The sequence below is a fragment of the Giraffa tippelskirchi genome, chromosome 1, assembly GCF_054371585.1.
Source record: "Giraffa tippelskirchi isolate mGirTip1 chromosome 1, T2T-mGirTip1v1.2.pri, whole genome shotgun sequence".
NCBI classification, from domain to species: domain Eukaryota; kingdom Metazoa; phylum Chordata; class Mammalia; order Artiodactyla; family Giraffidae; genus Giraffa; species Giraffa tippelskirchi.
This window is the reverse complement of record NC_137275.1, coordinates 26,485,799-26,557,887: the sequence shown is the minus strand read 5'-3', so window position 1 is coordinate 26,557,887 and position 72,089 is coordinate 26,485,799. Positions and strand designations below refer to the sequence as shown.

Sequence of the window (72,089 nt, the reverse complement as noted above, 5' to 3'; positions counted from 1 at the left end):
TCTGGAATTTGCATTTCTAGTGGGTAAAGAAGAAGTTAAATGAACATTAATAACAATAATAGTATCAAACATTTATATAGGGCTTATCATTTACTGGAAAGCTTTTAAAAAGTAATAACTCATTAAATCCTTATAACAAGTCTATAAGGTATGTAGCTACTTTTATAAGATTCATTTCTCAGATGAAGGAAATGAGGCAGAGTAACTTACCCAAGATCTTGTGGATAGTGATAAAATAAGTTAGTAATACATAATATACTTCGGTGTCAGGGCTGCTTTAGCTAGGGTGGCCACATGTGCGCATGCTAGTGTGGCCACAGAGGCATCTATGTGGAAGTAATATATGAGCATAGATGTGTGGGGGTGGGGAGCAAACAGTGCTACAAACTTGTGGAGCCAAAGTATTCTGGATCTGGAGCAGAAAATACAAGGACTCTAATATTCAAAAGACAGTAAGATCAGCATGGCTAGAGCATGCTCCGTGGACAGAAGCAAGAGAGAAGTCAGAGAAGTAGGTGAGGGCAGAAAATTTGGGAAGTATAGGCTTTGGATAAGGTGTTCAGCTTTTGTTAAAAAGGCAACAAGCCATCAAAGGGTTGGGAATAGAGTGGTGATAAAATTTGAATTTCATAATATCATATGCAGCTGCATGGATGAGCCTAGAGATTATCATACTAAGCTAAGTAAATCAGAAAGAGAAAGACAAATATCATATGATATCACTTACATGTGGAATTTAAAGCATGGCACAAATGAACTTATCTATGAAACAGACCCAGAGACATAGAGAACAGATTTGCGCTTGCCAAGGGATATGGAGGGTAAAGGAGAGTTGTACTGGGAGTTTAGAATTGGCTGATGGAAACTATTGTATATAGAATGGATAAACAAGGTCCTACAATTTAGCACAGGGAACTATACTCAGCATCCTGTAATAATCCATAATGAAAAACAAAATGAAAATAATATATATAGCTTTTATAAATATGTGATTTATAATGTCATGGTTATTGTCTGCTATACAGCAAAGCAATTCAGATATACCTATGCATATATCTATGTATACATATAAATACAGAAAGTAATTCAGATATACCTATATATATATATATACACAAAATAATTCATATATTCCTGTATATATGTATATATATATACAAAGTAATTCAGATATACCTATATACTATATAAGTATGTATATCTATATATACACACTTCAGTCAAAAAAATATGTATTTCAAAAAGACCAGTCTATCTGTTCTGGAGAAAATAGAATAAAGAGGGGCAAAAAAAAAAAAAAGCCTGGAAGACAAGGTAGGGGCTTATTTTATTTCTACTTAAATAATAACATGGCAAGGACAAAGATGATAGTACTGGAGGTCATGAGAAGTGGTTGAGCTTGGGCTGTGTTTAGAATGAACCTCATTTCAACAGGACTTGCTGATGAGTATAACCAGGAGAGCACAGTGGCATTGAAAATCAGGAGAAAAAAATCTTAGATTGGCAGTGATAGTCAACGCTGTCCAGTACACTAGAAACTTGGAAAAAAGAAACTGAAGAAGAGCAAAAATGTTACTGGTTTTAACTTCTGAATATCATCCATTTTGAAAGAGTGTTTTTAGTGGTGGATGAAGTCAGATTGCCCTGGATAAAGGAGTTGGTGGTGGCTGATGGTAGAAAATACTTATCTAGAATTTTGACTGTGAGAGAGAATGGAAATGACAAGCTCTCAATCATTCAGTAATTGTATACCCTTTGATTGCAACCTTTTCTCTTTGGCCTTTTCTGTGTTCGTTAGAATCAATAGTTAAAGAAAGCTTAAGGCCATGGAGGAGGTTAACGTTATTGGTTAAAATGGAAGTTGGGACTCACCAACGACTTTGAGTTCTCCAGTCATCTCTGGCATTTATACCACAGGTAACTGAGAGTTGGCTCTCATCCCGGGTTTCAGGAAAAGGACCAATGCCTGTGAGTCATATGCTTACACAAGATGAAGTCTAGATTACAGAGGGAGAATTTGGCTGGGGAAATATAAATAATACGCTTATCACTGGGTAGGGCTTCTTTATAAAACACGGGTTGGACCACAGAACAGAAAGTTGAACGGGAGAATATACACAGCAGCTATATTGAGAATTGATTCCCTCAGTGTATGTGATGGCTCCTGACCTGTTGGTCATGTCACATAATTTAGAATTCAGGAGTAGGAGGTTTCAGGTTAGTGGAAGTCAACAATGATAGTGGTCTTCTCAGAGGTAACAATTTGCTCTCCTTGACAAGACAAGACTGGGAATTCTAATGAGGACTGGTAGTTGAAGTAAAGTGTCACATTGTAGCATTGTTTCTGCCTTTTTAATTTGTGCTTCAGAATCTCCAACAGTTCACAGTCTCCATTATACTATTCCATAGCGTGGGATCCAATATTCAGTAGCTTGTATGCTTAATATACCTGTTTTCCAGCTCTTTGTTGTTCTGTGGTACTTGGTAGAAAAGTTCAATATTTATTACTAATATGACAATATAACTAATGATTCCTCACCGGGATCAATCTAGATTGTAAAAAATCCCCAAACAAAATGGTACAGACATTGTACCTACCTCTTTAGACACACACACACATACACACATTAAATAAACAGTCTTTAGCAATACACATATAAAACGACAAATAATACATCCAGAGTTGAATGACAAAGAAAATATTTATTAAAAATCACAGAAATGATTTCTGAATTCTAGCCTATACTATCTAAAATTTAGGTCCTAAAAAAAACTTGTAAGAAACTAACCTTGGAAATCAAATCACAAGAAAATGAAATTCCTTTGAAAGTCCTTGATAATGACAACAGGCAAATTTAGCATATAATAAAAGAAGTGTGCCTTGTACACAGCTTTTAATAATCTTTTTTTCTTATCAGAATGGGCAGTCTCAGGCTTGATACTCTTATTAGGCAACAAATCCAACAGGCTATGCCCGTATAGCAGACACAGATCTGTTTGCTACAATGGTAGCAGAATTTCCTGGTGTTGGGTCACAACCCGGCCCCCATTCAAGGAGGGCAAGGAGAAACCAAACAAACAGGCAGCACACTCCAGATTGATAGCTGGCAGAATGAATAAGCAAGGGAATTTATCTACAAGGTCTTGGGCAATGGTGAGATGGCTAAATTGCCAACACCACCCACCAGATTCTTGAAACTTTATATTAAGCCCTTAATGGAGTATTAAAAAGCAGAGACATTACTTTGCCAACAAAGGTCTGTCTAGTCAAAGCTATGATTTTTTCCAGTAATCATGTATGGATTGACAGTTAGACCATAAAGAAGGCTGGGGGCTGAAGAATTAATGCTTTTGAACTTGGTGTTGGAGAAGACTTGAGAGTCCTTTGGACAGCAAGGAGATCAAACCAGTCAACCTTAAAGGAAATCAATCCTAAATATTCATTAGGAGGACTGATGCTGAAGCTGAAGCTCTAATACACTGGAGAACTGATTCGAAGAGCCGACTCATTAGAAAATACCCTGATGCTAGGAAAAATTGAAGGCAGGAGAAGGAGGGGACAATAGAGGATGAGATGGTTGGATGGCATCACTGACTCAATGGACATGAATTTGAGAAAGCTCCGGGAGATGGTGAAGGACAGGGAGGCCTGGAGTGCTGCAATCCATGGGATTGCAAAGAGTTGGACATGACTGAGCAACTGAACAACAACAAAATGTAGTTCAGCCACATATACCTTCCAGATGGTGTCAATAACACACTGTTTTCTCAAGGCTGCGTCCTTGAAAAAGGCTCCCACTGTGGGAATGGCTGGCAGGACATACATTGCCAGGACAGAGGAGGGGCTGAGGGACTTCCAGTTGCCATGGTCCAGCTCTAGTATCCACCAGTGCTCATGTCCTTTAGATGAGCTCCTCCAAAACATGAATGTATATTCCATTAAAAGAAGAGTTTAAGGGTCATGCTCTAAATGTCACTCATCAGCTTCAGCAGCAGAATTTTGCATCATTAGAAAGAAGTTATGTGCAGGTGTGCGTGAAAAGAATAGAAACTGTATTAAAATTTATGCATATGTATGTCTTATTTAAAATATGTAACCTATACTTGCAGCAAATTGTTTTTTGTAGCTTTTAATTACAAAATATCATGTTTGTTTCTAACAAAATTTTAAAGTGTTATTAAGTAAAAATGGGTTTAAAGTTACTCTGTTTTCCTAATTCTTAAATTACCACATCTTGATTTATAGTTTTACAGTCTTTTATGTGAATGAGATTGGGAGCATATGCACAGCAATGGAGTAATTCTGTGTGTAACACTTTGCTTCTTGTTTTTAATATTTAACAATGGCAATTTTACATGCAACTAAGCTTTCTTGCTTGGAAAATCCCATGGACAGAGAAGCGTGGTAGACGATGGTCTATGGGGTTGCAAAGAATTGGACCTGACTGAGTGACTCAGCACTCATGCAAATATTATTGGCTAGTATTTTAATGACTGCATAATCTCAAAACAAAGCTACATTACTGAGTGTGTAAATTATTTCTAATTTTCCAAATTTGTACAAATTTAGATGAATATCCCTATTCCATAACCATGTTCCTCTCCATGATTATTTTCTAGAATAAACATCCCAAAGTAAAATTATTTGAACAAAGTTAAGGGCCAAATAGTCAAAGCTATGGTTTTTCCAGTAGTCATGTATGGATGTGAGAGTTGGACCATAAGGAAATCTGAGTGCCGAAGAATTGATGCTTTTGAACTGTGGTGTTGGAGAAGACTCTTGAGAGTCCCTTGAACAGCAAGGTGTTCAAACCTGTCAATCCTGAAGGAAATTAGTCCTGAATATTCATTGGAAGGACTGATGCTGAAGCTCCAATACTTTGGCCACCAGATGTGAAGATCTGGCTCATTAGAAAATACCCTGATTCTGAGAAAGATTGAAGGCAGGAGGAGAATGGGACAACAGAGATGAGATGGTTGGACAGCATCACTGACTCAATGGACATGAGTTGGAGCAAGCTCCGGGAGTTGGTGATGGACAGGAAAGCCTGGCATGCTTCAGTCCATGGGGTTGCAAAGAGTCAGACATGACTGAGTGACTGAATTAAACTGAACTTAAGTGTATATTAGTATAAGGGATTCCCAGGTGGCACAGTGGTAAAGAATCTGCCTGCAAATACAGGAGATGAAAGAAACACAGTTTCGATCCCTGGGTTGTGAAGATCCCCTGGAGTAGGAAATGGTAACCCACTCCATTATTTTTGCCTGGAAAATTCCATGGACCGAGGAGCCTGGTGGGCTACAATTCATGGGTCTCAAAGAGCCAGACAAAGAGTTAGACTCTCAACGAGTCTGAGCATGCTAGCCAGAAGGGAAGTCGCTCAGTCGTGTCCGACTCCTAGTGACCCCATGGACTGCAGCCCACCAGGCTCCTCTGTCCATGGGATTTTCCAGGCAAGAGTACTGGAGTGGGGTGCCGTTGCCTTCTCCTAGCCAGAAGGATATATAAAATTTTGCTTTTGATACAATTTGCAGCAATTATTTTTTAAGTTCTAGAATGATTAAAAATACATTTTAACACCAATCAATTTAATATTATTTTAACACCACTAATTTGCCAATACATTGGCAAATTATTCAACCAAGAGTTAACCACTGAACATTTCATTCTACTCCTTTCTTCTCTCTCTGCACAGTTTGGGCCAAGTTCCAGATGTCTAGAACTCTGCCTCTAAATATATCAGTGTTTATTTCCTAAGAATAAGGATATTTTCTTATAAAACCAGAGTCAGGTTATCAAAATCAGAAAATTTAACCTCGATATACTATTGTCTAATATTCACTCTATACTCAAATTTTATCAGCTCTCCTAGTGATAATCTCATGCTAACCTCTCTTTTTGGTTCAGAATTCAATCAGGATCACATATTGCATTTAGGTGTCAGTTTTCTTTAATTTCCTTTCATCTGGAACCGTTCCTCAGCATCTTGATCTCCTAAACCATAAATGTTCTTCCCATTAGTAATATCAACCCTTTGGATTAAGACAAGTGACTCCCTTTAAAAGACCAGAGTCATGGAGGATGGAAGAGTCATGAATCCATTAGCATCCTTAACTACATTAGCATATATTCATGTATCATCTTAGCAGAAAAGTATGCCCCTCCAGGAGAGGGAGTTTATTGAGAGGATAGTAAAGGAAAACTGCAAAATGTGAAATGTTACTGATGATGATGATCCTGGCTGAAAAGTTAGAGTGATCTTGTGAGGATTGAAATGACAGAAGGAAGGCTTTGAAGGCTGGAAGGAATAGTGATGATATACAGAGAAAGTGATATTACTGAGATATGGAAGTGAAAGTGAAAGTCGCTCAGTTGTGTCTGATATGGAGGGCATCAATACATGGTTTTTGCCATTTTACCAGTTTCCCCAAGGATAAGAAAATTCTGTAACTAATGCAATGGGGCTTATAAAATGAGTTAACTATAGCATTCTTTTCTTACCATTTGACTTCTGATATCTAATGATACTTCTCAAAGAACCACAGTATGAGCTGGGACTGATCATTTGCTTTTTAAGTCAGTTCTCAAATATATTCTTTAAAAGGAGAGAATGCCTACTTGGTCAATTAAATCCATAAATATCTCATTAAACTGGTTAGAATAATATAATTCAGCATAGTAAACAATATCAGCATAACAACTAATAAGACTTGTAGCAGTTTCATAGGTATAAGTCCTAACTTTCTGAAGTTAAATTCCTATCACAGCTATGTTAAATAACTCTCACTTGCTCTTCCATGCTCACCAGTGAAAGTCCCCTGGGAACACACATGAGGTCAGACTGCTGGGAGAATGCACTACTTATTAGGAGGAACTTTTTATAGTGTTTGGGTCTGTGCTGGATGTTTTAGAGGAGAATATGAGAAAGCCAAGTTTTCTCCTGGATTGGGTGTTGTCAGAGAGCTTGGGTAATTCAATTAGGTATCCTATACATTTTTATTTAACAGTCAGGAGGAAGTATGCAAGGCTAAACTTTCCATTGGTCAGAAAATGATAGCCACTCATGTTAGTGGAGATAGAAGGGTATTTGAATATTTTGTGATTGCATTGCACACTGTCTCTATTCTCACACGATTGGGATGTGGTCTTACCTTTGTCTTGCTCCACCATGGTCATGGCGTGGCTCTGTCTGACTCTTCTACATATTTGTTGGATGTAGTTTGTGTTCAGTGGAGGATACCATGGCCTACCTGTGAAATGCCAGCTGTCAAGGCCTTTTCATTTTATTTCATTTTATTTATTTTATTGTTACTCTTTTCTCAACTTATCTATTCCACATTCAGTAAACATGTATGAGTGACAAGGTGTGTGCCTGGCACTATGTGAGGTACAAGATATGGATAGGAAAAAAAGACAAGAGGGTGGAACTCAGGTAACAATAAAGTGCTCAAGAGTATGGCTTAGAGTTAAAGTCCCAGATTTAAACCCTGGCTTATCACTTACTGGGCTTCCCTGGTGGCTCAGACAATGAAGAACCTGACTGTAATGCAGGAGACTTGGAGTTTGATCCCTGCATTGGGAAGATCCCCTGGAGAAGGACATAACTCTCTACTCCAGTATTCTTGCCTGGAGAATTCCACAGACTGAGGATCCTGGCAGGCTACAGTCCACAGGATCACAAAGAGTCAGACACAACTGAGTGACTAATGCTTTCACTTTTTTCTTTATTCCCTCCTGTCTCCTTAAGTAGTAGTAACAGTGTTAGTCACTCAGCTGTGTCCGAGTCTTTGCGATCCCACAGAGTGCAAGATCACCAGGTTCCTCTGTCTGTGAGATTCTCCAGGCAAGAATATTGGAGTGGATTGCCATTCCCTTCTCCAGGAGATCTTCTCAACCCGGGGGTGGAACCCGCGTCTCCTGTATTGCAGGCAGATTTTTTACCGTTTGAGCTACAGGGAAGACCTTGAGTCCCCTTGAGTAAGTTATTCAATATCACTAATTCTCAGTTACTTCATCTGCAAGTAGGAATAATAACATTAATAGCTCCCTAAATTGTTATTGATATTAAATAAATATTATCATCATCATTATCATTAAAGAAGACAGAAGTGCTACAGAAGAGGAACTAGAGATGCTGAGATGGTCTATACCAGGAGCACTTCAACTCAGGGACAATCAGGGAAGTGCCCCAAGAAGGAAATATTTAAATGGAGCTCTAATCATGCTTTAATTAAGTGGAAGGAGTGAGGAGAAGGGTATCCTATTCAAATAGAAGAAGGAATCTAAGCAAAGCCTAAGACAGAAAAGATGTGTCATGCTTGAAATCCTGGAAGAATGTCTGTGTAGTCGGTTTAGTCCAGAGGAGGTTTGGTGGTGGGAGATAACATTCATGAAGGGGGCAGTTAGGAAGGACCTTAACGCCATATTAAAGATTTGAGATTGTCCTAAGAGCAACAAAGCACCACCACCAACAGTGCCATGCCTCACCCAACACCTTTTACAGGAGCTGCTGTTAACAGTCACAATAAGGAACTTGAATTTTAATCTCTATTCCCCTCTCTGACTCCTAGACATGTGCTAATGAAGGGCTTTGGGTTGTCAGCTCAGACACAGGCACAGCCCTAACTTGAGAAAAACAAGAGTCATTTAAAAAGAAGAGAAATATCAACGGACAAATTGGCTTTTCCAAGTTTTTCAGAGATAGTACAATATATGGCACATGCTTTTTAAAAACCCATTTATTCAAGTATGTTTAACATTACATTGTATATTTTAGAGTCTAGTATTTCACAGATTTTCTTTTTTCCTATGTCTGTAATTTTTTTTCAATATCTGTAACTCACTTAGGTACCAAGTCATTTAACTGGTATGGAATCACTTTGGTGCAAACAAACAGTCTAAAATATAGATACAGGTTTTTTTTTGTTTTCAAATTATGTATTTACTTCTATAAAAATTTACAGACATAAATATTTGTTATTTCTAGTAACTTTTGGTTTCTACACTTTAAAATTAGTATAATTATCTCCCCTAGCTTCTAGGATTGTGATGAGAATTACATGGGATAACATATCCAATGGGTATTCAGCACATGCTTGTTAATTTCCCTTCTGCCGAAAGAAGGCCTGTTTTCAGCAGAAACCAAGGATAGCCAGGAGAAACTGACCCTTGAAGTTTGACTTTCAATTTCCCCAGTTTAATTTGGTAAGTGTCACTGCCAAGGTAACAGTAGAGTTGTATTTGAAGGCATGATCTGTTAGAGGATGTGTAAGAGAGTTGAACAAAGTCATCAGTGAATGCAATGCTGTCTTGCATTCCTTTTATTGCCAAAATTACTTTTCCCAAAGATCTTTGCAATCATGAGTCCATAATAACTTGTCAGATTTTGTCCAGGTGGAGCTGAGCTTTAAAAAAAGATCTAGCAAAATAAACTGCCCTAGGCTACCATCCATGTGACTCATTTGGACGGAAATGTGAAATTATTTGAAGGCATAAGGAAAACTTTATATTAAGTGATCTAAATAAAATGAATTAAGTGTTGAGAGATGAGTCAGTTCTTTTCTCTCAAAGCACTAGCATTCCTGCTGATTTCAGTTAGAATCATTAATCTTCCTGTAATTATTTCACCTTTTCCTTCACCTTGTATTGACCTCTTTGTTCTTCTATGTTTAAATCACATAGACTCTCTTAAAATTGTAAAAGCCGCATACTAGTATTTAAATTTTGACATTAAGGTTATAAATTTACCTTTGATGGAAAGTATCTGAATTTTTCAATAAACTTTCAATTCTGTAATACTTTCTTTTCCTGAACAGCTGATATAGTGCTTCAGAAGGATCCATTTACGTCAATGGTTCCGAGAAACTGATAATTCAAGAAAGTACCAAACTGTGTCATGGATTATACAGAAGAAGTATTTACAGACCAAAGTTGAATTAACACAATGTTTTATTTTATCCATGTAAGATGTGCAAGGAGTAAATAGATTTCCTTCCCAGATGGTGGTTTGTATAGATGGTGACATCTCTGTTGAAATGATCACACAAGCTTGCACGCGATTCATGCCCAGGCTTTTTCCACCAAGGAGAAATGACTAAGAAGGACCACACCAGCTTACAGGCCAAGAATTCCAGGACAGTCTCCTTGCCTGTCTAGGCCCAACCTGGCACAGGTTAAGGGATAGAAACCCTTTCTGATCATCCTCATTACCAGTTATGAGTGGGAAAAATTAAACAGGGTAGTCCTTTAAACTGGATATTACTTTGATATCACAGATGATTGGTGACAATCGTCAAGGACAAAAATGTACTTTCCCCGCAATTAGATATAATTTTTTGTTATTCCCTAACTCTGTGTTTCTCAACCCTGGTTGTACTACAGGAGAATTTAAGAGATCTAAAAAAATTATTTTACTATTCATTTATTTGGCTGTGCTTGGTCTTCATTGCTGTACATGGGCTTCTCTTACTGCAGTGACTTCTCTTATTTTGGAGTTCAGGCTCTAGGGCATATGGAATCAGTAGTTGTGGTGCAAGGGCTTAGTTGTCCCAAGGCATGTGGGATCTTCCTGGACCAGGGATCGAGCCTGTGTTCCCTACATCTGCAGGCAGATTCTTAACCTCTGGACCACCAGGGAAGTCCCAAGAGATTTTTTAAAAAAAATATCTATGCCTAGGTCCTACTCCAGAAAAATCAATCAGAATCTCGTGGCTTTAAGGCTTGATTCTTAGAAGCTGTTTATGTGCCGCTAATGCTTGCTTATGTGCAGGTATTCTTAAAAATAATGGTTTCAACCAATGGAATCAGTCAGCATAGGACCTGCGGAGAGTCAGACTTAATTGACCCAGGTTTTGCCTGAGAATTTCAAACGTGATTCTAATAAGCAACCAGGCCATGATGATAATGTTGTAAACTGCCTGTACTCTGTTTAGACATGTGTAGAAATCCATGACAAAGAAGTCTTCTAATGCAATGATCCCAACATTGGTTCTTTTCAGAGATAACAGAGCCATTAATAACTATAATAATTTTTCACATTTATTTAGCATGCACTACATTTCAGAGTTTTCCAAAGCATTAGATCATATTAAATGGGTATGGAAATATTTTGAAAATAACTTAAAAATACAAAACTAATACCTGTCTGATATTGTCTATTATTTTCTAATGTTATTTTAACTCATACTTCACTTCAGTTCAGTTCAGTTGCTCAGTCACATCTGACTCTTTGCAAACCCATGGACCACAGCACACCGGGCCTCCCTGTCTGTCACCAACTCCCGGAGTTTACTCAAACTCATGCCCATTGAATCAGTGATGCCATTCAACCATCTCATCCTCTGTCATCCCCTTCTCCTCCTGCCTTCAATCTTTCCCAGAATCAGGGTCTTTTCAAATGAGTCAGCTCTTTGCATCAGGTGGCCAAAGTACTGGAGTTTCAGCTTCAACATCAGTCCTTCCAATGAACACTCGGGACTGATCTCCTTTAGGATGGACTGGTTGGATCTCCTTGCAGTCCAAGGGACTCTAGAGTTTTCTTTGGCACCACAGTTCAAAGCATCAATTCTTTGGCACTCAGCTCTCTTAATAGTCCAACTCTCACATCCATACATGACTGCTGGAAAATCCATAGCTTTGACTAGATGGACCTTTGTTGGCAAAGTAATATCTCTGCTTTTTAATATTCTGTCTAGGTTGGTCATAACTTTTCTTCCAAGGAGCAAGCGTCTTTTAATTTCATGGCTGCAGTCACCATCTGCAGTGATTTTGGAGCCCCCCAAAATAAAGTCAGCCACTGTTTCCCCATCTATTAGCCATGAAGTGATGGGACCTGATGCCATGATCTTAGTTTTCTGAACGTTGACTTTTAAGCCAACTTTTCCACTCTTCTGTTTCACTTTCATCAAGAGGCTCTTTAGTTCTTCACTTCCTGCCATAAAGGTGGTGTCATCTGCATATCTGAGGTTATTGATATTTCTCCCGGCAATCTTGATTCCAGCTTGTGCTTCATCCAGTCCAGCATTTCTCATGATGTACTCTGCATATAAGTTAAATAAGCAGGATGACAATATACAGCCTTGACGTGCTCCTTTCCCAATTTGGAACCAGTCTGTTGTTCCACGTCCAGTTCTAACTGTTGCTTCCTGACCTGCACACAGATTTCTCATACTTAGCTCCTCTTATAAACTGAGAATTCCTTAAGGTTCACCTCTTTATCTTATTTATCACTGTATTCCACACAAGTGTTCAGTAAATATGTATACTTGGTAAGTATCAATAAATTTATGTTCCATAAATGATTGAATAATTCCATTTACTTGGATGAATACTAATGAATAATTCCATGCTCGACTCTCTCTAGGTCTTACAGAAACAGTAAAACTTTTGCTCATAGCTGCTGTTTTCATGGCGCTTACATTCCAGGAGATGAATGGAATATTAAGATTTCAGCTTCCTGAACTATTCCATGTGCCTGTCAACAGTACTGACATGCCACAGTAGAGCTCCAGACTGGCACAAGCCCAAAACTCAAGGGACACATGTGTTTTCCTTCACTAGCAGTCAAGAATCAGCCTGTCTGGAATCATTGCAATCCTCATATCTTGCTTTTTTTCCCTTCGTCATGCTGCAAGTCAAGTGGGCATCTGTGATCTTAGTTCTCCAGCCAGGGATTGAACCCATGCCCCATGCATTGGAAGCATAGAGTCCTAACCGCTGGACAGCCAGGGAAATACTGATCCTTCTATCATTTTAAATGAACAACTTCTATTATTTTGAGCATCCTCACACGGGGGTCTTTTTTTAAAAAAAAATGCAATCAAAAGAATGTATTAGCAATGCTTAGAACAGAAACCTGAAATCTTAACACTCGATGCAGAAGCCTCAGGTTACCAGGTAATCTTCCCCATTGGAAGGACTGTACCTGATGTTTCTGTTTGAACTGTAATTTACACCTACCATGTATAAAATGGATATCTGTGCCAAGGAGAAGTCTTAGCATGGAGAAAACATTTAATAGCCAATTAAAATAAAATGATAAATGTGCATGTTCCTTAACATGCACAATCCCATTGTCAATACTGAGGAGAATAAGAGTGGCTTTTTCTTAGGAAATTGAAAAAATGACTAAGAGGAGCCTCCAAAAGCCTACTGGTAATATAAACTTTCCCTCTCCCAAATAGCTCCAGAGTCAGGTCCAAATTTATCATCCTTTTAAGCAAAGACTAAATTCTGTGCTCCCCTTTCAAAGGAAATGAGAAATCATCATCATCACCACGGGATGGGAGTTATAATATGATCTGAAGACAGGAAACTTGATAATCAGTTTCACTGGCGCTTCTGATTCCAAAACTGCCCCTGAGAAGGAATAGGAGTAGTGCTTTACTCCTGAGAAATACTGGCACCTTGACTCTGGAGAGGGCTGGATGGGGTTTGGCCCCAAATAAATTTGCCTTCAGCTATTAAAATTCTGCTTTGAATTTTAGAATTCAGGCTCACTGAACTTACAATCAAATGTCTTTTAGGAGTACTGGCAGCCCTAATGGAGCAATGGCAATGATTCTGTTAAAAAAAAAATCCTGTGCTTAACTTGGAGCCAAAATAACATTTAATGCAAACAACTGACTAAAGAATTACCATTTTACTGGGAGCTGAATTCTGGAGGTGGGGATGGGGAGAAGAGTTATTTTGAGTTTTGAGGCCAAATAGAGAAGTGATAAACACAGAAGGAAAAATATTAGTCCTCTTTCAAGTTCAACTTCCAGCTAAAATCATTTATCATAATAACCATAATTATTTTTAAAAGCACTCTGAAAAAATTTTCACAGAGAGTGGCAAATATGAAGATCAGAATCTTAGAGTCTCATCTAAAATTAGTGTTTTCTTTGTTAATATCCCTTGCTATGTTTCTATAAATGCTAATCTCAGGTATGTGCTTTCAAAAAGAGTAGCTGTCACCCAGGCCCTTAATAACCTTTTTGAAATGAGTAATAAAAAGAGCTAATTATAAGGGAAGGGAAAACAGCATACATATCCAAACAGCTGACCAGCATGAGTTATCACTTTCCTTTTCCAAGGCAGAAGAGGATGAAGATCCAGCAACTACTTTTACAGATTGGAAACTGACTAACAAGATGTAATCATCTCGTCATGAAACTTGTATAGAAGAGACTTTGGTTACCATGAAATAATTAAGCAAGGTGAAAATATTAATTGATTCTTGATATAAAGGCAAGGGACATGTAAACCCATGGCTGATTCATGTCAATGTATGGCAAAAACTATTACAATATTGTAAAGTAATTAGCCCCCAACTAAAATAAATAAATTTATTAAAAAAATAAAAAAAAAAAGAAAGAAAAAAAAAAATAAAGGCAAGGGAAATTTTATTGAAAGCGTATTTCTATTATGTTGCAAATATTAATGTTTAAAGGGAAAATATAGTTACACTGATTTTCTAGTAATACCACCCAGCATTTTACTAACCAGAATCCTCTGTTAACTGGCATTTCTGAATATTTCCAGCACACAAATAATCATCATTACTAACTGAGATATGAAAATATTGTGAAGAATTATCTAAAGCTTAGGCATATTTGTACACTCTAATACTTGAAGATAAACAATGCTATGCAAATCATGTTTGGTATATCATAGACCATAACAATATTTTCTAGCAATCCAAGATATTTTATAAAAAATATCTATTTCAAGAATTTCCTCCTAAGCTACGTTAATAGAAAAAGACATGTCTCTGAGGCCAATTAGAAAAGTGAGTTTCAGTGCATAAAAATTATTAATGTGTTATCAGTCTCATTCTTCAGTTGACGATGAATTTGAACTCACTGGTTTCCCTTCACCATCAGTTTTCAGGTAGTAGATGGTTTCTCATTAAGGTTGTTTCTTCTTGGTTTGTCTGTCACTTTTCTAATGCATTATGCCCCATTTTTGAGTTCAGGCATAGATGAGAAGCGATGAGAGTGATTATGAGCTATGAGTTGTGAGAGCTCAATCACGAAAATGGACCTAAATGGCATTTTTCAAAGCACAGGCCTTGGACCATTTGCATCAAGAAGCTATCTGGGAGGTTTCCGGCACATGTAGTAAGTAACTCAATTTATTTTTATTCATACAAAGACTGAAAATACCTGCCTTAAAAAGACTTCTTTTCCTCATTTTTAAAACCAAAGTGTTATAAAACCTAGAATTACTTAGACATTTAGAATTTTGTTGAGCTCTAAGCTCTGCCTGTTGTAAGACTGCTTCTGATGGAGCTCAGCAACAGCAAGTCTTATAAAACTTCTAGGAAGTTACATGATAATGATGGTGATAATGGCGGAATCATATTGAAAAAGAAAAGAGAGTGAAAGTTGCTCAGTCGTGTCCGACTCTTTGTGACCTAATGGACTATATAGTCCACGGAATTCTCCAGGCCAGAATACTGGAGTGGGTAACCATTCCCTTCTCCAGGGGATTGTCTCAACCCAGGGATCAAACCCAGGTCTCCCGTATTGCAGGCAGATTCTTTACCAGCTGAGCCACCAGGGAAGCCTGGAATCACATTAATCTTGACCAAAAGTCCAGGTTCTTTCTTGAAAATTTTAAGCACAACATTAATCTCAGGGCCTTTGCATCAAATCATGTTGTCTTTCATTTGCATCAAATCAATCATGGCTGAAATGATCATCCTCTAGATTTTAAATGGCCTACTTTTCATTTGTGCTGAAAAATTGCTCTATCTGAGCGATCTCCCTTGACCACCCTAAACTGTATCAACTTCCTGCACTCTCATTTGTATTTACTTTTCTTCATAAAATAATTATCACGTTATCCATTATATATTTATTGTTTACTTAAGTTCTTCGGCCCTAGAATAGAACACTGGTGAGAGCAATGTTTTCATATGTTTTGCTCACTGCTTGGTTCCCAGTGCCTAGGAGGGTCATCAACCCATGAGAAATTTTAATAAATATTTGTTAGAAGTGGATGAGCCAACATACACAGTTGTCAGTTAATCCCTCAGGAAACACATGTTTGAAAGTGGTCTAAAGGGAACTAGAATGTGAGCTCATAAAACCCTAACTTGGCCCATGTATTTCATGCTCCAAAGAAGCTGTCTGCACAGAGAGTGTGCTAAAGGTAAATCTGTGTTCCAATGTCTTAAGACACTCCCCTAATAAACTAGTCTCCTTGCTTCCAATATTGTCACTTTCTATTTTATCCCCCACATGGAAGCTAGGATGATCAGACCACATCATTCATTTGCTTAAAACCCTTGAACAGCAGCCCACTGTGTCCAGGATAAAAGACCCCCAGAGCTTTGCATGGTCCAGCTTCATTTGAGTTCCCACTGTTTTTTGCCTAAGCAGCTCTTCCAATAGTGCAAACTCTGTCAAACTCAATGCTATACTGATGCTGCTCTGTTTGCCTGGACTGCCCTTCCCTACTCCTGGCCTTGGCAAGCTCCTATTCCTTCTTCACATTTTAGGGGAATTGCCATTTTTTTTTCTCAGAAAACTTCCCTGACATTGCCATTTAAGTTAGCTTTTCTTGGTGTATTTTCTGAGCATCCTATAACTTTCTTCCGTAATATTGATCACAATTCAAATAGCTTTAGAAGGTATAATTATTATTAAAAAATGCTTACCTCCACTAAATTCCAAGTGTCATTTCACAAGCTCTTTGAGTTCTTTTTGTATCCCAGCTATGGGCACAACGTAGTGTGGACTTGCAATCAATATACACTGAATGAATAAATGAATTGTCCCAAGCTAAGCTCTGGGAAGAATGGAGTTAAAATATAGCTAATTTATGCCATTGTGAATGCTCTGAAGTTCCTGGAAAGCTTAATTTTTTGTTACTTGTTCTGTTTAGTCACTAAGTCAGGTCCAACTATTCTGCCACCCCATGGAGTATATAGCCTGCCAGGCTCCTCTGTCCATGGGATTTCCCAGGCAAAAATACTGGAGTGGATTGCCATTTCCTTCTCCAGGGGACCTTCCCAATCCAGGGATCAAACCCACATTTCCTGCATTGGCAGGCAGTTTCTTTACAACTGAGCCACCAGCAAAGCCTTAATTTTTGTTTATAGTTTTATCTTAATTCTAGTATCCTCTTTTATTGTTAATAGTAACTCTTATGTATTATCTGATGGTTTGATTTAATCCTTTAAAATCATTCCAAAGTAATTTTTATTGTTTACTCAGAGCTGAAGCTCAGTACAAATGATGCAAACCACTATTTCAGCCAAGTCCTGTTGATTCCAAAACCTAAGCTGTAACCTCTCCACTGTGCTGCCTTGGCAATATTAGACCCTTCCCAAATATTAGAGGCTTCCACACATTTCTGGTTCCATTCTGAAGCCTTAGCCACTCCTATACTTTGAGAGCGCCCAGAATTCACTTTATTTAAACTTAGTTCTTTCTTCTCTGTTTATTTGGGCATTTACAGAATCTAATAGTAGCAAGCTAAAGCATCCTACTTCATCAATGGACACTACAATCAAACACTCAGTTGAGGAATTCATGTACGATCTGATGTTCTGGTTCTGGGTTTGAGGCCCTGGAAGGCAAACTTGTACTTTACCTTATTTTTTTAATACTAGAGTCAAAAATTTTAATGACTACAGTGACAACTATATTTATTCAGATTTTGTGCAAAGATTTGTATTTGGCAGCTATCTGGCATGCTAAATGCTGAGCTCAACATGCCTCGGCATATAAGAATGAGTTTGCTCTCTCTGCCCTGTTTGTGGCATTCTGGCTGATAAAGAGGGCCCCAGAGCTGATGAGAATACCAGATCAACTATGGAACCTGTAATATTATTTGCTTTGTATCAGAGTTCACTTGACCAGCTTTGGCAATCCAAATGCTGGCTTGGGTCTTCCTTAAATTCTAGAGCAAACCTCGGTTGATCTTTCAAAATCTCAGTTAACAGGAAATCAATGAACTCTAGAGAAGTAAGTAAAAGGCAAAAATTCTTTTTGTGCAAAAGTTCACTGGGCCTTTGAAGGCATGCACAAATGACACATCAATCACTAATGTGAATGAGTTTATTATGCATCACGATGATTTTACCTTTAATCACTAATATTTTTTATGTGAGACAATTATACTTATTTTAAAATCATTGCAGAATTTCAGTACTCTATATATTTTTATGTTTATTTTAGATTAGATCCCAAATCTTAGTTGCTCAGATTAGGATAATGTACCAAGAAAGAAAGTCAGAAATCCGACTAACAGAGTTATCTATTTTGTTATATAATTTACAAGAAAGATCAAGGACAGCATTTAAGAAGTTCAGAATAATTGGCAAAATTTTCACCCACTTTTAAAATAGGAATTGGTCTATTTTATTAGCCCAGGAAGGTTCCTTAAAAATGAAGTGAGTAGTCGTTTAGTTTCTTGCTTTTCCAGGTTTATTACATAAATGTGCACTAAGTTAGTACATTTGGACTTTAATATACAATTGGGGTCACCTGTATATCTTGTTAAATAGCAGATTTGGATTCAGGTTTAGACCTGAGTTTCAGCCTTTCCCCCAAGTACTGGCTGATGCTGATGGCTCTTGAACCATTCTGTTCATGCCTTACACAGAGTTAAAGTTCAATAAAAACTGATGTTAACTGAATTCTTGAAAAATAATTTCATGAGGGAATGCTATGACTTTGTATCCTTTTATTTATTGAACAAATGCCTGTAGTGCCTACTATGCTCTAGACACTGATGGGAATAGGGCATTGCCATGAAAAAACCAGATCCATAGCGATCCTTATGAAGGAATCCTTAGAGAAACAGCTGAGAACTAGTCTTGTCCCTGCCTCAGAGTCCTGTGGAGAAGACAAATACCAAAAAATAAATGCTTATGCAAATATAATATTATAAATCTTGACATTGCAATGAGAAGAGTAATAAAAGAGTCTCAAAGATTTGTACTGGGGTGTGTGGATGTGAATTTCAGCAGACTTGAAAGATGACTAAGTGTTAACCACTCAAAAAGGAGGAATGTGTTCCAGGTAGAATGGTGCCTTGGGCAAGGACCCTAAGACATGAAAGAGTTTTGCTTCCTCATGAAATCTTAGATATTTTTAAATGACCAGTGTAGCTCAAATGTAGAAAAAAGTAGAAGGGGCAAAGAAATGAAATTTGAGATGAGTGACCACCTACACAACTTACTAGAAAACAATATTTTTGAGAGTAACAGAATGCATTCTTAATCATGACTTTAAGACAATTAGGTATACACCAAGGTGTATGATGGGGCTTCCCCAGTAGCTCAGTAATAAAAAATGTGCCTGCAATGCAGAAGAGGCGGGTTTGATCCCTGGGTGTAAAAGATCCCCTGGATTAGGAAATGGCAAACCACTCCAGTATTCCATGGACAGAGGAGTCTGGTGTGCTGCAGTCCACTGGGTCACAAATGAGTCAGGCACGACTTAGCAACTAAATAACAACAACAGAAAGGTGTATGGTTACCACCCTAGTGTGGATAGGCAGGCAAGGGTAAAATTGCAAAGTGCTTTTGGCTATGAAGTTGTTAGGATTTTTAGTTAGTTTCTTTCTTTGTTCTCTCTAGTGGGAAAAACTCCAAGTCATCGGAGTAAAATAATTCATTTACAGTTTAATAGATCACTCTGGAAGTTGTAAGAGGATAACGGTGAAGCCAGTCTTTTTATTTCCAAGCATTTTTTGCCTTACTTCAGAAAAAAAGTGTCAAAAAGATAGAACATTAACTAGAGGACAATTAAGTGCTCATATTTTGTCCATTTTTTTTGTTTCACATAGCTATATAACATTTAGGTACTATGTATGGCATATTAATTTACATGGTGCTTCCATTTGTTTAATTAAAAGTACATAAGCATTAAGTAAGAAAGTTCTTAAAGAATTTTAATATCTTTGAAATATCAAGTGTTACATAAATTTAAAGGATTTTTAAATGCCAAGAATGTAAATATAATGAGCAAGATATAATAAAAGACTTGGGCAAACATCAGGGGTCTTAATACTAGTGACCTGAGGTGCAGAAGTAGATACTCACATAAATGATGGCCCTTCTCTCCTCCATGTCCACTGAGTATCTAAAATATCCCACACAGACGATATAGAAAGAACTCTGTGGGTTCTTACAACAACTAAGTCAGTGCCACCTACTTTCTTTGCATTGCTTCTTCTCAAGAAGTGATTTCTCATTTCCTTCCTACCCTCTTCAAACAGAGGACCAAAATGTTGACACTTTACAAGGCTCATCTACTGCAGTGATTCTTCTACTTTCATCACCTCTCTAACCTTGGTGCATCAGAGTCTTCCCCAGAGTCAGGCCGGTTTCCGGCAGTGATTTGGCTGCTTGGGGAACATAGTCACCGTGTCCTGACACTAAGAGCTGTTCATGCACCTCAGGAGCCCCGGTGTGGGTGCACAGGTGTGGGAGTGAGGGTATTCAAAGGCCCTACTGCTTCCTTTCTTGCCTCTTCCCCATCCCTCACTCCACGCCCTCTGATGCCAGTTGACTCATTCATTCTCCATGACCCACCATCTCCTCTGGAACGCGTCCATATTTGCCCCGCCGCCCCGTTTCCTCTGCCTGGAGCTCTAAGACAGAGAAGTGCTTTCCTAAAGAGAGGAGTGATATCACATCCTTTCCCAAACTGTTTATCTTATCCCTAGCCCTTGTTACAAGTTTAATTCTCTTTGTGCTAGAGGTGTTTTTCACATTTGTGACTGAATCAAATTTATTTTAAACACACTGTGACATCTTTGTTATTGAAAATAGTTCTCTCAAGAACTATTAAGAACTTTAAAAAAAATGGAGAGAGTTATTCCCACCCATCCACCACCTTGTATCTAAGTGAAGATTTTAGCATAGGTGGGTTGCAAAAATAGCCTACACCTGTAGAAAGCAAGGTTACCTGGCCACCACAAGTACAAATTGCCCCCCTTTTTGCATGTTACAACTAGGGAGACTGATGCAACCATTACAAAAACATCAAGGTTGTTTTCTGATTTTTTATCTAGTTCTGTGAGACAACGTATGTTTTAAAAATAAAAAATAACTTTTTATGTGTGTGTGTGCTTAGTTGCCCAGTTGTGTCTAACTCTTTGTGGCCCCATGGACTGTAGCTCTCCAGGCTTCTCTGCCCATGGAATTTTCCAAGGAGGAGTAGTGGAGTGAGGTGCCATAAGCTACTCTAGGGGATCTTCCTAATTATACTTGTTGCAAAAAACAATTGAACACAGCAGAACACAGTGAAAAAAATACTCACCCTTAATACAACCATCCAAGGATAAGCAAGTTTCACTTTGGGAACCACTAGATCACATTTTCCATTACCTTATTTTCATACCAGGTAGACAGGGCTAGAGATGCAGGTGGGGATGAGAGAATAACAGTCATGGCCAATGGCCCCTAAGTATTTCTAAGTGGGTGGTAGAAGATGCACATCATTTCCTTATCCATACAGGATGTCACAAGTGCCTCTGTAGAGAGAAAGAAAGGAAGTGGGAGTGAGAGCAGAGGAGGGTATGTGAACAGAACTCATCCATCCCTACATTCTTCCGGATACTTCCTCAAATGGTAGGAAAAGTCAAAGAATAAAATTTAATAGAACTTATTCTGTTAAGTGATCCACCAAGTCTCCTCTGGGGACACATAAACCTGATTCTGCTTGTTGATGAGGGTCATAGATCATAGATTCTTCACTTGGAGGCAAAAAAAACTTAGCCCATTTTATTCAGCTGGGAATGTGTACCTGGACATGTTTGTAACTCATCTTTTTTGTAGATCACGCAATTCAGTATGATACTTATTGCCAATGTATGCTTGTTCTTGTAATTTACTTATTTGACTGTGCTGGGTCTTCGTTGTGGTACACAGGCTTTTCTTTAGTTGTGCGTGGGCTTTTCTAGTTGTGTGGCCTCCAGAGCACTTGGGTTCAGTAGCTGTGGCACCTGGGCCTAGTTACTGTGTGGCATGTGGGATCTTAGTTTCCCGACCAGGGATAGAACCCACATCCCTTGCATTGGAAGACGAGTTCTTAACCACTGGACCACAAGAGAAGTCCCCATATGTTTGTTCTTAAGGGCTTCTAGAGAGGCGTGTTATGATTTAAAACAAAACCAGCCTCAGGGACTCTGCACTTGCTTTTCCTTCTGCATTTGTCCGCCTAAATCTTTGTCCTTCTAAAAACATTGTCCTCCTAACATTTCCCTCCTAAATCTTTGCATGATTTTCTCCTTATTACTCATCCAAGCTCAAACACATACACAAAGAGATCTTCTTTAATCCATTCAATATACAGTTAGCCACTATCACCTCAGCCTTCTCTAACTTGCTTTATTTTTTTTAGTCTTACCAACATTTTAAATTGCTACCTTTGTTTATCTACTTGTTTATTGTCTGTCACTATAGTTTAATGAGAGCAGGGACCTCATATGTCTAGCTCACTACTTATCTCCAATGTCTAGGAAAGCACCTGGCACAAGGTACTTTAAAATGTATTGTATTTAATAAATATTTGTTAAATAAGAATAAGCTTAATGAATGTGATGTAAATTATACTGACAGAATAATTTCATTGGAAATAATGGATAAAGTTTAGATGGTGTGACTGTTTCACTAGTCACAGGAAACAGGAAGCAAACAAAAATAGAAAATTCTGGGTGAATATAATATACAGATTGGTCCTTCTATAGGCCAAAACTGGAAGATGAGTAGGTCGTAAGGGATCTCTTTCATCTGTTTTTTCTCATTTCTTTTCCTGAGGTGATCTTAATCTATGCATGGGAAAACACTTTTACACCGTGAAGTACTTTACAAACAGAAAATGTTTTTTATTTCTATTACCAAGTCATCTTCTACTTGTCCTAATTTGTTAGCAATGAAGAAAACAATGGTTATTTGAAAAGGAACTGCTGGACATAGATCGTCCAAAGGAGCAGCAAACAGAATGTCTACCATGGATCAGGTGCAAGGGAAGCTTTTGAAACCACCCTATAAAATATTTCTTGTCATCCCCATTTATCAGATGAGGAAACTGAGATTAAGGTTTTGAATAGCCTGTTCAAGATCACCTAACTTATAACTAAAGCTAGTCTTAATTCCAAAACTAATGCTTTCTGCTATGATGTGTGGAAAAGGAAGCCCACTCTGTTACAACAATCCCCACTCCTTACTCCACATCACACACAGTAGCTAAACAGGATGGCTTGTAGCAATGATAGAATTTCTTGAAATATGGAGGATAATGTTAATCATTTGTTTTTTTTTTGCTTATTTGCTTTTCTCCCTGAGCTCTCATTTCCATTGTGACTCTGACTTAATTTAACATTACCACTATGAAGAAGAAAACGAAGAAGGAAAAGAAGAAGAGAAAAGAGAGGCAAGAAGCAAAGAAGGATGGAAGGAAGCAAACATATAAGGATCTGGGCACCAGGATTCTGTCATTTTTTAAAAATCTTTTTTGGTTCGCTTTCCATAGACAACTGTATCTCTTATTACAGAAAATAAATCTAAAAAGAGGACCATTTTTTCTCCATTTATATCTTGCACCCTGGCTCAAGATGAATTTAGATTCTGTGTTTCTTACTATAGATACCACACTCCTTTCAGGCAATTTGTTGCTTTCAGTTTGCTTTCTATGGTCTTTGCTGAACAACTTTTAACAGTGATTTTTTTTTTTTTTGCTATTTTTGCAAATTTTTTAGGAAACATTCATATCTTTAAGTAAGGTTAGCAAGAAGTTGGGGTATGGAAGGTGAAGAAAATGTGATAGAAGGAAAGAATTAGGAGATGAAACTTACTTTTAAATGGAAAACTTTGGAAAGGAGTAGATTAACTCTTTCCTCCCAATACAGCCCTTAGGAAAAGGAGAGGTATAGGAGAGGTGACTGTTCCCTAAACTGGGCAGGGGCACATAGCATAAGTGTGGCCATTTTAGTGTGGAATCTAAGCTTAAAGTAGCAATGTAACTGGTGGTTCTTTGCTCTCAAAGACACTGTTCATCATAACAGGCCCATCCTGTACTATATACTACGATTGGTTGTGTTTCTACTGAGGCTGAGGGGACTTAATGTGTCCCTGGCCACTTGTTTAGTGGCTAACATTAAGCCATATTTGCTGTTGGTCCTTCTCTGGTTGATGCTTTCTCCAGCTCTCCCTGATTATGGTAACTATACACTTATATAATTTCAGTAATTAGAACTTTATCTTGTTCAAACTTTTGAGACCCTGAGTTAGTGTCTTTTTTGCGTCTCGGTCTAGAGTTTAACTTTAGACCCCTGATCTCAGTTTCATAAGTTTTGACATGGACAATACATCCATGTAACCGTCAATGCCAAATAAAAAATATTTTTATTATCCTCCCGAAATTCCTTCATCCCCTTTCTAATCAATTCATCCCTTCCCCTGCTCCTAGAGCATCTACTTGCTGAATCATATCTCTATAGATTGATTTTGCCTATTCTTGGACCTCGTAAGATTGAAACAATACAACATTTAAATCTTTTTGTCTCATTGCTTTTACTTACTAAAATGCTCTTGAGTTTCCTCTGTTATTGTGTCATTCTTTATTGCTAAGTGTCATTCTACTGTACAAATACACCACCATTTTTAAAATCCATCCTTCTGTTGATAGACATTGGGTTTTTTCCAGTTTGGGGCAATTTTGAAGATGGATGCTCAGCACAACTTTGTATATTCTCTTCAGTAAATACACATGAGTGAAATTGCTGCATCATAAATTAGATGTGTATTCAATTTTATTAAAAATTGCCAAACAGTTCTCCAAAGTACTTCACCAGATTTACATTCCCACCAGCAAATATAGGGGAGATCACATTCATTTACACTTTCAAAAGTATTTTGAATTGTCAATCTTTTCAATTTTAGCCATTCTAAAGGGTATAATGATTTTGTGTTATCAATTTGATTGGATTTTCATTGGTTTAGATAACAAACCCTTGGTCAGATATACATACAATAAAAATACTTTTTTCTTGTCTGTGGCTTGTCTATTCATTTTCTTAACAGTGACTTTAGAGACTCAGAAATTTTGAAGTCCAAAATATCAACTTTTCTCCTCCTATGGTTTAGTGTTTTTTTGTGCCCTGCCCAGAAAATCTTTGCCTACACCAAGGTCTCAAAGATGTTTTCTTACATTTTTTTAAATAGCACAGTCTAATACAGTTGTCTTTGATGACTGAATTTTCTGCCTTAGCTGCACCATCCAATACAGTAACCTGTAGGCATATCTAGCTAGTAAGCAATTTATATGTGCCTGTAATGACTTTATTTTTGGGGGCTCCAAAATCACTGCTGATGGTGATTGTAGCCATGAAATTAAAAGACGCTTACTCCTTGGAAGGAAGGTTATGGCCAACCTAGATAGCATATTTAAAAGCAGAGACATTACTTTGCCAACAAAAGTCCGTCTAGTCAAGGCTATGGTTTTTCCAGTGGTCATGTATGGATGTGAGAGTCGGACGGTGAAGAAAGCTGAGTGCCACAGAATTGATGCTTTTGAACTGTGGTGTTGGAGAAGACTCTTGAGAGTCCCTTGGACTGCAAGGAGATCCAATCAATCCATCCTAGAGGAGATCAATCCTGGGTGTTCACTGGAAGGTCTGATGTTGAAGCTGAAACTCCAATACTTTGGCCACCTCATGCGAAGGGTTGACTCGTTGGAAAAGACCCTAATGCTGGGTAGGATTGGGGGCAGGAGGAGAAGGGGATGACAGAGGATGAGATGGTTGGATGGCATAACCGACTCGATGGTCATGGGTTGGGGTAGACTCCGGGAGTTGGTGATAGACAGAGAGGCCTGGCGTGCTGCAATTCATGGGGTCGCAAAGAGTCGGACACGACTGAGCGACTGAACTGAACTGTAATGACTTAGGAAGCTTTTTAAATTTAATTTAAATAGACAGATGTGGCTAGTAACTACCAAAGTAGATAGCAATTCAAGAAGTTGTAAGGTTTGGGTTCCATATTTAGATCTACAGTGAATCTAGAATTATTTTTATGTATGGAATAAGGAATCAGTGTGTATCTAGTTGCTGCAACATTCTTCACTAAAACTACTCTCCTTTCTCCTTTAATTTATTTGGCATCTTGGTGGAAAATCAATTGACTGTATAAGTATAGATGAAAAAGATTTTTAATGAACTATATAAATATTGAACAATTATTCATTTAGTACTTTTATGTGCTAGGCAATGTGCTAAACCCTGGGAGAAATAGAGAGTCCTCCATTTAAGGTTCAATTGAGTTACATACTATTGCCCCTGCCCTCATTAAGATCTCAGTACAGTTAACAACATGTGGCAGTCACAGGGAACTGCAATGTGGTACAATATGGTGGGAGAAATAATCTGTGCCTTGGGCATATGTAGAAAGAACATGCAATCTGGATTTAGGGGCAATAGTCATAGAAGGCTTTGTTAGAGGAATTGATCTCTAAGTTGAACACTAAAACAAGTTAGTTAAAGAGTGAAAAGATGTATTTCAGGCAAAAGAAGAGGAAGAAAAGCATCTAAGAAAAAATAATGCTTGAGTGCTTACAATTATCCCGTGCTTTACATGGGCTATTTCAATCAAACTTTACAGTAATCCAAGGCACAATAATAGCACCATTTTGCAGACAAGTAAATCAAGGCAATAAAGGATTAACTACCAAAGTCATAAATGTAGTCAAAAGAAATATCAAAACTTGAAATTAGTCTCCCACTCCAAAGATAGCACTAAGTCATGTCCAACTTTTGTGATCCCATGAACTGTAGCCTGCCAGGATCCTCTGTCCATGGGATTCTCCAGGCAAGTATACTGGAGTGGGTTGTCATTTGTCATTTCCTTCTCCAGGGGAGCTTCCTGACCGAGGAATGGAACCCAGGTCTCCCACATTGCAGGCAGATGCTTTACCAACAAAGCTACATGGGAAGCCCTCACTACAAAAGTCATGCTCTTAAATCCACTACTCAATAATGCTCATAATGTTTGATATTTATTTTATTGTTATGTATTTTTAATACTTATTGGATTTTATTTTAATTGGATTTAATTTTTAATACCTATCATGTTGTATATTAAATTCCCAGAACTTATTCTTTTTATAACTGGAAGTTTGTACACTTTAATCAACATCTTCCCATTTCTCCTACCCCCACCCTAATCCCTGGCGACCACCATTCTACTAACTGCTTCTACGAGTCTGTCTTATTAAATTCCATATATAAGTGATATCACCCAGTATTTGTCTTTGTCTGACTTTTTCTGCTTAGCATAATGCCCTCAACGTTCATTCATGTTGTTGCAAATGGCAAGATTTCCTTCTTTTTTGTTGCTGAGTAAGGAGAAGGCAATGGCAACCCACTCCAATACTCTTGCCTGGAGACTCCCATGGATGGAGGAGCCTGGTGGGCTGTAGTCCATGGGGTCGCGAAGAGTCGGACACAACTGAGTGACTTCACTTTCACTTTTCACTTTCATGCTTTGTAGAAGGAAATGGCAACCCACTCCAGTGTTCTTGCCTGAAAAACTCCCATGGACGGAGGAGCCTGGTGGGCTGTAGTCCATGGGGATGCGAAGAGCCGGACATGACTGAGCGACTTCACTTCACCTCAATATTCCACTGTGCTTGAGTATGTCAGTGTGCATGGACTTGCCTGGTGGCTCAGACTGTAAAGAATCTATGCACAATACAGGAGACCTGGGTTCGATCCCTGGGTTGGGAAGATCCCCTGGAGGAGGGCATGGCAACCCACTCCAGTATTCTTGCCTGGAGAATTCTGTGGACAGGGGAGCCTTGCAGGCTACAGTCTGTGGGGTCGCAAAAATTGGACATGACTGAGTTACTAACCACAGTGTTCATGTGTATGTGATACATATATGTACACACACACACACACATCACATTTTTATCTACTCAGCCATCAAAAAATGGGCACTTAAGTTGTTTCCACATCTTGGCTATTGTGAGTAATGCTGCACTGAACACGAAAAAGAGATTTTTTTTGCAAAATGGTGATTCTATTTCCTTCATATATATACCCAGAAGTGGGAGTGTCAAGTCATATGGCAGTTTTAATTTCTTGAGGAACTTCCATGCTATTTTCCATAGTGCCCTACCAATTTACATTCCCACCAACAGTGCAAAACTGGTCCCTTTCCTTCACATCCTTGATGACACTTACTGCTTGTGGTTTTGATACTGGGCATTCTAACGTGTGAAGCAATAGCTTGTTGTAGTTTTAATTTGCATTTCCCTGATGATTAGCTATATTCTGTATTAGATGAATGCACATTAAAGAAACATAACGAGTATAATCCCCTCTAGATTGTTACATTCTCCATTAAGAAACAAGATACCCCTTTTTAAACTAGTTATCATCTTCATTCAACACTTTAGCCAAAAGCTAAAACTCCACTCTAATAACATCAAAGAATTTTAAGAGAAAGTACCGGAGGCCACAGAATTCTAGGCCCACTAAAGACTGATCAAGTTTTTAAACCTGCGTTAAGCATCACAATTGTTCTCTGAATTTTGTCTTTCTTCATTTCCCTTATTTATACTTTTACACTGGGATAAAAGTCCCGGCTTTAAAAGGGTCTAATGCTTCAGCGCAAGGCCATTTCCAGGCCACATAAGGAAAAGAAGCTAGTTCACAGAGTACCTAATGAATCCCCAAGTTATTAAGAGCTGATTGTAATAAACTAAGAATAGCGTGTACCTCACTTCCAAGCCGTTGGTGTTAGCTCTATCATGCTGACAACAGGGAAAGTAAACAGTCAACAAAATGATTATGAGTCAGACGTAGTACATAGTACATTTATAGAAAGCCAAGTCTGGCTCTTTCTTTGTATCCCACATAGTTCCTCCTTATCTTGAGTTGCTTTTGAAGTCAGCTAAAGCTCTGTGATGGAAGTGTATTAAGAGACATGTAGAAAGAAACAATAATATGATGGTCATTGGCTTAAATAACAATCATTTGTGGAAAAAATCATTGTGTCTGATCAGGAATGTATCTCAAATCATCTCCTAACAATGCAGGTGACACTCAACTATATGAAAACTAGAAAATGATACAATACAAAAGTGTTAACAATTCCTCTTTAAAGGGAATGTTGATCTTCTTTTTGATTTATAAATAATATCTCAAATCTATAACCAAATGTCCTAAGAGAAAAATCCTGAAAGCATTCACAGAGACAAACAAAAGGTGTCCTGAAAGGCGTGAGAGTCAGACTGATGACGGTGACCCTCTCGGCAGCAGCACTGGGCATTGGAAGGCAATGGGCAGTGTCTATAATGTTCAGAATAGAATTATTTTGAAATTAGAATTTGATACACAGCTGACACTCAAATGGAAAAGAAAATACATTTTAAGATGTATAAAAATGTGGACAACTAACAGCTCACACACCCTACGTCAGAAAGTTTATTCGAGTAGAAAGAGACTCACAGACTTATAAAATGAACTTAAGGTTACCGAAGGGAAGGGATAGTTAGGGAGTTTGGGGTGGTCATGTACACACAGCTATATTAAAATGGATAACCAACAAGGACCTACTGTATAGCACATGGAACTCTGCTCAATGTTTTGTGGCAGCCTGGTGTGGGGGGGGTGTATTTAGGGGAGGATGGAGGTATATGTATGGTTGAGTCCCTTCAATGTTCACCTGAAACTATTGCAGCATTGTTAATTGGCTATACCCCAGTATGAAATAAAAGGTTGAAAAGAAAGAATGCAAAAGTTTAGTTGAAAAGATAATCCAGGGAAAGAAAAAGCTAAATAAGGAGAACATGAAAGAGGATGGTATGACGTTCAAGAAAGAGTAACAGCTGATTGTAACCTTTAAGAAGAGAAGAAAACTGAACACACTTTGAGACAGACTGACAGATGCTAGAAAAGTCCTCTTTGGAGTGGTGAAATGCAAACGACATCTCTTCCTCTATAGATGCGACATAATGCTCAGATCAATAATGTCCCAAATACTATGTATTTACTTGTAGTTTTAAGTCATCTATATAAACATTCAAAATGACACTAACTATAGTAATGGAATAGGACCTCAAATTTATAACATGGGGTAAGCTTAAATAATGATCATTGGAAGGAGATTAAGAAGTGAAAAGTGAAAAAAGAGTAAAGTGAACACATTTCAATTTTTTACTTGAAAGGAGTCAGTATTCTCTATGTAAAGTCAGCAAATCCAAAACAGTGTTTTAAGAATGTTGTGAAGTCATGAAGGCAACTGATAAAGTACAACTACAGAATAACTTAAAAAAATTGAGGGCCAAATGGGATTGGGAGATAGTGTGAAATATTACATTTCTTTTCCTTCATTGGGGAACTAAACCATACCTAAAACTAGCAAGTCAAGAATAGAGCTAATACTGTAATATATAAAGCTATAAAAACCACCAGCAGAGCCAAAAACCAAACGACACTAGTGACAACATCAAAGAAATGGCACGGGGAAGTGGTAGTGGAGACAGAAGGCCTTTCTGAATTATTTTATTCACATTTTTATTCTTGATTTGATCTAGCCACCTCCCATAATTACTTTGAAAATTTAGCAATGAGATGAATGAGACAGCTTGTTTTAAATTCTGTCCTTGTCAGTTATTTTTAATTCATTAACATTCCAAAAAAAATTTAAGGTGGCTCTCTCCGTTCTGTGTGGGGTTTTTTTGGTTTTATATTTATTAAAATGTGTTTTTTCTTTCATAAATTCATTTTTTTCCAAGATACAGTCTTGAGTATATAAGAAGTTGAACAAAATATTCTTAAAACAAATCCATGGAGACGTGTTACAGATTTAGGAGACATCATAGAATCTCATCCTTATTATCCACCACTGTGCTCCTTGTATTGAGAAGAATGCAGATCAGTATTAAATGGCACAGAAGTTAGCTTTCATAGGTAGGGTATGTTGATATTCCCTACTAGCTATACTATTTTCAATACTATTCTATGCTAAAATTCACCTCTATCATGTTGAAATCCTAAAGCATGCACTGTGAAAGCCAATCTTTGGTCCCTCCTCCATTTTACAGAACTCTCTCTGAGGCTTCCAAGAGCAGGTTCCAAACCCCTGAACTTTGTGTCGTTTGCAAACAGCACGCATACTGAGATCTCTTCAGGGAAGAGTGCTGCACGTGTGAAGGTGTCCAGAATGACTCATGTTTAATAGAACTGCCACGGCAACGGTCCCACAGTCTTTCTCTAAACATGAGGAAACAAAGCCGGGTGATGTCATAGAGGATCAAGTCCAGAGGAGTGTCACTGACTGCTGAGCTTTGGCTTCCTGTCTGTTTATGTGGCTGGGGTAAAAGAAAAGAGGTCAGAGAAAAAGAGCATTTGTTGTTATAAGGATGAAACATCAAATATGTCTCAGGTGATCTATTTCATCATGATGTTGTAAGGCTGCTGACATGGGCCCAGACAGATAGAGCTGTCAGTACCTAATGCCTGGGTCCCAGTGAGACACGGGCTTTTGCGAGTGCTGTGACCTTTGCCTGGAACACTAGCCTTCTCCTCACCCTCACCCCCATTCCCACAATAGACTTATCTACACAATCACCTACTCTTCAGCTAACAAGGCCAATTCATTCTTCCCAGATATCATTTCTCCCAGGATGCCTTGCTACAGCTCTTAAGTCTAGGCTACCTTCCCACACTCTCTAGATCTCAGGGTACCATGTCTTTTCCTTAGTATCATGCCACTTACTACAATGCCTTATAGTCATCTGCTTCTCATCTGTGTCCATCTGCTGCACTGTAAACTGTTTAGAAGAATTGTTTTTAATTTTTACATTCCTATCACAGTTCTTGGGATATAATAGGCAATGCAGAATAATACATAATAGGTGAAAGTAAAGTGAAAGTGAAGTCACTCAGCCATGTCCGACTCTTCACGACCCCATGGACTGTAGCCTACCAGGCTCCTCCGTCCATGGGATTTTTCAGGCAAGAGTACTGGAGTGGGTTGCCAAATACATAATAGGTCATGTATAATATGTAACAGGTAACACATAATAGGTTGAATGAAAGAATGACTTACACATTCAGAACACCATCATGGCCATTTTTGAAGGATAAATCTGACTTTCAGAGGTAGTCTAACCAAACTTGCACAGAGTGAGGTAGAAATCCAGATGTCAATTTAATAATTTCCAGTGAGAATTGTGATTGCTGGTATGCCTGGTTATGCAGGTTCTGACCTGCACTGACCTTGGACAACCTAAGAAGAAAAATTCTAATCAGAAATCACTCAGGCATTAGCCTGAGTGAAATAGATATATCTATTTTTTCAGTAATGCTATGTCAGCTATCAGAATGAAAGAGATGAACTCCTTGGGCCAGAGAAAATCCTTCCTGGAAATGTGTTCCAATGGACAGAGCCAACTTTAACGTTCTTATATCACCCTTCTGACTGGCACATTTGTCTTTCAGTTTTACTAAAACAGTAAATGTAGTCCTATGAGCTTTTTTGGATGTTTTGGGTTTTTTAGATTTTTTTAGTCCTTTGGATTTTTTAGTTATTTTCAGTTATTTTAGAGTTATTTTATATGTTTGCTCTATGCTCTATCAATTAGAACAATTTAAAAGTCAATTTATTTCTAGGTTCTTTTACACTATGATATCACTAGTATTTGGTTTACCGGGCAAGTAACTTTAAAAACATTTGTTGAGGACTTCCCTCATGGTTCAGTGGTTAAGAATCCACCTGCCAATGCAGGGGACATGGGTTCGATCCCTGGTCTGGGAAGATTCCATATGCTGTGGGGCAACTAAATCTGTGTGCCACAACTACTGAGCCCATGCACTGCAACTAGTGAAGCCCACACTCTAGAACCTGTGAGAGTGCTCTGTAACAGGAGAGGCCACTGCAATGAGAAGCCCATGCACTGCAACTAGAGAGAAGCCCGTGCTCATCACAACTAAAGAAAGTCCATGCGTGGCAATGAAGACCAAGCACAGCCAAAAATAAAAACAGATTAAAAAAAAAGGTCATCTACTCTATGCTTAGTATTATGCTGACCATGATATATAATAATGATTAAATGCGTGAGCTTTGAGTCAAAGAGACCTTGATTTGAATCCTACTTCTATCAGATAAAAGCGCAACCTTCTAGCAAGTTATTTGAATCTTTGATTTTCTCATCTGTTATGTGGGGATGATAACACATACTTTAAAGGATTTTATGAAGACCAAATGACATGAAATCTAAAATGTACTTAGAGTATAAACTCTCAATACATGTTATCTAAATTATATGAAAATATTTACAGCTTAAATGTATTCTTTCCTGTCAGAGGCACCTATAAAGGAAATGGAAACCTAAACTAATAGTTTCAATTTTTTAGCATAGGAAACACCTAATGGATTCTGTTCTTATCTCAGGACCTCTATATAATGTTAAATATTGGCTGATAACATGCAATGCATATAAACTCATGCTAGGATCTAAGAGTGGTGAACAGATAGAGAGAATACATCCCTGCCCCTGTTCTCACATACTACCCATGTTGGATATGGTAATTCTCTTTCTTGGTATCTATTCAAGTGTCTCTTTCATTTAGCTTTAGTAACCATGTTAATCTAGTCCTTATGCAGCTTACTTATGTGAAAATTTTATTTTAAAAAATGATGTAAGTGTATCCAAATGTTATCTAAGTCACCGTAAAATAAAAATAGTAACTGGAGGTTCTCAATTTTACTGAACACTTGTTAATTCACTCAGTTCATTCAACCAACAGTTGAGCCCTTAACCCACATCAACTATTATTACAGGTGACAAAGAAAAAGGCAGCCCCTGATATCCAGGAGCTACCCTGGTACTCTCACCTTGGCCTTAATGTTCTCCTGCTGAACATTAAAAATTTCACACAACAGCAACAGCAAATAAGGCCACCGTGTGACTATGATGGATTATGGCAAAATCAAGACCATTTCATAATCACACCTGAACACAGACAAGACATGAATGTGGTTCAAGCCACAGCACATCCTCTTATCCTGACTACCCCGGATGACTGCGGATGCCTTCACAATTAACAGATTTAGCCTCGCTGCTTCTGTGGAAGACCAAGATATCCAACCATAGCATTATGCCCACTTCCTGACAGCTTCCAATTCAGAGAAAAATGTCCTCCCCTAAATTACTTAACACAAGCCCAGATCCTCTCTGTCCTTTCTAACACTTACTCGACACTGTCTTTCACTGATATACCCATGTACCCCAGTGTACATTCCCCCTCCCTTCAGCTGTGCTCCTGTGGTCTTTAGCTTGAGGACATTGCTGTGGAAGGGAATATTGCTATAAATACGAGTGTCTGATTACCAAATCATTTCATACTGGGCTCAGAAAACCACATACCAGAAAACCTTAAATAACAGGAACTTAATCAAGATAGAAGGTTTTCTCTTCTAAGGTAAAGAGTACAGAGGTGGTGCAGCGGCTCCAAATCAGGGATTCAGCTCTTTCTGTCTTTCCCACCATTCTAGCACATGCCTTCGGATTCAGGATCAGTTCATGGTTCAGTACAATTATGGGAGATGCTGCCAAGTGTCCATATTCCAGGCGACTGAAAGGAATAAAGAGAGAACAATAAGAATGTGGCTCCTAACTTCACCAAATTCCTTTAAGAAGCCTTCCTGGAAATTCTACTCATATTTCAGCTTACAGTTCACCAGACATGACTCACAGAACCAAGTCACATGGTCACCACTATTTTCAAGGAAACCTGGGAAATGTTCTATTTAAATTGTGCATATTGCCATCTGAATAACATCAGGGTTCTATTACTAAGGAAAGAGATAGGAATGGATACTGAGTAATGTTTAGGACAAAATTATTGATGGGGTAGTTAGTATTGAAAACTTGCTCAGTTGGGTTAGTTTATGGTGAAAAAAGAAATTTCACCAACAAACAATGTACTCACAGCAGAAATAGCCTGACTTTGCTGTGAAATCATGGTATCATGGTATGAAGACATCATATAGTAGGAAAATATTGCACAGCTGAAAAAACATAGAGTTTGCATGTTTAAAAACAAGTAATGCTCTGGAAAGGGCTTCCCAGTTGGCGTTAGTGGTAAAGAATTCATTTCCCAAATGCAGGAGACACAAGAGACAAGGGTTCAATCCCTGGATTGGAAGATGCCCTGGAGTAGGAACTGGCAACCCACTCCAGTACTCTTGCCTGAACAATTCCATGAACAGAGGAGCCTTGTGGGCTACAGTCCTTGGGGTCTCACAGAGTTGGACATGACAGCACACACATTCATTCTTTCAATGCTCTGGAAATGTCACGCGTCTGAAGTCAGCAGTGCAAGCTATTTGCAACAGGACCTTAATAACAGGGCTCACTCATGTTGCTTTCATCATTCTAAAAAAGTTTCAAATTCTTAAAGGCTTATCTGTCACAGTAAGCAGATGTTATCAAGTTATGAAATCAGTTAGAATAGTATTTAATTATTTATCCCCATCCACAAATAGGCATTGAAATTTTTTCATTGGATTCTCCAGTACTTTTTTCATTTGTGTCAATATTAATCATAAGAAAAATACAAAAGATCTTTGAGCAATTATGAAAGGTCAGATATTGTTCCAAGTGTATTACATGCATTATCACATTTAAACATCACAACAATCCTATGATTAAGGAGTGGTTATCATCATCTCCTTTTTTAGAGATCAGAAAGCTAAATCCACAAAAGCACTTAAATCATTTGCTCCTGTTGTTAAGAAATAAACTGTATAGCATTGAAAAATATACATTATCGTGTGTAAAATAGCTAGCTAGTGGGAATTTGCTGTATGATACACGGAGCTCAACTTGATGCTCTGTGACAGCTTAGAGGAGTGGGATGGGGTGGGAGGTGGGAGGCAGATTTGAGAGGGGACATATGTATACTTATGGCTGATTCGTGTTGATGTATGGCAGAAACCAACACAACATTGTAAAACAATTATCTTTCAATTGAACAAAAATAAGTTTTAAAAAGAAGAAGATAGTACTAAAATCCAGTAGTTTCAACTTCAAATGTTACAGTCTTAACCTCTTCTCTCTACCTCCTGGATACCACCCAGCAAAGGACAGCACAAATGCAGGAGGAACTGTTTAAGGGTAAGGAAGAATGGGGAAAAGCAGACAGCTTCAGTGATCACTGTCTTTCAAAATTGACATCCTAGTTGGAAAAAAGAAAATAATTGATTATAGAAATCATGTCAAATCAGTTTGCTTGGAAAATCATTCTCTTGCCTTGGATTGGAGTTTTTAATTAAAAAAACAAAAAAGAAGTAATATTTGATCTTTGCACACATATTTAGAACATAAGAGAAGCAATGAATTCCTTAACCAGACTAACATTGCTGACTTTCTTTCTACATCCTTTCAGAATGTTTCTGTTCATGTATATCTACATGTACCTATATATATATGATATGTACATAAATATTTGTAAATATATTATTAAAAGTTTCATACTGAACACACTGCTTTATTAATGTTTTATATGAAAATGTTAATATATGTCGATAAAACTCTTGGTTTTACTCTTATAAGCAATGGATTTTTAAAAAAATGTAGACTTACACTCTTCTTTTCTCTTCCCTCTTGGGTGTGTGCTACCTCCCAAAATCTATGAATGCAGAAATAAAGCCACAATACTTGTTTAGTTTTTCCCAGTAAAATACCATTACAGTAATCATTTTGTGCAGATTGCAATATTGTAAGAAAAAAAAAATGAAGTAAATTTTATAAACATGTATAGACATGTTTTCAAATCTCCAAATTAGGAAAACTGAGAAACATAAAATTTAACATAGTTAATTTTTTTAAAGTTATTATATCCTTAACTATTTGGCAGTTAAAGTAACTTTTAAAAGTGCAGACTAAATGTGTTTCTTCAAATAAGCAATTTTAGGCAAAACATGTCTTCAAAGTTTCGGGGTTTTGCGGGTTTTTTTGCTATTTCAATATATGTAAGAATTTTAGTAAATACTATTTTTAAGATGGAAACATTTGATCACATTTATATTTCTTAAAAAAATTCTTAAAATTTTTGATATCATGTAAGCAACACTCCCCCACTATTATATTAGCTTTTGCTCAGGCCAGTTGTACTGCTGAAAAGTCAAATATATTTTTTATAGTCACACGAGATAGTGCTTGAGGATCTCAAAATTGTCTAGCAATTTGATATTAAAAGTATCTTCTTGGTATGTCTGCTCCCTTAAGAAGTGACCAAAAGAAATGATTTTTATTCTTTCTGTGGAAGAAAAGAAATCTAGGAGTGAAATTGTATTATATCTTCTGCAAATGGCAAAATCATCTGGGAGTACATAAATCCAGGTGTGCTCAGTCATGTCCAACTCTTTGCAGTCCCACAGACTGTAGCCACCAAGCTCCTCTGTCCATGGAATTTTCCAGGCAAGAATACTGGAGTGGGGTGCCATTTGCTACTCCAGGGACTCTTTCTTGCCCAGGGATCAAAGCCACTTCTATTGCTTCACTTGCTTTGGCAGGAGGACTCTTTACCACTAGTGCCACCTGGGAAGCCCAAAATCCAGGTTTAGGATGAAAATACTGATTTCAGGAAGATTACTAAAAATACACTTAATGTTTATAAAATGTGTGGCTATATTTTCAATTCTTCTTTATCCTTGAGTTCCATGTGTGTATGTATTTTTCCACATTGCTGCTGCTGCTGCTGCTGCTAAGTCGCTTCAGTCGTGTTCGACTCTGTGCGACCCCATAGACGGCAGTCCACCAAGCTCCGCCATCCCTGGGATTCTCCAGGCAAGAATACTGGAGTAGGTTGCCGTTTCCTTCTCCAGTGCATGAAAGGGAAAAGTGAAAGTGAAGTCGTTCAGTCGTGTCCGACTCTCAGCGACCCCATGGACTGTAGCCTACCAGGCTCCTCCGTCCATGGGATTTTCCAGGCAAGAGTACTGGAGTGGGGTGCCATTGCCTTCTCCGTTTTTCCACATTACCTTCTTCTTATTCTGGTCACATAATTTCAGGGCATACATTCAGAAAGCTTTGGGAAGTATGACATACAAACATCATTTTATTTGTGGTTTAATCTATCTCTGCCTAGGACAGACTGTACATGAGTGGTCTATTCAACAAAATAGTCTTTTCTTCACTTATGATCTTTAAAAACTGCTATTCTTACTGAACTCAGGGAAAAAAAGTCTGTTGTGATCATGGGAAAACACAACAAAATCTATATGTAATATAACCTAGCTTTGCTAAAAATGCATGAATGCTTAGAAAGACTATCTAAAGTGATAATAGAAACATCAAATATGTATCATTAATAAAATTGCCATTGAATTACTAAATATATGCATATGTTGTCAATTTTTAAGTAAAAGAAGGCAAGTAACAGTCAATCCTAAAGGAAATCAACCCTGAATATTCATTGGAAGGACGGATGCTGAAGCTGAAGCTCCAATACTTTGACAACCTGATGTGAAGAGCCGACTTATTAAGACCCTGGTGCTGGGAAAGTTTGAAGGCAGGAGAAGGGGATGACAGAGGACGAGATGGTTGGGTGGCATCACTGACTCAATGGACATGAATTTGAACAAGCTCGGGGGGATGGTGAAGGACAGGAAGCCTGGTGTGCTGCAGTCCATGGGGCTGCAAAGAGTTGGACATGACTAAGCGACTGAACAATAACAAGAGTTTCACATCAATGAAAAAGTGGTCATCACACAATATTGAATTTTTGATAACTGGAATGATAATTTATAAAATAAAATGCAAGAAGCTAAGGAAAGTAGAAGTGCATTAAAGGAAGATTAAGCACATACAACATTTTTTAATTTTGGAAATAATGAATTAAGGATATCATTATTGACTAAAATTGGTAAACTATAAAAATTTTCTATAGGACTCTAATGTGCTTCGACCATTTGACCTCAATATATTTTTCAGAAATAATAAAATGTCAAATCTTATCCTAAAATCTTAAATTCATAAAGAATTAACAGCACACTAAAATTATACATGCTTCCTAACTCAGTGTATAATGATGGTTATAGACATCTAGTTTTCTGATCATACATTCAGAATTGAGTTAGTGAGAGCCCATAATAATTTGGTGACTCCATTCTTGTGAGAAACTGGGTCTTGAAGGACTATATGCAAAGTGGATTTTTTCTTTTTCATATATTCAGACATATTTTATTACATTAAAATAGTTCCCTATTCATTACTAAATTAAAAGTATCTAAATCAATTTGTAAGATGAGTTTCTTAGATATAAGATAAATGTCTTCATCACACTTACATACTTCCTATTGAAATTCATTTCTCCATCCTTCATGTTTCAAACAAATCTTCCAATCTATGAATATGCAGCCCCACCGTTTTATAATCTCTCTGAATGTACCTTGATTTTTTTGCCTATATATTCCCTAGTGGAGTAGTTCTTAATCAGAGGTACACACCAGAATTTTCCTGAAAGTTGTTGTTTTAGAAAAACACACAGGCCAGGTACTCACATCGAACATACTGAATCAAGAGAGGAAAACAGAGAGTACATTTTGTAAAGGTTCTCAGATGATTCCGATCAGCTAACCTTTGCTTAAGAACTAAAGACAGCTCTTGTCTAGCACTGCTAAGAAAGGTGTTTAAGAAATAATTAGTGGAATAGACTCTTCTACAATATCCTAAAATAGTCTACGTTTGAGGTCCAATTTAAGGCCTCTGTATTCCTCATTTTTCTTGAATATGCCTGTCTCTATTGTTCATTACTGCTTATGTCTATCTCTGTGTGTGTATGTGCTAAGTCGCTTCAGTGGTGTCCGACTCTTTGCAACGCCATGGACTGTAGCCCTCCAGGCTCCTCTGTCCACGGGGTTCTCCAGACAAGAATACTGGAGTGGGCTGCCATTTCCTTCTCCACAGGGTCTTCCTGACCCAGAGATCAAACCTGCATCTCTTAGGTCTCCTGCATTGGCAGGTAGGTTCTTTACCACTAGCGCCACCTGGGAAGCCCACAAGTCTATCTCTGCTCTTACATATTGTTATTATCATTCTATAGGATAATCCTCCCTATTTTATCTTGCCATGTTTCCTCTGGGGAGAAAATGTGAACTACTTAAGTGTAGGGGCTATGTTGTATTTCTTTACATCATCTTCTTCCACCATTCAATTTCTCTATATCACACATTCTATTTCCTTTCCAGCACTTTTCACTACCTAAAATTATTTTGTGTCTTGCTTCCTTGGTTACTATGTGTTTCTCTTTAATAGAAAGTGAAAACCTTAAAAATAAGGATACTATGACTAATTTAAAGTTCTAACCCAATATTTACTTCTCAAAATATACTTGATGAATAAATGAACTACCTAGAGGGCTGATTTTTGCACATATATCAATGTATATTGTAATTGTATATTGTGTTTACTTAGTTCCCACTGTATCAAATCATTTATGACTTTCAGTCCCATCTCCTGGTCCTTGCTCTGGAAGAGTCATCATGTGAAGGATACAAAGAGCAAGAAATTTTATTTCACTCTGTCAAATTAAAACAATCAAGCGCATTTAAGGTCTCTTTTTGAAGGAACTAGAAATTACATACTCTTTAGAGTGGATATTTCCAAGATGAAAAGTAGAAAATTATAGACATCTAAATGGAGCGAATGCATCTGTTAATAATATATGAACTGTTGCTTATATTTTAGAGAATTTCTTAATTTTAGTTTGGGAGTTCCGGTGTTGATTCATAAAAATGACCATGATGCAATATTTACTCAGACCCTGACGCTATCTGTAAAATTTCAAGATCAGCTATATGAACAAAAACTAATTCTACTCTGGGTTCTATAGAATACCTTTTAGCAGAGTCAAAGTGAGTTTCTTTCCACTCTACATATACAATATCATCAGGCTCTAGATAACTAGGCACCAAAAGAGTGTGTAACTGGCTAGGAACATTTGCTTTTGGGGCTGCTTTTAATATCAAACCAGTGAGGAAATCATCAACTTATTAGGGTAAAAAGAGTTGCTTCTCTACTTGAATTTTTTGAAATTGTTCCTCCTGGTCTCAACTTGGCAATCAGAATGTAAAGAATCCCACACTTACATGGGGTTGGTTTCCTTCTATATTCCTGAATGCCATGAGTCATCAAGCGGTGCTGACTTTGTGATGCAACTATTATGACACCCCATGATATCCTGTGATGCACCATAATGTCAAAATGCTTAATCTTAATGTGAAGTGGGTACAAAGTTCATGGCTTGAAAATATTGGAGGAGATTACTGATCACTTGCTCTGTGAGTAGCTACATTTCTAAGGGTCCCTTAGTTCTTCAGTGTGATTAATATAATGTAACTATCACAATGTTAAGGTTAATAATATTTAGTAACAGTCAAGTTTATTAATTTATTGTGTACTCACTACAAGTAGGATCTGTGGTATTGTTTATGTATCTTATTTAATCTGCTTAACAGCACGTGTGTATCTTTATTCTTATTTTCAGATGAGGAATCCAGAGTCTTTCAGATATTAAGTAATTTACTATGTGATGGAATTTGTATATGAAAACTCAATTGGTTTGAATCTCAAGTTCATACCAAGCACTCAGTCCCCATGATGCTATGTTATGTTCCACACCAATGTAAATTTTCACCCTCTAAATTTCCAACTGGAAAAAGACAAACAATTTCCAATGTAAAGAGCCCACTTTCCCTTCAAAGTGAAACACTTTCAATGATAGATGTGCACAACTTGCATTCACCTCAATAAGAAGAAGGGCTTCCCTGGTGGCTCAGCTGGTAAAGAATCCACCTGCAATGCAGGAGACCTGGGTTCGATCCCTGGGTTGGGAAGATTCCCTGGAGAAGGGAAAGGCTACCTACTCCAGTATTCTGGCCTGCAGAATTCCATGGACTGTACAGTCCATGGGGTTGCAAAGAGTCAGACAGGACTGAGTGACTTTCACTTTCAATAAGAAGAAAGAGTAAGAAGAGAGGAAGAGAAGGACTAGAACAAAATCAAAACCTATGAGAGTAGAAAGATATAGCAGCCTAGGCTACAATCTGCACGCTAAACAAAATCTCCACCATCTTTTGAAATCTGCTGGTAAGAATGTGAGTCTCTCTGAATCACAGTCACCTCATCCACCAAAAAAGATGATCATGCAGGCCCCTGCTTCACCCTGGAATGGGCAGGGTCATCTTTCTCATCTGATTTTCCACTCTTGGTCACACCTTGTCTTCAGGTATTCTTTTCATTTACACTTGGTTCTGGGAAGACCATTGAGTGACCTCTCCATCTTTCCACAATGCTTTCCGTGATACACAGAACAAAACTAAACTGCATCCTGGCTTTTCATGGCACTCAATCCTTCTTATCTGATGTAACAGACCTACTTTGCTCTGCATCTGACTTTCACCTTCTTGAGCTACTGGGAACTGGTCATTGTTTAATTATCTCCCTGCATAAAACAGAAAACAAGTGAAATACACAAAATATGCTCTCAACAAATGTCCAATAGGAGCGAAGACATGAGTCATGACTCTGTTTATTTTATCCTACTAAATGTAAGGTACTATTTGGCCTACATTATTATGACTTGTCATTAAAAAATAGGCAACTTTTAAAAAGTTTCCCAGAATTAGGACACATGCCACTGTGACCCACATTCCTAAAAAGAACTGTTTTACTGGAACAGTCACGGAAGAGATAGGACAAAGAAATACTTAGAACAATGCTTTTTTCTCTTCTTCAAGTCATGAAAAATCAAGTTCTGTAGTTGTCTCCACATCAAAGTTTGTCAAATTAATCGACTCTCTCCCTCTCTCTTCACTTTATCTATTTGTCATGATTAAAATGCCCTGCTAGGCTCTAAATGGACTCTCAAAGCTGGCCCATTCTGTCTTGGGATTCCAGAAGCAAAATCTTGGCCACCACTCTTCTCCAATGCCAATATGCTATCAGCAGAGATTATTCCTTTAGGTTAAATATTATTCTCCTGTAGAAATTCTCTTTTCAAAGAGAAGTTTAGTCTAAATCCCTTTATCGGAGTGGAAAGAGAGTTTAAGAGTGAAATGAGGTTGAGGATGAATCTATCTGGCTCCTGCCATGACCAGCTGTGTGAAGTCCTTCCTGCCTTGTAAAGCTGACATTTGTCTCTCTTGTAAAACAGGGAAAATGATACTTAGACCTCCCTAGGTTTTGAGTGAGGTGGTATTGGTAATATTTTTAGTGTACTGCTTTGCCAAAAAAAAAAAGTCAGTAAATAATAACTTTGACAAGGACGGGGGCCCCTGGGCCACAAAAAGAAATTGGACGGGAGGTGGTTGGAAATTCTGACCACTTCACAGTAGTGGGTGGAGAAGGGCACCCGAGTGAGATAAGGTAAATAGAGCAGTTTCTCATTAGGAGGTGGGCTCTGTAGTCATATTATGACCGTTATTGTTAAAGACGTCGGGCCATTGTTAAATCACTCCTGATCTTAAGGTACTTTAACATTTTAAAATGGAATTTTTTTCTAGTTAATTCCTGTCTGTGGTAACACTAAGATCAACCAAAGTATATTCGGAGGATTTTCAGATGGGTTGAAAGTTCGGGACTTTTGAATGTCAGCTCCTAGCTCCCAAACTCCACTCCCGTCCCTTGTATGGATCTGGTAAATTTTTTTTTTTCAGCTTGCAGCGAGAGGTTTAATTTTCACTTCCTTCCAGCGGCTCTCTGCACCCCCAGGAGGTGGGGCGCCTGGCTTCCGTGTGTGGTTTTGGGGTAGTAACCTCTTCCCGGGAAGCCGCCAGCCTCCACCCTCCGCGGCGGCGTGACGTCACGGGCGATGCCCGGGTCCCCGCCCGGCCTATAAAGCGGCAGGTGCGCGCAGCACCTCCGGAATGTTCGCACACCTGGCGCCCCAGCCTGAGCCCAGGGAACCTAAGCCCAGGGATCCCGAGGCGAGCTCCAGGAGCTGCCTCCAGCGCCCCAGGCTGGCCGGGCCTGCGAGCTCGGCCACGCGGCCCCCCACGTCCCAGCTCTCGGCCACCGCCGCCTCTTCCCGCCCGCAGCTCCCGGCCGAGTTGCCCCAGAGACCGCGACGCCGCCGCTCCGAGGGACCAATGAGAGCCCTGCTGCTGCCGCCGGCGCCCGTGGTGCTGTCGCTCCTCATCTTCGGCTCAGGTGAGGACATCCCGGCTCTGAGCTGCCCGGAGCCTCTCCCGCCGCGGCCAAACCGGTCGCCTCTTGGATTTTGCTGCTGTTTCTCAAAAAAAAAAAAAAAAAAAAAAGCCGCCCCTGGGTGTCCCCCGGCTCTGTCCGGTGGGAGGCAATCGACATACCGACCCCTCCTATGGAGATAGAGAAAAGAGGCCGGGTGTCTTAGAGGTTCCAGGCCAGCAGGAGGGTGCCTGAGAATCTTGGTACTCTCACGTTAGTCCGGAGGAAAGAGCTTAGAGATCTTGAGATCCAGACCTTTCCTTTTACGGATAAAGAAACAGAGGTCCAGAGCGGTAAAGTGATTTCCGGAGATCTTGCGGAAGACTAGTTAAGTCCCAGACCAAGGAGTTCTACCTCCTACCTAAACTCTCCGTCTCCTCTGTCAAGCGATTTTGTTTTTACCATTCTAGAGGGCCTGGCATTGTCCCAGGGAGAAGTTCCACTTAAAAGCACCACTCGGACACTATTTTGAGACCTAAAGAATCCGCCTGCCAAGCAGGAGATGCGGGTTCGAGCCCTAGGTTGGGAAGATCCCCTGGAGAAGGAAATGACAACCCACTCCAGTATTCTTGCCTGGAAAACTCTATGAACAGAGGAGCCTGGAGGGCTACAGTCCATTGGGTTGCAAAAGAGTCCTACACGATTTTGCGACTAAACAACAAAAGATAAAGCAGGGACTTGAAACTAGCCCCCAAGTCTTACCTAGTCCCTAGTTTCTTCTGTAGGTGAGAGCAATAATAAGAAACAATGACAATAAGAACATTTATTATCAACTACTACTCATATTACTTTTTACATTTGACATACATACTCTTTTTAAAAAGGTAAGCATGTGTTAAGATCTTGGATTTATCTCTAGAATCTGTTTATTAAAATGGAACAGGTAACATTCTAGTATATATATATATATATATATATATGAAGTTATGGTCATATTTAGATGTTACCTCTTAAATAATCATATTACATTAATTTGCCTATTTGGTGGGTTTTTGATGTGGAAATTAATGTAGATTATCTGTGAAAAAGAAATCCTAAATGAAAGAAGCTCTGTAATTGGGACAGCTGAGTTTGCTTGTCAGCAGAGTATGAAGCAGCTTTCATAAGTGACTCAGTCACAAACAGCAACACATGTGCAGTCACTGCTTTGAAGATAAACATTCCTCCCGAACAGAATTGACTGGAGAGAAAAGGCACCCCACTTTACTTTTTCTTCTCTCCTCTCATTCTCGCTCCCATAGCCCATTATACTGCTGGATTAGACGTTAATGACACCTACTCTGGAAAAGGGGAACCATTTTCTGGGGATCACAGTGCTGACAGATTTGAGGTGACCTCAAGAAGTGCAATTTCCTCTGCAAGTGAAACTCCTCCTGGTGGCGAACTGTCCTCGGGGATCGACTATGACTATGCAGAAGAGTATGATAATGAACCACAGATATCTGGCTATATTGTAGATGATTCAGTCAGAGGTGAGTAGAGGATAAGGTGACAGTATAGCCTATAAGATATGTGGTTTGTATGAGCAAAGCTGCTTCAAAAGAAAAGCCTCTCCAGGATCTTCCAGTGGCTTTCTTGTGTGTATGACTATTGTGCATCCCACTAGTTAAGCTGGAAACTGAGATAAAAAGAGCTTTTAGTGGGCACAACCTTGGTGTCTGGAGCTCTAACAAACGTTTCATGTCTGGTAAGTCTAATCTTCACAACTTTAGGAGGTAGGAATTGTTATCATTTTACAGATGTGATAACTGAAGCTTAAGAAGGTTAAACATTTTGCCCAAAGTTCCACAGCCAGAATGAGAAACTCCAATCTGTTGGATTTCAGATACTCTGCCACATGACCACTCCCCCATGTGAGAAACCAATATAGCCATCAACCAATCCCATATACTTTATATCTCAGCTTTTATAGCCACTCCCCACCACCATTTTTCTCTAAATAACTGCAGTTGGACACAAATAGGGCTTCCCTCATAGCTCAGTTGGTAAAGAATCTGCCTGCAGTGCAGGAGACCCAGGTAAGGGAACAGAAAGATGTAATGGGAAAAGAATGATTGGATCTTAGCCACTATGTATTGTGTTGAGACATTGGTAATAATAATAGTAATATCACTTTCTGGAAATATTAAAGAACAAATATGCATGGATTTTATATCACTAAAATCTCTGTTTAACCCCAAATCTCATTTGTCAGTTAAATAATAGTGACCTATAATTTCTTTTCGTCTGCTGTTATCTGATCTTTCAAAAAGAGCATTTACTTAAAATGAGGGTACCAGAGTAAGAGGTCACTATTGTTCATTACTCTCATATTACTTTGGATTTTGAGGGCAGACGAGGTCATCAGTAAATCAGATCTAAATATCCTAGGAGCATCCATTATGAAGGCAGGATTTAAAGTGTCTTCTTTCCTGATCTTAGTTTCTCTGACTCCTCCCCTCTGTCTAGCTCCCAGAACTGGTGAAGGAATAGCAAGTGATAACATGAAAACAACGGCAGGTGGGAAAAGTTTTATCGAACACTCATTTTCCTCCCTTGCTGCACACCTCCCTTATGTGCTTATACATAAGGTGGGAAAGGGGTCCATCTATAATTCTTATTTTGGGAGAGGGATGAGATGAGACCCTTAAGACTCTAGAAATTTTTCTCTTAAAGATGTTTCAAGTTAACATTTCATAAGGCCAAATGAATTGATGGTGATGAATAAAAACGGTTAGGGGCTAAAATTACAATGCACTGTAAAATACAGTGAAAATTGATCCATGAAGATAATGTCTATTGTAGCACTTCAGCATAGTGACTGTCTCTGTCTCAAATTTGTAAAGTATCTGATAAAGTGCTGTAATATTGATTTAAAATGTTTCTGTTAGAGGAACTGTTCTAATTTGTAGTACTTTTCTTATCATCAGAGGGAAGTTTCAACACAAAAATTGCATAGCCACCTATTAAACATTGCTCCTAATTTGTCTATTGTTCATGTTGATATAATGACTGATGAAATACTCAAAGTATTTAATTTTTCATTACCTTAATCACAGGGCTCCAGCTTTGCTACCCTTCCTTATGTTTCTAGAGTTCTCTATTTACTGGGCGCTGCAGAACCATTATGACTAACTTTATTATGACTTTATGACTCTTTTCTCTGGACTCACTAAATACTTGCTCAGATAAACCTATGCAGAGAGTAGTATGACAAAATGCACAGCTCTAACATAGAAACTCCTCCTTCCTGTATTTAATGTGTGGGTAAGCGATACCCTGCCTAGCTATAACACCAAACAAAGGTTTCTGTGAATCTGAAGTTAGGATGAACCCATGAAGCATCAAGTACAAATACTTCTGGACTTCTATTTTTCAAATGGATTGATCACAGAAATTAGCCCCCAGAAGATATCGATTAATTATAATCTGTTGTAATCTGGGAGTTGAAGAAAGTTAACTCTAATGTATAATTCTCAGTTTTCTTCACCTTAGGTAATACACACCAATTCCCAACTATGATAGCACAAGACTGATATAAGTAAAGAAAATCATCAAATATACTCAAACCCCACTTTAATTAATGGAACTGAGCTTTTCCAAGAGAAAACATAATATAATTGGGAATTAATAGGCTTTAACATCCCAGCACTGCCATTTTCTAGCTACTGTCTTAGTGCAATTTACTTGTCTTTACTCGACTCCGCTTTTTCTCATCTGTATCATGTGGATAGTAACAATATATTCAACTGTGATTTGGGTTTAATTAAATTAATGCTTGTTGCCAAGAACCTGGTATGTATTAGAAGTGAAAACAAATGTTTAAAATATTTCATGGATTTTCTTAGACAAGTAACTCCTATTATTCCTGTTATCAGTAATAATAATACTGATACAAATAAAATATGTTTTCAAGCTAATAAAATAATAAACGTGTTCAAATTTTAAGTGCCACATAATACAGATATTGTCTTTGTTCAATTATTGTTTATGAGTTGTGTTAAAAAATGAGACTGATACAGCTGTTTTCCCTGTGAACTTTCACTGCTAGGACATTTTTCTCTCATGTCTTCAAAATGGTGTTCCACATAAAGAGAGACTGTTGTCAATAAATTTTTTCTTTTCTTTTCTTTAGTTGAACAGGTAGTTAAGCCTAAGAAAAACAAAACGGAAAGTGAAAAGACTTCAGATAAACCCAAGAGAAAGAAAAAGGGAGGCAAAAATGGAAAAAATAGAAGAAACAGAAAGAAGAAAAATCTGTGTGATGCAGAATTTCAAAATTTCTGCATTCATGGAATATGCACATTTTTAGAGCAACTGGAAACAGTATCGTGCCAGTAAGTTACCCTAAATCATATGGTATTCTATATTTCTAACACTGTGTCTGAAACCTCTAGTTGCAGAAAACCATTTGTTTTTTTTCAATGTATAAATCAAGAGTTGGCAAACTTCCTTAAAGAAGCAGATATGAAATATTTGGGGTATTGTGGGTCAAGATTATATACGGTTATCATATGACCAGTTAAAACATGGCCATTTAAAACTGTAAAAAAATAAAACATTTCTCGACTTGTGTGCTATAAAAGACCTAGCAAATGGCCAGATTTGACCCATGGGCAATAGTTTGCTGAACCCTGGTGGAAATCATCATTTTATAATATATATTTTACAAAGCATCTTGATAAAAAAGGAACTAAGGTAGTTTTCACTTAATGTTGTTCTTGCTTCCTTCCCCCTAAAAGCTGCTAGCACATTAAATGGTAGTGGAATGTATTAGCTGCATAACAAGCCACTGAATTCATCAGTTGGTCATACAAGGAGCACAAAGAATGAAAAGGCGTGTCTTCTTGGAATATCACACCCAGACTAATCTCAACTTGTTCTTATACTAATAGACCTTAGGCTCAAATGCATTCTACATCTCATCATTTTGAAATACAAATAAATGTCTGGACTGATTTTTTGAATGCTAGAATTAATGATGGTTTGTGACCTGGAAAGTAAATGTAAAATTTATTGAAATCTTTTCAGTGATTATAATTTTAAAATGTGGGTTGTTTGCAGTTGTTATCCAGAGTACTTTGGTGAACGATGTGGGGAAAAGTCCATGAAGACTCAGAGCATGGTCGACAGTGATTTATCAAAAATTGCTTTAGCAGCTATAGCTGCTTTCGTCTCTGCCATGACCTTCACAGCTGTTGCTGTTGTTATTACAATCCTGTAAGTAAGACATGTCTTTAAAATCCCTAATAAAGTAATGCCAGGTTGATTTTTTTCAGCATTTCTATCTTAATGTGGTATCATATTTTACGTGAGTTATTCTGTTGGTGGTATGTGATATTTGGCCATATCTTTATACTTTATTGACAGTTCACAGAATATGGTTAAATGTATTCCTTTGGCCACCATTGAAACTTAATATATGAACCCCTTTTCTTGAACTTAAAATGATAGTTTTGTTTCATATTATATGTCTACTCGTGGCTACTTCTGAATCTCAAATTGTTGATATCTTCTATTAGTATATTAAGCTTAAGCAAACTTCCCAGAAGCTAATTAAGACCTAGGTTGTCAGAGACATTGCTTTGATACGAAAAATTCACAAAAAGCTTCAAACCAGGAGCCAAGAAAAACTATGTCTTCTGCTTCTGTCAGAATGCAAAATTCTGAGCTGGGAATTTGATAGCATGGTACTGACTTATTAGAGCTTATGCCTATTTTGTTATTGTCAAATGCAGTATGGGAATTCAATTGCTAAAACAAAAAAAACACATTTCCTGCATATGGCATGGCGTAGGAAGCAGGGACAATTCTATTACTATTTCATTCTAGCAGTATCTTCCCTGTGCTCATAATTACAGATCACTTACTTCGCTTCATGACCAATGAATGTTAGAACTAGACTGTCCTTGGTAGTAGCCACTGGTGGGTATGTAAAAAATGGCATTGTCTGTCAAACAAAAGTCAGTAGATTAAGGAGCTTGGGGGAGGGTGTGAATGGCTCTGTAATGACTCATGTGCTACTGGAGCTTGGGAAAAGCCAGACTCATTATTCTAATTTTAGGTCTTGGTAAATTACTTTTAACAACTGGATTGTATACATGATCTACTACTCCTGCCATTCAGGAAACAAGGGGTTATCTTTTGTCATTGTTTACTATTATTTTAAACTCAGATCAGCTAATGATAAAATGCCAGGTAAAACACAATTTTATGATGCACGTAAAGTTTGATGTGTGGTTTAAATTTGTTTTGCACATCCGAGAAATTATTTCGGTCTGTTGGTACCTCAAGCCCGATATGATATGCAAGTGTGTTTAGGAGAAATACATTCATAGAATGACAGAAGAAGAAACTGCCAGTTAGGGAAGATGTTTTGAAAGAATTATTCAAAAACTCATAATTATTCAAGTTGAAATATTTAATAATCCTTTGGAAAAGTATGGAAAAACTTCGTCATGTTTTCCTTTCTTCTTGTATTCTTCCCTGTATTTGAAACGACAGCCTAAGACACAGTTGCTGCTTTTTCATAATTGAAATCAGTTTTTTCCCAAACATCACAACAAAAGTTCTTAAGATTTTAATGATAACATTTAGTAGATAAAAAAGCTAATAAAAATTGAATTGCTTGAACAACACTAAAACATTTCAGACCGTTGAGTTTTTTGGTATCATGTAGCAATAAATAAAATTAGAAATATTTATTATATTTAGAAATAAAATCAATTTGTTTTTAAGCCTGTTTGAAAAAAAAAACTAAGCATTTACATTAGTTTGTGCAGGCATACAGCCCTTCTGTGGTAAAGCTATACTATCTTCTTCCAGTTGTGCCTGCAATTGTGCTGTTTTGGGGAAAAATATGCATGTGTTTCATGCCTTCTAAAAGTTTGCATCCCAATGCACATTTGTTTAAATCTCAGTACTTTGGGAATATGTTTATATAAAGTCAACATAAAGATTCCCTTAAAAGAACATTGGTGATACTTTTTAGCTGGGTTTAGTTTGGGGTTTGGTGGAGTGGTCCATAAATGTATAGTGGTCCATAAGGACTCGTGAAAGAAATTCCCTGTGCTCATGAAACCCCAGGCAATATATATATGAATAGAACTTTGATGACAGTAGAATATCTTGTTCTCTGAAGGCTTCGAAGACGATACCTCAGGGGATATGAAGGTGTCGCTGAAGAACGAAAGAAACTTCGACAAGAAAATGGAAATGCACATGCTGTAGCGTAACTGAAGGTATTATTGCAGGTTTGAGTTTTATAAGATATTTTAAATAATATTTTACAATTTAAAAAATATAACGTCTATTATCTGAAGAAAAATGAGAAAAGCAAGTTTTCTTAATGGTACACTATGAACATTGACTACACAAAAGTGTTATTCTTTCAGCTTGAGTTGCAGTTCCATACTGAGAATGGACCATGTCCTTACTATTCTAAGGGATACAAAAATGAAGGAAACACAAATTCTGTTCTCAAAGAACTTAGTGTTTTGAAGATAGAAAAAAACTGCAAGAAATGAGAATATCAGGGGGAGTAAAATACATGTCATAAAAAAGGAACTAACGGAATACGAGGAGTTTCCAGTGAAGGAGAGATAGAATCCAGTGGGCTGCATTCAGGGAGCAGAAAAAGGTGCAACAGAGGATGGCATTGGAAGTGAGCCTCAAAGAACTGATGAGACTGGGACAAATGATTATAAGTGGACGTGAAGATCAGTAGTGTGAGATGGGCTAGATTATTTTAGAAAGACTTGAAAGCTGACCTAGTTCAAATGGTGTTGGAGAAGATAAGGTTGAACTGATAGGCGGAGCTCACATGGTAGAGAGCCAACATCATGCACTACAAATGTGAGGAAGTAGAAACACCGGTGGAATATCCTTGCACAGAAAAGAAGTAGGAATGGAGAGGGGCTCACACTTGAGAGGTAACTTGGTTAGTGTACAGATTGTAGTTCTTATTCAAAAAAAAAAAAATTTGTGAAGAGAGAGAGCTGAGCATGTTGTATGGAGAAAGTATGGAGAGGCATATTTCATTGATAACTAAAGTCAACAGCTGATGAAGCAAACTTCCAGAGGAAGAGGGGAGGCAAGGAGATCAAGGACACTCTTAACGTCAGTCAAAAGAAGGAACTCCATTTCCTCAGACATTTTGGAAAGAGGTCACATCCTTAAGTTATTGGATTGGCCAAAAAGTATGTTAGGATTTTTCCTTACAATCTTACAGAAAAACTCAAATGCACTTTTTGGCCAGCCCAATATTATTTTCTGCCTTCAATTGCTTTAATAATTACTTGAGATCCTTGCTAAATATGCATATTTCTAAGCCAAATCCTAAATCTACTAAGTCTGCAGTTCCATTTTTTATTAACATTCCAGATGCTTGGAGAACACTATCTTTAGCATTGGTTAAGTACAGGCATTATGTTCTGAGCCTATTATAGAATTAGCTCAGTAAGTCATGAAATAAATAATTATCCATGCCAATGCAATACTCAATACTTATTCATCAAAAGTTATTAATGAATTGGCTTAATGTTCTGAAGCTAAAGTCACCAGCATGAATAAGAGTTTATTTTTGGTTATTTAGTGCAATTGAAATTTCTCAAAGGAGGTCCGGAATGACTTTAGGAAAAGGAATATGCTGTGTTGGCATATTGTGGCTGCTTATTAACTACTAGCTACTATTATTATGCCCTTGGTACTAATTATCCTAAATTAACTGTATATCATAAATATACTGAGCCACTTAATCTTTGTTTTTAATTATGTCCGCTTTATAGATTTGGTTAGGAAAACTATTTCTCATCACTATTCACAGTGTTGCAGTTTTAATAAACAGAATTTGAACATATACACGTTTGAACGTATACAGTCTTCCACCCAAGTAGGCATATAACCAAAGCAGATGTGAAAGACAGGTTCAAGTCAGAAGCGCTAGTCTGTCTCTGAAAAGCTTTTAGCACTTTCCACAAGACATCCTAGGGAAAAAAAAAATTGGCAGAAATTCTGATTGATGATTATTCTTTGACTTTATCTCAAAGCTATGTTGGAATTGGGCTGTCTCTAACAGTTCATTTTATTTTCCAACAGGGTATCAGATCGGAGTCACTGCCAGGTCACAACTGCAAGTGATACATTGGTTCCTCTTTTCAGCCAATCCTAAGAAAACAGAACCTTTTCGTTCTGATGGTTTTAAACTTTCAATTGTCACTTTTTAATGCTAAGTCTTATTTCTGTACATAAAGATGCATGGAGATAAAAAGTATTTTTTCAAGTTGTAAATAATTTATTTAATATTTAATGGAAGTGTATTTATTTTACAGTTCATTAAACTTTTTTTTAAATCAAACAGATTGAGAGTTTGAATATGACTTTTGAGACTGTAAGACTTTAGGGTATTTTTCTAACATTTAAATGATCATTTTAAAAGGAGTTCCTTCCCTTTCTTTCTTTCTTTCTTTTTTTTTTTTTTTTTTTACTGTTTTGATGTTTATTTTCAATACTTAACTGTTTTCTTAGAAAGTACTCTTAATGGGAAAATTATTGACTAGAGTCACTTAGTCCTCCCACAAATACTGATGTCCCAAACTGCTCTTTCTTATTCCACATAGAACTTATTGCAAGTCCAACAAATTATTAAAGCTTCTGAAATCAACATGTGGCATAGCCTCTCTGTTACGGTAGACATAGATATTATAAAAGAGAGAAAATATATTGCCCATCATTATCATCACCATAAACAAGAAAGGAATAAGGTTTGAATATGGGCTTTTGCATGAACCAGAAAGTATTTAGATTTGAGACTTCTTTCCTTAATATCATGACATAAATGTATAAAGCATTTAAAACCCACTCTTCTTTTTCTCCACTTGCTACTCTTTTCTTACATTATTTTAAATACATGTGTATTTCTGGTGAATGTTCTTTCAAAAGCATTAAGGTTGTGGAATGATTCCCTGGCTGGTCACCTAAGTTATCTGGGTGAAAAACAAAATAACCTTTCTGTTGTGCGGGGTATATTTTGAGAATATTCACCAATAATAAGCATATTTCCAGCAATCATCTCATGGAATTTCATGGATGAAAGGTGCCTCAAATATCAACACTTTCATCTGTCTCTAACATGCGTGTGGTTGCTCAGTCATGTCCTACTCTTTGTGACCCTTTGAACTGTAGTCCTCCAGGCTCCTCTGTGCATGGAATTTTTCAGGCAAGAATACTAGAATGGGTTGCCATTTCCTCCTCCAGGCAATCTTCCCAACCCAGGGACTGAACCCATGTCTCCGGCAACTCTGGTATTACAGGCGGATTCTATACCAACTGAGCCACTGGGATTTCCAAATCCTTGCCCAGTGATCATCTAATCAACTGGCTCACAGTCTCACACATTATTAGTTGAGTTTTAAATGTCAAAGTGGCAATCCTCATCCCAACCCTGCCACCCTCCTCACAGTTTCTGACTTAAATCGTCAGGGGTAGGTCATTGGTCCCTGTATGTTTTAAAGATTTCTATTTACAGTCAGTGTTGTGAACCTCTGGTTCACCTGTGTGTGCACATCTGCAGTATACATTTTCCTCAGCATCAGTTACTGATTATTTATTGTGGATGACTCAAATATAGTGCTAGGGATATAAGACAAAAAAGCCTTTATTTGGGGACATTTACCACCAAACTGGTGGGAGAGTGTGTCTTGTCAATACAGTGCAGTAAATAGCTGGATTAAGATATGTACCAGAAATTCATAGGATTTAGAGGAGCTCTTATCCAGACCAGGCTGACTGAAGCAGGAAGGATTTCTTGAAGAGGGCCCATCTGAGATAATCTTTGAAGGGTGAGTAGGAGTTATGTAGAGAAACCATTAGAGTCACAAGCAAATTACAAAGTCATCAAAGAGTATGCCTCAAAAAGGAAAATATATAAAATAGTTCAGGATTATTGAAACAAATGGTAAAGTCAAGAGAGGCTATAATGGAAGTTGGAGTGGTCAGAGCAGGGGCACACAGGGCACATAACTTACACTGTAAGTTAAATGAGGAACCATTCAAGTCAGTTGATCAAGGATAGTGCTGATCATTTGTATTTCAAGTAAGTTAACAGTCAACCATATGGTGAAGGTAAAGCCCAAAGCCAGAGGTAGGAAGATTAGCTTGGAAGCAGTTAAAATATTCCGAGAGTGAAAAGAAAAACAGTTGAAGTTGGAAAGTTAAGGAAGGGAATGAGAAACCCAACATGTATTTGGAGATGATTTTGTAGATTGAAAAAGCAAAAATAAGGTGATGTGTTATTGACAACGAAACCAAGGGAACAAGATAGTGAGAGGAGAGAAGAAATCTGGAGTGGGCTTCAGGTTCCTGACTTTAGTGGCTAGGAAGATAGTGACACAGTTTTAAGTAGCCATCTCTTGAGCTAGCTTATTGAATATTCTAAAAGAAAAACATGGTTTTTTAATTATACTTGAATGAAGAATGTCTCTTCTCTACTTCATAAAATCATCCTTTCTAGTTTTTAATGGATTTGTGAAGAAATGAGTACTAGCCTGAGCAATTAGTCAACTGAATCAACACTGGCTCTCACCTCCCATCTGAAATTGAGCAGATGAGAGGAAAAACTAGGTATACAAGTGTGATAATAAATGCAGCTTTGGATCTGTTGAGTTTGAGATGTCAGGAGATATATATTAATAGGAAGCAGTTGGATACACAAGTTTGAAATCCAGTGAGGTGAAGAATTATACATTGAGAGTTGTCAAAATATACATGTTGTAACTGAAGCCACAAAACGGTCAATATTACCAAATGAGGTGCTAATGAGTTTGCAGAAAAGTATATTTGAATTGAAAAATCCCAGTTGTCACCAAACATTGGGAAGGATGACTCAGGCTGCCATGGTCACTGTGAAGGTTCTAGGCAATTGCCTATGATTCCATGTAATTTCTTAGTCCTTAAAACAAAATAAAAGTTTATTGAACCATTACAGGCAAAGATGGAGAAGCTCTATCGAGTCAGCAAAAACAAGACCTGGAGCTGACTGTGGCTCAGATCATGAGCTCCTTATTGCAAAATTCAGACTTAAATTGAAGAAAGTAGGGAAAACTACTAGGCCATTCAGGTATGACTTAAATCCCTTATGATTATACAGTGGAAGTGACAAATAGATTCAAGGGATTAGATCTGATAGACCAAGTGCCTGAAGAACTATAGATAGAGGTTTGTAACACCGTATAGGAGGCAGTGACCAAAACCATCCCCAACAAAAAGAAATGCAAAAGGCAAAACGGTTGTCTGAGAAAGCCTTACAAATAGCAGAGTAAAGAAGAGAAGCGAAAGGCAAAGGAGAAAAAAAGACATACCCATCTGAGTGCAGAGTTCCAAAGAACAGCAAGGAGAGATAAGAAAGACTTCTTTAGTGTTCAATGCAAAGGAATAGAAGGAAACAATAGAATGGGAAGGACTAGCAATCTCTTCAAGAAAATTAGAGATACCAAGGGAATATTTTATGCAAAGATGAGCACAATAAAGGACAGAAATAGTATGGACCTAACAGAAGCAGAAGATATTAAGAAGTGGCAAGAATACACGAAACTATACAAAAAGTCTTAATGATCCAGATAATCACAATGTTGTGATCATTCACTTAGAGCCAGACATCCTGGAGTGTGAAGTCAAGAGGGCCTTAAGAAATATTATTATAAGCTAGTGTAATAATAGTGGAAAATAGTGTAAAAGCTAGTGGAGGTGATGGAATTCCAGCTGAGCTATTTTAAATCCTAAAAGATGATGCTGTGAAAGTGCTCCAGTCAATATGCCAGCAAATTTGGAAAGCTCATCAGTGGCCGCAAGACTGGTCAGTTTTCATTCCAATCCCGAAGAAGGGCAATGCCAAAAGAATGTTCAAACTACCACACAATTGCACTCATCTCACATGCTAGCAAGCCATGCTCAAAATCCTTCAAGCTAGGCTTCAACAGTATGTGAACTGAGGACTTTCAGATGTACAAACTGGATTTAGAGAAGGCAGAGGAACCAGAGAACAAACTGCCAGCATCCACTGGATCATAGTAAAAAGCAAGAGAGTTCCAGAAAAACATCTACTTTTGTTTTATTGACTACACCAAAGCCTTTGACTGTGTGCATCATGACAAACTGTGGAAAATTCTTAAAGAGATGAGAATACCAGACCACCTTACCTGCTTCTTGAGAAATCTGTATGCAGGTCAAAAAGCAACAGTTAAAACTGGACATGGAACAACAGACTGGTTCCAAGTTGGGAAATGAGTAAGTCAAGACTGTATATTGTCATCTTGCTTATTTAACTTATATGCAGAGTACATCATGCGAAATGCCAGATTGGATGAAGCACAAGCTGGAATCAAGATTGCCAGGAGAAATATCACTAACCTCAGATATGCAGATGACACCACCTTTATGGCATAAAACAAGGAGGAGCTAAAGAGCTTCCTGATGAAGGTGAAAGAGGAGATTTAAAAAACTGGCTTAAAACTCAACATTCAGAAAACTGAGATCATGGCATCTGGTCTCATCACTTCATGGCAAATAGATGGGGAAACAATGGAAACAGTGACAGACTATTTTTTTTTCTTGGGCTCCAAAAGCACTGCAGACGGTGACTGTAGCCATGCAATTAAAAGACCTGTGATCCCTGGGAAAAAAGTTATGACAAACCTAGACAACATATTAAAAAGCAGAGACATCACTTTGCCAACAAAGATCCATATAGTCAAAGCTGTGGTTTTTCCAGTCGTCTTGTAAAGATGTGAAATTTAGACCATAAAGAAGGCTAAGTGCTGAAGAGTTGATGCTTTTGAACTGTGGTGCTGGAGAATACTCTTGAGAGTCTCTTGGACAGCAAGAAGATCAAACCAGTCCTTCCTAATCAACCCAGAACATTCACTGGAAGAACTGATGCTGAAGCTGAAGTTCCAATACTTTGGCCACTTGATGCAAAGAGTGGACTCATTGAAAAAGGTCCTAATTTTGGGAAAGATTGATGGCAAAAGGAGAAGGGGGTGACCGAACATGAGATGGTTGGATGGCATCACCGACTCAATGGACCTGAGTTTGAGCAAACTCCAGGAGAGAGTGAAGGACAGTGAAGCCAAGTGGGCTGCACTCCACAGGGTCACAAAGAGGGGCTTGGTGGGCTGCACTCCACGGGTTGCAAAGAGTCAGACACAACTGAGCGACTAATATAAAAGTAATGACATTTATTTTCTTCCGTGACTTAGAAGTCAACATAATTCTTTAGTAATATTTTGTGTGAATATTTTCACCTTAACCTCTAATCTCTCAAAACACACACACACAAACATATCTATACTATGTTCATTTAATCATTAATGTAATAAATATTTACTGATCATCTGCTATTACCATAGTGATGGTTTGCATAGGGCAATCCAAGCTTCCTCCAGGACTCTCTGGAGAGACCAAGTGTGTCATAAAGAGCTCTGGATATATGTGTGTGCATGCTGGTAGTGAGGTGGTTGGCAGCCTGGATCATCGTGCAATACAATTAGAACATTTTTTAAAGGATAACAAAAGCTGTTTTATGCTTGAACACTAACATAAAAACTCCTGAGTTAAAATTTTTTTCAAAATACTTAGAATCTAATGAAAATGTTTTATTTGTCAAAATTTGTGAGGCCTAGCTAAAATAATACTTATTAGACAGTCTGTAGATTTAAAGTATATTTATAAGAAAATAAAAAAATCTTAAAAGGGACACAACTTAAGCTAAATATTTAACTCAAAATTTAGAAAAAGATCAATAGAATAAACCCAAGGAACATAAGAATAAAAATAATTAAATAAGGACAGTAACAAATTTTCAATATTTGTTTACAAATGTGAGAGTTGAACCATAAAGAAGGCTGAGTGCCAAAGAATTGATGTTTATGAATGTTATTTTATGCCTAACAAATTTGCAAAAATAGAAAGATGGATAATGTTGGCAACCAGTTAAATGTTACTGGTTGGAGATTAGCCTGGAACTGCCATTATAATAACACTTGATCAGATTAAAAATAAATATACCCCATTACCCAGAATGAACCTATTTCTGAGACATGGAGGCCCACAAAGGAACTTGCATGAGGATGTTCATTGTTGTGTTGTTTATGATAGTGGGGAATTAGAAGCAATCTGGGTGTCTATTAGTTGATAATGGAGAAGTCAAATGTGATGGGTACACCCTGGAAAATTCAGTGTAGCTATGAGAAACATGAGGTACCCTCTTAGTAGTAGCAGTAGATTTTTTTAAATGTAAAAATTTTTAAAGATAATGTTCAAGCAAATAAGGTATAAACCAAGACAGTTCACATTTCCTTATGTTAATTAAATATACGTTTTACAAATGTCACAGATTATATTAATTAATATTTATGTTAATTAAAAATAAAAGGTCACATGAAACATAAGCATGGTTACCTAGTAGGGAAAGGTGAATAGGAGCAGGTAAGTTACACTATGCAGTGCTGTCTTAGGCACAATATTGGAAGGGAGAGAGGACAGACTTTAGCAGCCTTCACTTCTGGTTAGTGCAAAAGCTGTATTTCTGAGGTTATTAAATTTACTTCCACAGGGCCCAGTGAAAAGTGGATTGTGAGTGATGTATACCTCATTCATTCCCTGTTAGCTGGGAACCTAACTCCCATACCACATTGCCACAGAGGCAAAGTGACTTCCCCTCGGTATTGTAATATTTCCACTTTTTCTTTTGCCTTCTTACTTGATTCTCCCTCAGGTAAGATGTCAAATATGATGACTTACCTACTTGGTGAATTAGTAGTAGGCAAAAATCCCTTGGCCCTTGGTTATCAAAGTGAAAGTGTTAGTCACTCAGTAGCGTCCAACTCTTTGCGACCCCATGTACTGTAGCCCACCAGAATTCTCCAGGCAAGAATACTGGAGTGGGTACCCAGGAGATCTTCCGAACTCAGGGACTGAACCCGGGACTCCCATGTTCAGGCAGATTCTTTACCATATGAGCCATCAGGGAAGCCCTTGGTTGTCAGAAGGGTTGTCACTGACTTGCAAAGATGAGGCTCCCATACCTGCCAACCTTTACTCTCTTCCTTCTCCTGTTATTACTGTGAGCAAGCAGGCTGAACTGCATTCAGCTTCTCTGCCTGTGAATAGGTCAGGTGTGTCCATATCTTTAGTCCTGCCTCTCTTTAATTAATAAAGGAGGAAGCAGAAAGCCCCATTGGAGGCTCAGATGCTACTACCATTGTTCAGAAGGCTTACCATTAATTCTCTGGGCCAATTTGACTATCTTTTTCTATCTTCAGTTGTTAAGGAGACTGAAGGGAGGAGGAAAGAATGATGGGAATCTCAAATCTCCAGCCATTCTGGTTTGCTGGGGTTTTCACTATAAAAGGTTAACTATGGGACCCTTTGGGATCACAAAATCTTGTGAAAATAAATAAAAGGTTTCTGCATCCATTCATACTGTTTTGTTGTTTCCATTTACAGGGGACCCACATAATCCTTCAAGCTAATTTTTTAACCATGCAAGAGTCTATGGGTGAGGATTAAGAAACTCGGGATTTAAATACTTTAAAAGGCCCTATGTTCCTCAATAATTTTAACTCCCCAAAGCACTCAGAAGTTATCTGCTATTCTCAAAAACTTAACTCTGATTCTAGGGGTTTGTAAGCAAATAAAAACTCCTTTAACCCTAGTCCTAACCCTTCCACAGAATATAAGAATGCTTAGCGTAACCACAAGAAGCAGGTTTCTCCATTTATGGGGAGAGAATTGGAGGAAATTTCCAAGACTAGGGAAAAAGTAAATGAGTTTAGCAGTTTAGAGTACCAAGAAAGGAATGACATGAAGGAGGAAATAAATGCAGAAAGATGGGCAGGATAAGAATGATGCTGGACTCAGGAGCCATAGAGAAGCTCTTCCTTATATTAAATACTACTGAAAATGTGCAAAGTACCTTGTTGTGAAGGGTAACAAGGATGGGCAAACAACCAGAGATGAGGAGGGCCAACTTGAACCCTTGTAGAGGCCCAAAACAAAGGCCCTTTGAAGTTCTGTACGAATCAGTGAGTTCTTTCTACATCCATGCTTCTCTTTTCCAATTCATTTGGTGCCTATTCTTACCAGGTAGGAAGAATTTCTGAGTTTTTTTGTTTTTTTGTCAGCTTGAAAGGGACTTCCCTGGTGGCTCAGACAGTAAAGAATCTGCCTGCAAAGCAAGAGACCCAGGTTTGATCCCTGGGTTGGGAAAATCCCCTGGAGAAGGGAATGGCAACCACTCCAGTATTCTTGCCTGGAGAATCCCATGGACAGAGTCTGGCAGTCTACAGTCCTTAAGGTCACAAAGAGTTGGACACGACTGAGTGACTAACACTTTCTTTCACTTTTTTTTCTTGCAGAATTCTTATTTTACTGCCTGAAGGTTTGATGGAAATCATGCTTCACGTTGATAACTGTATATACACCTAGATAGAATGAATTTACAAAAAAGAATATTGCTTATACAAATATGGTACTATTTAAAGAGCATTTTACATTATATGAGTTTAGCATCACACACACATGAATATAACATGAACGTTCATACACATACCAATTAACGGGACTCACTTTATCTCAGAAATATTAGTATGTGCTATAGGATAAGGCATTGTATAACTATGTGATCTTTACCCATGAAGGGGGAGGATACATCAACAAAGGCCTTATTTCAGGACATTGGCTCCTATGGGCTCTACCTATGATCCATGTGAACAGTAGTTAAAACAAGTAATTAATTAAAATATTCTGGGATTCCAAGAATGGCCTGATATTGGTGAGGCACTAATTCTTGGGTATTTCTCTTAGTCAAAGTTACCTGCAAATGACTTGGTAGACTGCCTGTTGGGTTCCTCAAGTATCATTTCAAGCACATGACTCATTCCATGGAGGCTTTTAGAGCTAATAGCATCAGTGCAGGAAACAAGGACCAGAGATGTGGCTCATTCAGTAACCTTCAATGAGAAACAGACATAGAGAATAGACTTATGGGCATGGGGAGAGGGGAGGAGAGGGTGAGATATATGGAAAGAGTAACATAGAAACTTACATTACCATATGTAAAATAGATAGCCAATGGGAATTTGTTTATGGCTCAGGAAACTCAAACATGGGCTCTTTATCAACCTAGAGGGGTGGGATGGGGAAGGAGATGGAAGGGAGGTTCAAAAGGGAGGGGATATATGTATACCTATGGCTGATTCATGTTGAAGTTTGGCAGAAAACAACAAAATTCTGTAAAGCAATTATCCTTCAATAAAAAATAAATTAATTTAAAAAAAAGTAAGCAGAGACGCTCTGAACTGGGGCAGGATTTGATTAGAGACAAATCATGGGCAAGGAAAATGAAATACTACCTAATTCAATCCCAATCAACTGATCTGTCACTCAGGTCTTCAGGGGACTTCCCAGAGACCAAGCTGCTGAGTGTGCTGAGCCCTGCAGGTGTAGCGGCACCTGTGCTCACTGAAGGGGCCTGGTGTGGCGAGAAGGGGCTTTAGGGAGCTTGAGTCCATTCCCAGGTCTGGATCTGCTGTGTGACTTCGCACATCTCTCTTCCGTATGCCATTTTTCCCTCATTTATAAAGGTTCATGCCCATCCACTGAGAGAAGATAACTCTACTTTAAAAATACTCTGAACTTCGCTGAAAAGAATGCTGGAAGGAACACAGAACCTTGAGTTAGAGGCCTTTGGTCTGGTAAAGAGACTGTTTGCCATGTCATGAGCTATAGGACCTCAGACAGGTAAGTCAACACTTAACCTTGGCCTCATCTGAAAACAGGCCCTTAGAAGTGCTGTCTGGGACCTCTCTACTATACTGAGATTGTTCCTTGGGCACAAGTCTAGTTTATTATTCATGAAGGAGGCTTATAAAAATTTTAGAAATTTGATTTTATTTTGGCCTTCCCAGGTAGTTGATAAAGTTCCTGTTTCTTTCCAAAAGGCAATTCCTACAGCTAAGTAAGTTAGAATTCTATGGAGCTGGTCCTGTGCCTAGAACTCATGGTAAATACCCAATACACTTTAATTATTTTTTGGCTGAACCATGCAGCATGTGGTATCTTAGTTCCCAGACCAGGGATTGAACCCATGCCCCTTGCAGTAGAAGCATGGAGTCTTAACCACTGGACCACCAGGGAAGTCTTTACACTTTAATTTTAATATATGAATAAATAAACAAATGAGGGCTTCTTAACCCATGTAGAGAGAACAAATGACTTCTTTACAATGAGAAACCTGTTACAGTAAAGTTTTGCTGCAGTTGGATTAATAGAGAAATACAGTGAGGTGGGCACTCAGTTTGCCCAGCTGCAAGGCCTGAATGGCCTTTGACAAGGCAAAGGTGGCTTTTTTAAGCCTCAGTTTTCTTACATGCAAATTGAGATTGATGATAGTACCCATCCTATAAGCCCCAGAAGATTCTGAGAAGAGTCAGATAATATCTGTAAATGCTTTTCAAACAATAGTATTATAAAAAGATTAGATGTTGCAAAACCCTGAATAGTATGATTACCAGTGCTAATGGATTACTTCTCCTTTATATTTCTCTCCATACAGTGAAGTTGCTCAGTCGTGTCCGACTCTTTGCGACCCCATGGACTGTATGTGGCCTACCAGGCTCCTCTGTCCATGGGATTTTCCAGGCAAGAATACTGGAGTGGGTTGCCATTTCCTTCTCCAGGAGATCTTCCCCACCCAGGGATCAAACCCGGGTCTTCCACATTGTAGACAGACGCGTTACCATCTGAGCCACCAGGGAAGTCTCTTTCAATATTGTCCATTTATTTCACTAGAAAGGTACTTAAACTCATAAATTAAGGAAAAAAAGTTTTCTATGAAAGTTTATCTGTTGTTTCCAATGAAAATATAAACGATACCTTCTCTGACATGTATTTTAATTTAATGAATAGTGTATATGTGTGTTAGTCGCTCAGTCATGTCCAATTCTTTGCAATCCCATGGACTATAGCCCACCAGGCTCCTCTGTCCACAGGATTCTCCAGGCAAGAATACTGGAGCGGGTTGCCATTCCCTTCTCTAGAGGATCTTTCCAACCCAGGGATTGAACCTGGGTCTCCCACATTGTAGGCAGATTTTTTACTATCTGAATCACCAGGGAAGATAACCAATGTATATGAGCATACTACAATTGTATCAATATCCGAACATATTTTGTTCCTAGAGGTTTCTTAGGGACCTTCTGAGAGAAGTTTAGGGACCTTAGATACTTATCCTTAATTCCTTTTCTGAAACTGCTAAGTCTAAAAATCTCCACTAATAACTTTTTTGGTTGTTTTCATTTGTTTATTCCAGTTAGTGAGAATATTTGCTCATTTCACTGCAAAAACATCAAGGAGTATGATTTCCATATTGCCCATTCACAGATGGAGATATTATAAAATGTATGGGATATGTAAAGTATTACCTTCCTCAAACCAGAAAAATTCTTTATTTCACAGCACATTGGTTTCAAAAGTTTCTGATAAGGGATTATAGGTCTATGCTATCATAAGAAAAGGATGAAATCATAGCATTAGCAGCTCAAGCACACTGGAATTTTTTTTTCCCCCCTTGGGAGTACATCAGAACTTAACTACTAAAGCCCATGTTGGCCCACTGGGAAGCTCTCTTCTTAGCCCATTAATACTCAAACTTTCCACTGAAATTATCCTTACAGATGGCATCACATTCCTGTGAAAATCCTCAGGGATGGCAAATATTCATAGTTTTGTGTGGATTACATTCCTGGAAGCAATCCAAATAATTAAAAAGAAAACATGATGAATAAAGTGGGCATTTAAGCTGGGCAACATGTTTGTCATTTTTATCATTGTTGTAAAAATATATACGTGTGTGTGTGTGTGTGTGTATACAGAAACATTGAAAGGTGGAAGCCAATAAAATAGATTGTAATTAAATACAACACAAATTTTCACAACTAACAGAATCTCTCAGAGTTTATAACTTCTAATTTATAAGATTAGGTGACTATTAAGTTTTATGGAAAAGTTCTCCATAAGCAATAGGATCATGGAAAAATAAATGTAAAACATTATGACTTGGATATGAGAGGGTTTGTATTTTTGAATGGCAGAACTTCCCATGGCAAAATTATCTATTTGTTCCTGAATTATACGAAAAATTTAATTTTCAGACATGATTTAGTAACTAGGGCTAAACTTGTGCTGTTAACAACTAAAAAATAAAAAACAACACTTTTCAAATTATGGACAATAGACAATGCAGAATTTTGTTCCTTGAGAAAAGGAGAGCAAATGAGGTAGGCTTTACTACTGGCCTGAATTTCTACCTGAATGTCGTGTCCCAGCACAGGGAGAGGAAACCTAAGCCAAGCGTGGAAGTCTCACCAAGTTAAGAAAACATAGATTCGAGTACAGGGTGTCTGAGACAGCTGAAACTTATGGGACAAAATAGCATAGAGATAAAACATATGCAGAGAAAGAGGTAAAGAAATCTGTATGGAGGTCTCAAACTTTTAATTAAATATTAAGCTCTGCACAATTAGAGCAAAATTCCACGATACTATGCAAAGAACAACTACTGGATATGTGTGAGTGGAAAATTCCCAGGGCTCTAGCAGGATTAGAAGATGTTCAATGTCATACCATTTATTGTGGCAAGACCTCACTGAACACATGAGACATTCAATAGAAACTTTGTAGAGTCATGTCACTACCAAACTAGAAGTCACTCTAAAGAAATTCAAATAAAGCTGAAGAACAAGCTAAAAATGCATCAGATTGATCCAAACTAACGTACCTTTCAATACTTTGGCCACTTAATGCAAAGAGCTGACTCATGGGAAAAGACTCTGATGCTGGGAAAGATTGAGGGCAGGAGGAGAAGGGGACGACAGAGGATGAGATGGTTGTATGGCATCACTGACTCAATGGACATGAGTTTGAGCAAACGCCAGAAGATAGTGAGGGACAGGGAAGCCTGGAATGCTGCAGATCCTGGGGTCACAAAGAGTTGGACATGACTTAGTCAGGTACAAAAAATGTACCTCTGTACCAAAAAAAAAAAAATTTAAAGGAAAGCAACAAAATCCAGACACTCAATAACATGATATTAAAATGTCCAACACCCAGTTGAAATCTTCTGGACATTCAAAGCAACATTATTTTGCTCACACTCCAATGAATAAAAGAACAAGTGTCATGTTTTCTTAATTTCTATTTATTATTTATATACAGACTGTTCCTTTTAGTCAAGCATAAACTTTTATCTTAAACTAAAATGAACTCTTTAGCTGCCTTGTCATAGTTAACAGTCCATTTGAGTGGACGATACCTTGACAAAATTTTAGCATTTTTCTAGATTATCAGGTACCTGAAGAGTAAGGCATAACTACACATGGTCCGGCATGTGTTGCCGTGGTCATCAGATCGTTTAAACATACAATGTGGCTCCCCCAAACTCTTATTCTTGATGGTACTTTCTTTCAAAGAGTTTAACTTACATACCTCAAAGATTAATCTGACTCCACTCAAAGCTCATAAGAAGACTGTGCTTTAAATAATATTCATTTGTACCAGACCATGAAGCACCATGCCCTTTTTTGCTCTTTGCTGTTACTTCAAGCTTCAAGGCTTCTGTTGAAACATAGTGGGACTACAGGTTGAAGCATAACGCAAAATGTCACAGATGTGGTCATTCATCATATACACTACCAAAGACTGGAGACATTAGTCTCGATTTGTTTATTTTCTAGTTTCACTTCAAATAAAATGACAATAAATACATCCCACATTCCATTAATACAATATGCAAAGAATAAATTACCTAGCAGTCCTATAAAAGTAAATTTTATTCAACTCATTTTAAGAAACATATACTGATTATCTACTGTGTGCCAGATGCCCTGACAGATAGTAAAATTGTACAAAAGCAATAAGGAGCTTAATTTTCTATTTTACTAAGGCAGTCCTGAATTTCCATGGTGCCTCTAGTGGTAAAGAATCTGCCTGCCAATGCAGGAGACACAGGAGATGCAGATTTGAACCCTGGGTTGGGAAGATCCTCTGGAGAAGGAAATGGCCACCCACTCCAGTATTCTTGCCTGGGAAATCCCATGGACAGAGGAGCCTGGTGGAGTACAGTCCATGGGGTCATAAAGAGGTGGACATAACTGAATGACTGAGCACTCACACACATAAACTTCCATGAATTTAATTTTCAACTTCTATTTTCATGCATTATAAACTTACATATATTAAGCTTGCATAGATTTTAATAAATCTTATTGAACATTTATGCATTAATTTATGCACATTTCAAGTCACTGCATAGGAGACTTCCTGTCAACTAAGAATTCACTTTGGAGTTTATTTGTCCCTGTTGTTAGTATGGCAACTTTTTTTGCACCATCATTTAAACATTTTATTGTAGTGGTATTTGAACACAAAAGTAGGATGTGCCTCAGAATTATCTTCTGAGGGCAATTCCATAAGTCTCTATAAACTCAGCTCCCATTTTGATCAGGAATCTCTGCTTCCATTTCTGTATTGAATGGTTTTCTCAGGAAGTCCTCATTTGAATAAACCTTTCTGCAACTTGGGGGATTTCCTGATAGCTCAGTTGGTAAAGAATCCACCTGCAATGCAGGAGACCTGGGTTTGATCCCTGGGTTGGGAAGATCCCCTGGAGAAGGGAAAGGCTACCAGTCCAGTATTCTGTCCTGGAGAATTCCATGGAGTCAAAAAGAGTTGAACATGACTGAGCAACTTTCACTTTTCTACAACTTAAAAAAAAATTAAAAATTACTAATATTTTTGCATTTTTATCAGTAACTCACATGATAAATGGCATATAGAAAGGTCAAAGTGCTATTAACTTAATATAACTAGGTCAAAGATATGCAAATTTTAGACTACCAAGTGACAAATTTTTAACCCTGGTCAGAATCAGGTATATTGTCTTCATTTAAGAAGAAAAAGAATGAAATTAATAAATGCCATCAAAATTTTTGAAAGAAGAGGCATAATTATGAATTTTGAGATGCATTTTCATTTTCTGGGAACAAAACCCTTCCCATACAGATTTTAAGTCCTTTGTTAATTTTGGCTCCTTCAAACTTATATATTTCCTTTAAAGAAAAAGTAGAGAATACTTGTACCAGGAAATTTAAAAAATGAATTAAAACTATCCTTATTGAAAGTTTGTCTTCTTCTTGGTTAGAAAAAAAAAAACCACCTTTTCTAAGAAATGCTGCCCCAAGAGAACTTCTTCTCAGGGTTCACCCAGTTGTGATCATTTTGAGAAACTCAGCGGTAATCAACACACCTTTACTGGGAAGAAGAGCTGTAGGAGGCAGGTGAGAGGAAAAAGTCCAGAGATCTAGCAAGACATTTCAGGGAAAGGTGCTGTTTAAACTTGTTCTGGGAGGGCCCAGCTGATTAGTTAGATTACCTTTCCAAACACAACAAAAGCTCTTCAGGGTAGAACTGAAGTCCCTGAATAGAAAGCTTCCTATTTAAAAGCAGAGATTGCCCTTGGCACTGGGGCACACCCAAGTCCTCTGACAACTCCTTTATCAATGGTTTCAAGGCCTGAGGAGGTAACAACCCAACAACAACAAAAATGGAACAGAGACAAGATTTGACCAAAATTATGGAACCATCAGCAACAGCCATGAAGGTAGAAGGGGTTGCAGAGAGAGGAAGGAGGTGGGGGGGTAGGAGAGGAAGAAGTGAGAGGAAAGAGATCAACTAGGAAGGAGGGTTGGGTTTAAAGAAAGATCTGACCAATTTAAACCAAACTTGTCCGAAGATACCACTTCAGTTCCAATGATTTGTGTAGGTTCATTGACTTTCTAGTCTTCTGTTTTCTCCAATTTTTCTCAGTTTCCCTTGGGATAACAATGGGAGAGTATAGACTGGGTTTTTAAAGGGATGATTTCTACCAAGAAGTTACAACAAATAGTAGTTCTTTTTCTCAGATCTAAAATATCATCTCAAATTTGACCCCTTTCCAGCTAAGTGACCTAGGTTAGTCCAGTAACCTCCCTTTGAAGACAAAGGAAATGATGGCTACCACCCAAGATGGTTGTGATTAAACCCCATGCACACAATGTATACTCAATAAGTAGTAGTGAACTCACTGAACCCCTAAGCCAATGGTCTGGCTGAACAGGTTTGAATTATCATTACTAGCTATATGATCATGGCTAAGATACAACCCTTTATCCCCAGCTAGAAAATTAGAAAGTTATAAAATGGTCAAGTACCTACTTCATGAGGTTATTGTGAGATTAACTGGGAAGAAAAACTTATAAAAAAGTTGTAAAATTTTAAAACATGTCTCCCTGGACCTGGCACATGATAAGACTTTTTAGCAAATGTTAGCTCCTATTATTCCTTTTCTGTATAAATGACTGCTGATGCGGTATTCTTATTAAAGGCTCAATTATTATCCTTTGAATAGTGTAATAAATAGGATTGACTAAGTAGCATGTTACTTCACAATATGTCATCAAACCACACGAATGGAAATAATGGCCAGAGGAGAGAAGGTGAGAAAGCCTCCATGTTTCATGATACTTGCCACCTTGAGGCAGCCCAAATTGAAGGTAAGAATGGACACATATGGAATCTTACTGTATTGGTATCAAGATTAAAAAAAGTAAGATCATAGCATCTGATCCCATCACTTTATGGCAAATGTAAAGGAAAAAAAGTGGAAGCAATGACAGATTTTATTTTCTTGGGCTTCAAAATCACTGCAGATGTGACTGCAGCCATGAAATCAAAAGATAGTTACTCTTTAGAAGGAAAGCTATGATAAACCTAGACAGCCTATTAAAAAAAGAGAGAGAGAGAGACATCAGTTTGCTAACAAAGCTATGGTTTTTCCAGTAGTCATGTATGGCTGTGGGAGTTGGACCATAAAGAAGACTGAGCACCAAAGAATTGATGCTTTCAAACTGTAGTGCTGGAGACAACGCTTGAGAGTCCCTTGGACCACAAGGAGATCAAACCAGTCAATACTAAAGGAAATCAGTCCTGAATATTTATTGGAAGGACTGATGCTGAAGCTCCAATACTTTGGCCACCTGATGCAAAGAGCCAAGTCATCGAAAAAGCCCCTGATGCTGGGAAAGATTGAAGTCAAAAGGAGAAGGGAGCTGCAGAGGATGAGACAGTTTGATGGCATCACCGACTCAATGGACATGAATTTGAGCAAATTCTGGGAGATTGTGGAGGACAGAGGAGTCTGGCAGGCTGCAGTCCACAGTGTTGCAAAGAGTTGGACATGACTTAGTGACTGAAAAACAACAACAAAAATGGCTCAAATTTCAACTGTTCCCAAATCCTTAATTTATTTAAAAATCAAACATAAATTACAGGATAACATCTTTATAAAGCATTTTAGTGATTGTAAAAAGAGCAAGATTTCTTGAGATATGGAAACTAAAAGACAATGGCTGTAATATTTGCAAAGTTGAACTGGTTTTTTATTTTAAATGATAATAATTCCAAACATTTATTAAAGAGAAATTTTCTGTACTTAAATCATTACTGATTAAGATTTGTATATCTGGAGGATAGGTAGGGTGGTGAGTATCTTTTTATAAAAAGAATTCGGGCAGATACAGAAGAAACTAGAAATCAGGCAGAAGTTCTTAGGCTTTTAACAGAGAACTTCTGAGCCCTGAATGTGATGGTAGGTGTTACAGAGGCAGATACAAATAAGATTCTCTCCAGAAACCTTCCCACTGCCCTTTCAGCCTTCTAAGAAAATAATAATGTATAATGAATAAAATTATTTTAAACCTTAGAAAGAAAAAGTCTAAATGCAAACAAGATTTAACTGGTTGTATGCACTTTTCTATCAGAATTTAATTTAAAAGTAGTACGCTAACTACTTTTAAATTAAATTAAATGACTAAATAAATAATAAAATGAGCTCAGCTTAACAATAAGCTCAAAAGCTCAGCTTAACAATAAGTAATAATAAACAATCACTGTTCTCCATTATGGGCCAAACATTTTATTTAGCAGGAGAGAAAGGCCGGCACACAACTAACTATAATTCTAATGTTCATTGTTCAGTGTTTGACCTTGGCACCTGAGAGCTAGTTAGGCACACAGAATCTCAGGGCCCACTCCAGACATAATGAATAAAAATCTGCATTCTAACAAGATCTCCAGGGAAGTGGTGCTCACGTTGTTTTTAAGAGGCACCACTCTTGCTTACCCTATTCCTGCCCTAAGTTATATCACTGTGCAAATCACCAGCATTGCTGGACTCCCAGGACACATGGAGTCCATACTACATAATGGACCAGTTACATACAACATAATGTCATGTTACACAATTAGTCTAAGGAATCAAAAGAATTAAAGTCTTTCCCAGGCACTGCTTCTGACTCTCCTTCTAGCATACACCCCCACCCCCACCCCCACCATTGCCCACATCACCACTGTGTTGAAACCCTTTCCTTCTGAGTGCACTCTACTGACTAGACTCGGCTTGAGCACTTTCTTTCAGGGTCCCTAGATCATTTACCAAGTGGAGGCTGCTTCCTCTCTGAGCCACATCTATATAGCTTTTTTCCATGAACCAAGTTGTTCTGTTCATTGATCTGCTGGATGAACAGAGTCATGCTGACTGATACATGCTGGGAATCAGACAAGGTAAAGGAAATCAGACAGGGTAAAGGAAATTAGCTGAAACTAAGTTGTCCTAAAGGGGCTGGACAGGCTCTGGGAGAAGCTTGCCATCTACCTTCAGGTCTGGTCTCAATATCCCTGTCTGCGGCTCTGTTAGAAGATGAGCAGGGTTGAGAAAATTTGGAATGTTTCTTGTTTTCAACATTAGGTGAGATTTT

General features: G+C 38.0%; 1 protein-coding gene and 1 long non-coding RNA gene across 6 annotated transcripts; one reads left to right on the top strand and one right to left on the bottom strand.

The window, feature by feature from the left end:
• Nucleotides 1–30,495: 30,495 nt before the first annotated feature.
• LOC145509696 (uncharacterized) lies at nt 30,496–32,255 on the bottom strand. Its single transcript, XR_014056326.1, has 2 exons — nt 32,061–32,255; nt 30,496–31,320 (listed from the first exon to the last, which is right to left on the bottom strand). It is a non-coding gene; the product is annotated as an uncharacterized LOC145509696 (long non-coding RNA).
• An 8,980-nt stretch (nt 32,256–41,235) lies between these two features.
• On the top strand, nt 41,236–53,452 carry AREG (amphiregulin). 5 transcript variants are annotated; one of them, XM_081498638.1, is made up of 7 exons: nt 41,236–41,300; nt 44,058–44,169; nt 45,447–45,677; nt 48,320–48,521; nt 49,249–49,404; nt 51,326–51,425; nt 53,281–53,452. In XM_081498638.1, the coding sequence occupies exons 2-6, from the start codon at nt 44,109–44,111 to the stop codon at nt 51,417–51,419; spliced, it is 744 nt and encodes a 247-aa protein (XP_081354764.1). In that variant the 5' UTR covers nt 41,236–41,300; nt 44,058–44,108; the 3' UTR covers nt 51,420–51,425; nt 53,281–53,452. The 5 variants fall into 5 exon arrangements, with proteins under 5 accessions (XP_081354764.1, XP_081354943.1, XP_081354663.1 ...); XM_081498817.1 differs by having other exon boundaries at nt 51,326–51,437; XM_081498537.1 differs by having other exon boundaries at nt 43,677–44,169.
• The last annotated feature ends 18,637 nt before the right edge of the window (nt 53,453–72,089 follow it).

What these genes read in the sequence shown, in the direction of transcription:
- AREG (XM_081498537.1), top strand. Translation starts at nt 43,887, where the DNA reads ATGTTCGCACACCTGGCGCCCCAGCCTGAGCCCAGGGAACCTAAGCCC. An exon ending in TGTAGATGATTCAGTCAGAG is followed by an intron (nt 45,678 to 48,319) that starts GTGAGTAGAGGA and finishes TCTTTTCTTTAG; the next exon opens with TTGAACAGGTAGTTAAGCCT. An exon ending in GCTGTTGTTATTACAATCCT is followed by an intron (nt 49,405 to 51,325) that starts GTAAGTAAGACA and finishes TGTTCTCTGAAG; the next exon opens with GCTTCGAAGACGATACCTCA.